Raw genomic sequence first — 72,089 nt, forward strand, 5'->3', positions numbered from 1 at the left:
CTCACTTCATTCACAGATGAGGGGACCAGCCTCATCTGAGAGGTTGCATAACTTCCTCAAGGTCACACAGCAGGAAGTGCCAGAGAAGGGCCCATGCCCTCACCGCCGGGGCGGGAGGAGCATGGGCGCTTTGGAAAGGCCCCTTAGGGCTGTTTCTCCCCTCCCCCAGCACTGTCCCAGGCACACAGCGGCGGCTTAGGGACAGGGGAGAGGGGCTGGCAAGAGAGCACACAGAGCATGCAGGTGCTGGGGCTCCAGCTCTACCCCCGCCACTCACCGCTGGGCCTCAGGTTCCTTAGCCTTAAAATGGGAAGAAGCGCCAGTGCCCTGCCCACCTTGGTGGGGAGGGGGCACGTGCTGTACCCTCAGGAGGGGCTGGCAAGGGGCGAGGGACCCGCTGTCATTGAGAGACCCTCTAGTCTGGGGAGGTCATGTGAGCAAAGCAGCTTCTGCAGCTCCTCGAGGCCAGCTGCGGGAGGCCCTCTCCTTCCTGCAGCCTTTTTTGGTGGCTGAAACCCTAGACTGATCCCGGAGCCAGACAGGCGGGCAGACAAGCGCATTCTTTTCAGGGGAGGCCCCCTCCTCCTCTCTCTGGAAGCCGGGAGCGGGGAGGGCAGGCCTGCCCAGGCCTGACCCCAGACTGGGTTTCAGACTGTGGGGCGAGTAGGGCTCCCTGGGGACTTGTGGGGCGAGCGGTGGGAGGGAAAGGCCCAAAGGCCCTAGTCTGTGGCTGGGAGTCGTGTGGGAGGAGGTGGCAGGGGGCTGATTCCAGGAGCCCCGGGGCTCCTGGGCTGCAGCTCCAGCACTGGCTGTGGGCACTGATGCCCAGTTTCTGGGCAAATCCCTGCATGCCCAGCCTCAGTTTCCCCGATGACTGTCACCAGCCCTGGAACTACAGATGTCACAAGACTGGAACCTGAGCTGTAAAAAAGGCTGCTTTCGGTTTTCAAAACCCATCAAAGGTCACTTTACTGCTGTGCGTCCCCTTAAATGAAGAGGAAGGCGGGTATGACGTGCACACAGGCCTCCTCTGGACGGCGCTTCTGCAGTGCTGGTCAACTTAAAAAAAATAACGTGTTCCTGGCGTCCTCCCACAGGAACAGGGCTGGACACGGGCCCCACTACTCAGGAAGGTGGGAGGTGGGAGGCAGCTTCCTTCCACAGCCTCCCTCTGCCCAGCAGGCTGACAACCTTGACCCGGGTCACGAGCCCTCCATTCTCTTCCCTGGGTGGGGGAGGGGGTCCATCTCAGGCACCATTCTGGCTGCTAAGTCGCCCTGGCAGAGCCTGCCTCTCGGGGAGGTGGAATGGCCTGCGGGAATTCAAATCCTGCATCCTGGACACACGGGCTTTGAGAAGTGCGAGTCTCAGCATCGCCGGGCCTTGTCTCTTCTCCTGCAATATGGAGACCCCAAAGCAGCGGCGTAAGGAGCAGATGAGGCAAGACCCGGCCTGGCGGGTGCTGTGTCAGCCAGGGATCAGCTTTCCCGCGCATCTTGTGGCCAAGCAGCGGCTCTGCTGGTGTCCCTCTGGTTCCCTCTCTGCTGCGACACCAACGGGCTCTCCAGGGAGCCGAGCCTGTTAAGGGGAGCGATGTCCTCTCCAGGTCACAGCAGGACCTCTCTGCAGCCCTGTCGAGGCTCTGAGGAGGGTCTGGACCACACTCTGGGTGAGCCAGCAGGGACAGAGGAGAACATTCAGAATCCAGAAGACGAGATCGCTGAGCTTTTGGAGACACAAGATCTCTACCTTTGGGATCATCTGTAAGGGTGTGAACAGTTCCATAAGTGCCCACAGCGCTGCTGGGCAGAGCCAGTCACCACAGTCACTGAGCGGGCTCTGTGTCAGGCAGTTCCTGGCCCATTTCTTCCTCACGACAGCCCTGGGCTAGGAAGGAGGATCCCATCACCGATCTCTTACCGGTGAGCGTGTGGAAGGGTACGGAAGGTCTAACCCTGACGAAGCAGGCCTGGTCTCTGCCCAGCTAGGCAACGGAGCAAGGAAATTCACATCAGGGCATTTGTTAAGGCACAGCCTCAAGAGGACGGAGGATTCCAGGGAGGAACCACCCTGCATGAGGGTGTGGGTGGAGCCTCCTGAGGTTACTTGGAAACTGACTGGGGGGACACTCCTGCAGTGCTGACGCTCTGGTCTTTGGGATCTTCCTAACGATACAATGAGCTTCCCTCATTTGATCTGCCAAGTGTAAGGACAGTGATATGTATTTCACTCAAGACTCTTGATTTCAAGGGATGTAAACCCAACTTAAGGAAAGAGTGAAGTGTGTCAGGATAACAGGCACCTCGACATCTGAGGAAAGGCATGCGAGCCCTCAGGTTTCCATGACAACAGGAGCCTGGAACTCATGCCACCAGGAATCATGCTGTCATGCTTCTGCTTCTCTCCCACTGTAGACTAGCTCCTCCCCCGACCCGGGGCAGGAAGCAGCCTCCGACAGACCTGGGTGTGACACTCTGTAGCCTCCCCCACCGCCACCAGAGGGGACAATTCCAAGGAGTGGTCCTGACTGGCCTTAGCTTGGCCAGGTGTCTGTCCCGGCCACCTGTGGGCAGGACGTCAGAGCACACTGCTTGGCTCAGCCTGGGGCGGGTGCCCATCCCTGGACCAGGTGGTGTTAGAGCCTTGACGTGAAGGGAAAATGGAGAGTAGTGGGTTCCAGGAGTGACTGCTGAGAATCTGATTTCTGAAGGCCTTGCTGGCTGCTAGAAGCCGCTGTCAAGAAGGCACCATCCTCCAGTTCAATTGAGCAGACTTTATTCAGCACCTATTAAGTGCAAGGCACTGTGCTAGGTACTGTGGGAAATACAGAGAGTGAACACAGACAGCCCTGCCCACGAGGAGCTCACAGTCTAGAAAAGGAGGTAAGACACGGTACACAATCAGCTGCGGTGACACCAGCCAGAGTGGCGAGTGCCGAAAGCAAGACACAAATGCTATGGGGTCACAGAACGCCATGAGGCTGCTTCTGTCAGAAGCTTTAGGCGAGGGTACAGAGGACGCAGGGCTGGGCCTTTGAGCGGGGACGCCATTTGGGAGAAAGGGCATTTCTAGCAGAGAAGAGATGCACTCAGAGGTGGGAGCTCACAGGTAACAGAGGAAATTGGGTGGCTGCAGTGAGTGGGCAGGTGGGCTATACAAAGTGGGCAGTCAGGTACAACTGGGAGGTGGACAGCCAAGGATACTAAGCTCAGGGAGGTCTGAACTTGACGCTCTGGTCAAGAGAGCCACTGATCACTGAACAAGAAGAAGGGTGTGCAGAAATGTGTTCTTAGAAGATAAATCTAGCGGTTGTGGAGTCTGGGAGGGAGAGGGGGAAAGCTGAGAGGCGGGCTGATTGGTCAGCCTCTGACGCCCACAGGGAGGCCATGAGAGCGTGACTGGGGGGCAGTGGCCAAAAAGGGACAAGGGTGGACAAGGAGATCTTGTGGCAGGGTGGGGGGCGGCGGGAAAGGAGAGCAAGGAACAGACACAGGCCCAGTGTCTGGGGGACAGTGGGTCTGAAGATGTCCCAGGGCTTCTAGGTAGAGCTAGAAATGAACTCGTGAAGGGCAGGGCTGGAGCTGGGACTGGAAGCCATTGCAAAGAGGGGCGGTGGGAGTCAGGGAAGTGTGCTGGCCCCTAAGGGTGAGGGCTTCTCAAAATGTGGTCCCTGGGCCACCCGCATGGGAACCATCCAGGGAGCTTGCTGAAGTCGCAGATTCCCAGGCTTTACTCCAGAGCTACTGCATAAACATCTCTGGGGGTAGTGCCCAGCAATCTGCATTTTTACTAACAGCTGCCCTCCCCGCTGTGAGTCCCATAGCTGGTCCAAGGTTTGAGAACCACCTGTTGAACTGGCCTTTAGGTAAAAGAAGGAAGAGGGATGAAGACTGTTTAGGAGTGAGGGAAATCTCAGAAAATAGGGAAATAAGGTCAACGATGTCACGCTACGGTCACTGAATGTGGACACGGAGATTAAGGATTGGGAAAAGGCCTCTGAATTTGGCAACTGGGCGGTCTCCGATGACTTTCCTAGACTATTGCCACGTGGTGGGGTGGAGGCCAAGTTTGCAGACAGGGTAGTGAAGGGTGGCAAGCGTTGGGGGGGGGGGGTGGAATAGCGACAAACAGAGTTCCTTTCAGGTTATTTTAATCTCAAGGATCTGGAGGACATGGGGAATAATGGAGAGGTAGATAATGCAGAAATGGAGTCTGAGTAACTAACCAAACAAACTACCATTGGGAGATGAGAGGAGATGGGCCCAGGGATGGATGGACGGACGGACGGAAGGAAGGACAGGTGGGGACGTGGAAGGGCTGGTGGGGAGGCGGAACTGGGGAGGGACCTCCAAAGGACGCGGTGTCTCAGAGGTATGTGGGAGGCAGGCTGGGCCTGAGAGGGGGTGGTGCCCGGGCCCAGGGCCTGGGGGGAGGGGCATGGACCTGGCGGTGGCGGGGTGCGCTCAGAGCCTCAGGGGCTTCTATGCGTGGATCATATTCCCCACGTGCCACAATAAGCCCAGGCAATAAAGCAAAACCATCCCTCCTCTCACGGACACCAAAAGCTGCAAGAGGCCCCCAGAGTCCCTGGAGATACAGCCATGGCCCGCTACGCCTGCCAGAACAATGCTGACCCTTCATCCAGGATGGCTGAGAGGCCTTCTTACTGTTTTTCCAGCTGGCAGCCTACAGGGTCTCAAACACCGGCTACTTGACAGAAAGGTCAAACCAGTCTTTCTTCTCCCAGAGGCGGCAGCCTGGGGCCTGGGGAAGAATGCAGGCCCAGGAATCACTCCGCATCACCACCTACTTATTCTTTAACCCTGGACAACCTCTCTGAGCAGCAGACACCAGTCTACTGAATGAGGGTGGCATCCTCTGCCCTGCCACCTACTTCATTCATTCCATGGAATGCCATGGAATACGGGATGCAGAGCCACCGCACACGACAGCCCCCTACAGCCCCAAGGAGTTACAGGAAGCACTGCTGCTGACTCTCCCAAGGTGGTTTAGAACTCTTCCACGGGAGGTAGACCATCAAGAAATATTTTATAGCATCAACACTGAGCCTAGTATTAAGAGGAGCCTGAGAACAAGTAATGGACTTTTTAAAATAATCACTTGAAAATTGAATTGTAAAATATTAAATTTAACTAAACTTGATAGATTTAAGAACGAACCATGAATTGTTTCATTTACCAAGGTAAGTAAGTAATGCTTTTCTGACACTCCTCCCACTTGGTCTTCTATGTTCTTCCCTCCTGCAGCCGAGAAAGTGGAAAAGGGCAGGTAGAGCTCTCAGAAACAATACTAAGACCACAGAGGCTTACACAATTCATAGGTCAAAGGTCAAGTCACTTCTAGAGCCCAGGAAACTCCTGACCTCTAGGCCTAGCCAGCTCTACCTGGCATCAGTGGAGGCTCAGCCCCCTTCCAGGAAGACCTGTGGCTAAGTCCTGGCGATCAAGGTATGCCCTCTAGGTCCTTCTCTGAAACAGGAGAAGTGCTGGATCGGCAAGGCTGCTGGACAAAACCCTGACCCCAAAGGTCAGAGTCACTGCAAGACCCAGCCCTCACACCTCTGCTGTTGTTTTTAAAAACCACCAGTTGTGAAGCTGAGGCACAGGGGCTGGGACTAATGTCGCCTTCCGGCCTGCCTCGAGTCTTCCACCTCCACTGCATAGCTGGGTGCCTCGGGCAACCTGCCCCCTTGCCGACAAGCGGCTCCACGGTAGGGTGCATCTTACAGGCATCCAAGAGAAAACATGATTGAAGTACGACTTCGGCCACCTGGAGGACTCTGGACTCACCCCTCGAGGGATGCGGGGGTCAGACACGCCTGGAGGGAGCACTGGGGGGAGACACCTAGGTCTGCTCATGGCCAACTAAGTCCCTTCACCATGAAGAACAAACCAGCACCGAGTGCTCGGAAGCTGTTTCTGGGGACCGGGAGAGATGTGATCTACAAGGCAGCCGTGAAACTGACCATGAGCAGCCTAGGGAGAGAACAGGTATAAAATACGGAGCCCTTTGAAGGTCCAGAGAACAATAAAGATGTTAGGAATTAATTAGCCAGAAAAAGTATTTCACTGACACAGAATTTAGGCAACACTGAAAACACAATACTAAGATATCAGTTCTGAGAAAGACTCACAGACAGGAAGGGCAGCTTAGGAGGACACTAGCGAGACAAATACAGGAAAAATAAATATGGGGCTCTGGGTCCCCACAGAAGCTACTAATGCTATTTACTGGCTTGGGTCATTCTTGAGAATAGAAAACCATTTTTTTGGCAAAGCTGCACAAACTTCACATGGGGAGTGGTCTCCCAAGGCTGTGGACACAAAATTACTCTAATGATGGGGCTCTTCACTAAACTTTCTCACATCCCACTAGTATCTTCAGAAGCTAATATGTGACTTCTAGAGTCAGTCAGGGACTGGCTGGTGAGTGTGTCTGAGCCCAGGACGAGGAATCCGGTCCACGGCTGTGGACTTGGGCGCGTCCAGACGGAGGGCACTCTGAGCCTCAGTTCCCTCTTCTGCAGGGTGGGAGGGGAGGAAGGGCTAGACTGAGTGAGCTCTCAAGTTTCTTCCGGCCTGGATGTTCTGTGCTCTGTGCGTCTAACCTTGCCCTGGTCGTTAACAACGGCTATAGGCACAAGGTGCCATCTAGTGGCACCACTTGTTCACTCTCACAAATGGCTCCAATGAAAGACCCCAGAGGAGCAAAATTAACTCCTAGGGACTCTAATTCCAGGGGTGAGGGCAGAGGAGGCTGGGAGGGGTGAGCACACTTCATGTTAGCGGATGTGACATAGTCATCTCAAGAAAATATAAGAGGTCTTGCCTTCCCTAAGAAAGCAACTCTTTTTTTATTTAGAAAGGCTAATCATATCCATTTGTCAATATTTTCAGCGTTAAGGAAAATAGTTTAAAAAACATAAAAATGTAAGTACACTCAAGAGTTAACTGCTATTAAACAGTTCTGAACAGGCAGAAAATGTAGACTTTCCTTTTACAGAAAATGTTAAATCTGTAATAGCAGCATAATTTATATATAGAAAAAAGCTGGTTTTGAAAACCCAGATTTTTTTATACACAAAACATCTGTTTTTTTTCTATACACTACAACAGCATTTCCACTGGGAAATTGGTTTCTTCACATTTTGTCACTTCCTGCCACCACGTGCAGATACTAGACTGAGTGCATCTCCAGCCCGGAGCCCCAGTTCCCGACGGCCTTCAGTCCAACACCATGGCGGAAAGCGCGTTCAGGTCTTTCATGTACGGATGAGCTGCCAAGATCTGGTCGATTTTCAGTCTTTGCTCTGAGTCAGGGAAGATCTTCAGAAGGGCTTCCCTTAGCTCGTTGGTTTCCGCAGAAGATCTCTGTGCTGGCATGGGCAGATTCTGCTGGATGTTGGGAAGGTTTGGCAAAAGTGGGAAGCGGGGTTGCTGAGGAAGCCAGTGGCTGGGTGGGGTGCCCTGAATCCGGGCTGGAGGCTGGTGGCCGGTGCTGGCTGCCTGGGTGCCAGGGACTCTGAAGTTGGGGTCAAACATGCCCACATTTGGCAGGGCATTGAGTAGGGGCTGCATATCTCTGTGAACGGAAGCAAGTCCTGGTGAGCTGGGTTATGAGATAAACAAGAAATCTGTCTAAACATCTGCTGCTGACACCAAGGCTCAAGGAGCTGCTTGCTCTCTGGCCTCAAGGCAAGATAGAAGACTGCAGCCAAGGCAGGGATGGCAGCTGTCCACAGTGGGGCCCGTGAGGATGCCGGTGACACCAATTCCCGATCAGTCATGACAGGGAATGCTAGCTCTTCACGAGCGACTCCACCTCCCTGGCCTGCTGCTGTGAGGACTGGCTCTAAAGCAGGGTATACCAGAATCACCTGGAAGCTTTCAAAAGAACTGGAAACAGGGCCCTGCTCTCCTGCAGATTCTGGTTCTCTGTGGAGCCTGGGTGACAGGGCTGAGAAAAAGGAAACCACTTTGGGCAGAGAGACTGCCTCCCCAGCCCCCCAAGTCTGAGTGAGACATTGGTGCCCACAACTTGAATGCACGTGAGTGTGTATACAGCATCCGTACTGTTAAAAAGCCTCCCACTTGACTCTGCCTTGCAGCTGAGAAATGGGGCTGCCTGAACACTTTTCCCAACTTCAAAAGCTCAGTCCCTCTGTGGGGGGAGCTATTACTAACTTCTTATTCAATTAGTTAACACTTTTGTGAAGAGCCATTAGGTGAGCAGGCAGGACTGACCCTGCTGCCAGGCTGCTGAGGCTGTAGAAGGAGCCAGAACTCTCCTTCCACTGTTTGACCCATGGGCCTTGATGCTTGCACACAGGCCTCAGGTCTTAAAGCCTAGCAGAGGATTTCCAAGTTCAGACTTCTGAAAGAAAAATGAGACATATGGACATCCAACAGGTGTTAAAAATGGCTGCCGTTCTCTTGGTGTCGGTAGAGAAGCAGGACCTTTGGGAACTAAGTCCTCATCTGTGTAATGAAACCCAAAGGCTCAAAAGAGAAATGACTCACAAGACCTGGGAGCTGAAATCATGCTGGTCTTGTGTGCAGAAGACAGCTCTGTGTGAACCACCCGTCCCCCCAAAGGATCCTGTTATAAATAGAAAGGATCAGCTATAGTCTCACTGCCTTAAAAAGCTGGGGGAGCTGTGCGTCTGATTCCTTTCAGTTTAGACCTCCATAGCATCCCTGTGCAAACATCTGCTGAGAAATACACAGAAATGTAGCCTGTTTTACTTTAAAAAAGGGAAAAGGTCTATCACTGGGGAATATGATCTGCCACTCAGGCCCACAGGACACTTTAGTTAACAGCGTCCATTACTTGAGAATTCTGAAAACAGAAACAACCACTAGCAAGCAACATGTCTTTAAACACAAACAAACAAAAAACCCAAATCCACAACAAAGAAAACCTAAGCTATCAAATCAATTTCGGATAAATAAAGAATACTGGCTTCTCTATTACGTGAGGTAGAAAGTAACACTTCCCCAGGCAGTGATTCCTGAAGAGTAAATAAATTAATATAAGCATAAAATATTCAAAGCAAATGACTTGGGAAAATAAACTTAAAAAAGATATTCAGACACACACCATGAACCCAAGCAGCATTCACTAATAAGTGACCGCTAGCAAAATCTGCTTTGTCTTTTTAGACCTACAGAAAATCTGGCTCCCCATCCTCTCCTGGGATTAAAACCAAAAGGACCACAAATGAAGATCTGGTCTTTGGGAGACATTCCACATTTATTTCACCAGCACTAAATCTAAGGCTACTTTAAAAAATAAAACACCATTTTTAATCTTTAGAGAGAGAGAGCACTCGCCCTGAAGCACAAAGAACTGAAACAAACTTGTAAAAGCAAGACAATCTGGAAAAGGAAATACCTAAGGAAGACTTCCTTCCGAAGAAATTCTTCTAATCGAGGTCCACTTCTTCCCAGAGGATCATCAGGGACCATAAATATGTCCCCCACAAAGGTATACTGGAGCAATCTACAACATGGAGAACAGTTACAGTGCTGGAGGAAAAAAATTAAAGGCTGCTTAGCTGCCTAAAGCAAAAAACAAATACGCCCCAGTTAAACCATTTTAATTTCTCTTTTGGATACAAATATTGGTCAATACAATAGAGTAAGAAACTTTTACCCTATTGGCTCTCACATTTCTTAGCAAGACTTTCAGATTGTTATCTGGGCCTGGGAAGCAGTTCCTTCTCCTGACTTTCAATGTAACTTTGAAAAATAAGACTGAAAGACGGTCTTAGGATACAACAGGTGCTCAACCAAGGTTTAATTTTTGAATAAATGAGTCCATAAGCAAACCCACTGATGTTCTTTTAAAAAAGGGAAACAGCGTATGAAGAAAGAATATTGAAGGTCAGTTGAACATGATTTATCAAGTCTACAAAAATGTTTAAAAAAGAAAAAAGTCCAAATGACTGGTTTGCTGCTTGGACTTTGGTTTCTGCCTTGTTTTATGAATTCTGAAGGCAATGGGTTGGTGTGTGACTGAGTCTCGACTCATTTAAACCTTCCATGCATACACAGATGAGTGTCCAATACTGACAATGAGCCCAGGGCACAGATCCAACAGAAGCACATACTAGAAGATTAATGGCTTGTTTAACTGTACCCAGGTCAAAGACCAATTCTGAGTTCAGCTATCAACAACAGTTTTTTCAGTCAAAATGCATATAGTAATTAACTTTCACCTGGGCATCATTTTCTAGAACGATGAACCAAAGAATCATTTTCTAAAATCCTCCAATGATTCAACAAAATATAAATATCAGACAAGTGGCAACTGTGAAACCCCTAAAGAGGTAAGTAGGTAGTTACACTAGTTATAGAATAGCTATACTAGATATACACAGCCTTGAGGTATGTTTTTTAGATTTGTGGCATTTGTGACCCATCCCTGGCACTACCTTAAGGATATCGCTTTTTGTTAAGTAACTTGTCAGACGATGCTTGCTAATGGAAAGTCCTGGAAGCTTGTGTTCACTGATCTTAATGCAGCTGAACACATTCAGTGTCATTACAAACAAAAAACTTACAGCAGTGACTGCAAACTCCTGACTTTGTTATTTTGGATGATATTCAACATGTTTTCAATACAGATGACTAAACTTGGTAAAATGATGGTAAAATGCTCAAGAAAAGCATCAGATAGTAAAAAGTAGAAACTCTCTCTCCTCTCCCAAAAGTGAAAGCCCAATCAGCATATTGATTTTGGTCCCACCCTCTTGATGAACTCGTAGTTGTCACTGAACCCCAACCTTCATATTTCATAACTGAGGAAAGTCAGGAGGCCCAATGACTTGCTCAAGTATCCCTCGGCATCAGGGCAAGGTGAAGTCAGGTGGCCATTTCTGCTCCATCACAGTTAACAGAGAGTTAACTGTGCCACAACGATGTGCCTCTTGCCTCCTGCCAGGGAAAACTGATCTACAGAAGACACCTGTAGGCACCAGAGCATGGTCACACATCACCTGCTGGGGCTACTGCTTTGTGTTGAGTCCTCCCACCTACTCAGAAGGGCCAGCCATCCTGTGGAGTGGGAGCATAGTCTTATGATACTTTAGGCCCTCGACACTGCTTCCAAGGTGGACGCAAAACAAATAATAAACAACAAAAGACATCTCTGACCAAAGACAAAGAAGAAAATATTACCTTTTTGTAATTATTTCTCTCCAAGAGGCTGACTCAGTCACAAATTCTCTGAAGTTATCATTTGTTACAATTATGCCACCAGTTTTGTCTGCTAAGTGTAGTAGAAACCTATGGTAATATAAAAGTGGTTAAAACGGGCAAGCAGGCAGGCATCCCTGGCTCAGAGAAGCTGTGTTATAAGAAAACAAAAGGATTTCCTCTTCACAGGAAAATCACCAAAGAATTTAACCAAGGCTGGGAAGCAGAAAGTTAAGCCCTTGTCAACTGAAGATCAATCTGAAATACTGAACATCTGAAATTACTAGAATAATTATAAATGAAGATCTGGTTTTCATACAATCTAACTCTTTTTCAAAATAATCTCAACCATAATTTATACATCTTTCTAGAGAAGTTGTATTATCAATAAAGGGTGGTAATAAGATAATGCATGAGGACTAGAGCAGAGAATGAATAAGAGTTGACAAGCCTGTGAAATCACTGTTAGGGTTTTAGTTGATAAGCTACAGTACTTTGGTTCTAAGAGTAGCTGCTTGACACAGTCGGCCTCGCAATGTTTCTTTTCATGCCTAAATTCACATTTTCTGCTCTGACTTAAGAAGAGATGTCCAGAACTGCCATTCAGTTTAGTCCAAGTTATAGATCCACTCAAATGCAAATTATGAAAAGATACATGGTAATCAAAGAGTTTAAGAATTAAATATTAAGGAGAATTCTATTTCATTGTTGGAGATTATTCATGTTCAAGCCCTCTTAATGAGAGATTTGTGAGGATAATATGAGTTTTATCTCCTAATCAGGATAACCACATTTGCCTGAGGCAATGTAGACAAAGATAATCAAACAATAAAGTAAGAGAATCACTACTAGAATTAAAGGTGCAAACAACTGCTTTTATTAATAAGTAGTGAGTACTTAAAAGAAGATTAAAAAACAAGCCTCATTAGTTTCAGAAATCTTAGGAAACCTTGCTTGGTAAGTAAATATGATTTAGCATTTTGGATTTATTAATAAGTATCTTAAATTATTTCTAACTGACATGAACTGTAAGTGGTAATATCTGCCCAGACGTATTAACAAAAATAGGTAGTAAGGGCTTCCGTGCATGTACTGTGCATCAGGACTCATGTTCACATCTGCTAAAAACCCAGAGACCCATATAAATTAAGCAAAAGCCTAGCCTACACACTTGCGTATGCATTCAATTTCTGCTGGTGTGAGAATGAAGCTGCAGCGTTAGAGCATCTGAAGGTTCTTCACGAGCCTGGCGGTCCGACCTGCCTTTTCACCTGAGCACTCCACGGTCCCTACCCAGTATCTTAGAGCTGGAGCAAGGGTGGGCCCTCCATCCCACTCTCCCAGTACCTTCTCACCTACGCCCCGGCCCAAAGGTGCCCCCTCTCACACTCTTCTTCATGCCACCCCCTGACTCTCCCCATCAGATCTGGTCTCTCATACCAGCCTGGTGAAGGGTAAGGGGCTGTCAGTGAGAAGGCCCTTTGGACGTTCTGCTGAATGTCCGCTGTCACCCCAAGTCCCCTTCCCCTGCTAAGCCCCTCTTTTCAGCTCTCACCCATCTGACCATCACTCACTACCTTGGGTTACAAGCTAAGCACTGTCTTCAATGTGGGGGAGCACTGTGGTAGAACGCTGAGGCTAAACCACTAGGGGGCTTAAGTGCTAGAGGCCAGAGAGAAAGAAAGAGGGTGAGGGCAGGAGAGGAAAGAACAGGCAGCCACTGTTTAGGTTCCCAGACACTTGTCATCTCAGCACCTGTTCTCTGAGCAATGTAACAACCTAAGAAATGCAGCTTATTCCTATAACATGAGGGGCAGCTGAGACCATGTTCTATGATGTGGAAGAAATACTGAGGGCTCAGGCATCACAATGACAGACTAAGTCACTGGCCAAGTATAACCAGCAGGAGACAGAGGAATGTTTGAAAACCACTCTTGAGGCTGCCACACTAGGATAAGACAAACATTACTTTTAGGAAGTATCAAAAAGACTACAAACTCAATATCTGCTTTTACTTATAGATTCTCAGTCATGTTTTATTAAAAATTCTAACTCAGCAGCTTCTTTGGTAATCTCCTAAACCGTACAGCAAAGACCACTGAATGTGTAACCTTAATGACCATAAATGTTAAAATTCTCAAACCCAAGCCAAGTGTGTCCACTGTCCGGTGGAGCAGGTGGTTGGCCCCTCACCACCCCACACCCACTTTAGAAAGGAAACCAGCCTTTCATACCTGTCATCATGAGAAGCAATTCTTTCTCCAAAGACCATCCGTGCAGGAGTTAAAGATAATATTCCGAGCTCCTGGAGCTGGGTTAAGAAGTGCTGTTCTGTTCATGGAATAAGTTGAATACACATTCAGAAAAAGGCTATCTTCCCAGATATTTAAATAAATGAAAGCACTCCCAAATGTTTCACCTGGAGAGTTGTGGGAAACCCTTTTTCTATTGACTCAAGAAGACTCAATGTTACTAACTTACTGGGACGGAAGGGAAAGAAAAAAAATCAAGCAAGACATATACTAAGACAAATATAACATAAAAACTGACTTTAGCTATTTTTTTAAACTTAAAACTGTTCAACTCATTTGCTTCTTAAATTAAGAAGAGTAAACCATAAACCTGTATTAATGGATCTTACCATTAAGAACTTTTTCACAGCCACATTATAAGCAGTAGAGGACAAAGAGAGTAAGGGCAAGAGTCCCTGGGAGGGAGGGCAGGGGTGGGAACAGGAAGAGTGATGGCAGTAGAAGCAGACAAACTGCTCTGTCCGGATCCCAAGAAAGGCAGGCTTGGTCTCTATTCCAAGAGTTTGTCAAATCTCCCTCTGGTTGGCATCCTATCTAACCTCTCTCTGTTATCTGTACAAATATTTACTGATTTTCATGGGAGTGGGTTGTGACAGAAGATAAAGGAGGGCCAAAGCTACAAACGAGTAATGGGCAAAAATGAAGCTAAAAGCTCAGAATCTAAGATCCCCACACCTACATTCCCTACAATGGTACTCACCACTGACTTAAGCTGAAGTGCCCAAACATGGTGTCTTTTTGATTCTAGAAATGCACAGCACATAAGGCTTACAAGACTCTTACAGGGATCTTACTGCAAAAATAACTGAAATGAGTGGATCTGCCTCATTTCTCAAGTACCTTCTGTTAGGACGAATACATTCCCCTGAGTGAGGCAAGTTGGGATACTTGGGAAATGTGGTTTTACCATTTCCACCTCAACAGTGACTAAGTTTTACTTCCTGTTGTAAATGTGTTGGGTGAGTCCTGTTCTCACGCTTCCTCCTCCCAACCTACCTTTTATTTCCAGGTAATCTGATGTGTTAAGCTGCCTGGCATAGCCCTTTCACTGGTTTTCCTATTACGACCCAAGAAACAAAAAACTTCAAGCTTCTCTGGAATACTTAAGGATTTATAGTAAGTTCAAATCTTTCGTGTGTGGCCTGCAGGTCAGCCACACAGTACCATACAATTAACATAAGTGACTTATATTAAGCTATTAAACAGGCTGTTAAAAAGACATTCTCTTGGAGGGTTCCAAGTTTATCAAATGGCCATTTTCAAAAATACTGTTTAAAGAGTAAGAAACCCAGGCTACTAGAAAGACATATTTAATCAACTTTTTAGAAAGTCAAAGAAAATTTTTGTGATATATAATGAAGTCTAATATAACCTTCTATATAAACAGCTATTTAACTTTCCATCCTTCCCCCAAGTATTTCTTATGCTGTAACACTCTTCAACTGATTTTTTTTTACTGGGTGCAAAGAATTTACAGTTTTGTTTTTAAAGTTGCTACACATGACTCTATTCTAAATAGTGTGTGTTGCAATTACAAGCCAACTTATTAAATACCTAATTAGTAATCTGGAAAAATCAGTTTGCCTCACCTGTGACATTAGGATCACGCCTTGTTCTCCACTGCGGGACAAATACAGTGATGTTTCTGTTGCCAAGCTTCCAAAAATATTCAACCGCAATCGCAATTCCACGACAAGAAAAGAACTTTTTCAGACCATGGCTATATGAGAAAAAGTAAAATTTATTTCAGTTTAAAGCATGCTTAAAGTATGTTAAGTTTCACCATGATCATTTTAATTTAATAATTAATTATTTAATTTAATAATTTCCTTTAATAGTCTGCTGCTCTGCAAAGCCAAGAGAGGACCCATGATAGGAGGGAGGATTCTTAATAGCTCTGATTTCTGTTGTATTTTATTCAGCTGATTTAAATGAGTGTGCTTTTGTGATAGAAGGCAGTTTTAGCTTCAGGGCAATACTTGTTTATTACACCTTTTTTTTTTTTCCTGCAGTACTCGGGCCTCTCACTGTTGTGGCCTCTCCCGTTGGGGAGCACAGGCTCCAGACGCACAGGCTCAGTGGCCATGGCTCACGGGCCCAGCTGCTCCGCGGCACATGGGATCTTCCCGGAGCGGGGCATGAACCCGTGTCCCCTGCATCGGCAGGCGGACTCTCAACCACTGCGCCACCAGGGAAGCCCTTATGACACCTTTTATTTTTGTTTTCAGATAAAGAGACCTAGTCCACGGGCCTCTAAGAATGTTCTATGAATTTTATGAAGGAATTTGTTGCTGAAGCAGAAGCAGCTGCGATCAGAACTATTCCATGACACGGTCCTCACCACCACAACTTCCAAAGGCTTCACAAATGCCTGTGGCTCCGGGAGGGCTGCATCCACTTTCTGGAGAACTGTGAAAGTGACTCAGTTTACACAGCTTCCAGGAAACAAGCTGAGGGCAAGGCTCAAATGAAACTACCTGGGGGCCATGGCTGTGATTTTGCTGAACGAAGCAGAAAGCAGGCAGAAAATAAACACGGGACAGTACTGAACATGACTGAGTGCACTTTTTCTGCAAAAGGCCAGGCACTGTCTGCTGCGCCACGGTTGAACTGTCAACCGTAAGCAAGGGGGTGTAGCTAAATTCCATGTTTATAAAAACAGGTGGTGCCCAGATTTGGCCCCTAACTTGTAACCCCTGGTATAGAGGATTAAAAACTGTTCCCCATCCCAAAACCTGGTAACAAATTTCAAAAGAAAAGAAGAAAAATATTTAAAATTTATTCTCCAGCAGTTAAGTAAAAGTAAAGGTTTTATTTAAAAAGTGTTTTTAAAAGTTTGAAATTTTGCAGGTAGTAATCCATTTGTCTACTCATGAGTATTAGAAAAAGGGAGAAATCCCTGGGATGTTACAGTTGAGATTAGCATAAGCTGTCCTCACTGCTTCAACGATCGCCTATGATGCAATGACAGTAAATTCTGCATCTTCAGTCCTGTCTTCTCACATCTCAAAACCACTTGGCAGGTACTTCCTTCATTTGGAGCTCCGCCTCCTCAGGCACAAAGTGTCCCAAGTCACCCCCAGGCCTTGCTAATTCTAACCCACCTGCACTGACTCCAGTCAGACTGACCCTGAAATGCAGCCATGCCGTCTCTGATTCTGCTCAGGGCCTTCTACAGCATCATTCTCCTACACAAATCCAGTGCCTGGCTTCGAGGGCGCCTCCACACCTGACTAGTCAGAGGGGATCTGGCCAAAGCACACCTTCTGCTTCCACCACCATCCGGTCATCACACTGCATTTTGGCCCAGGTGGTCTTGCCATTTGACTCTTCCTGGATTCTGAGCTTTTTCTTATCTCTTAAACCTCCTCCCCGAATGCCCTCAGGACCCAAGGCCGGTCACTCTTCTTCTATGAAGCTGTCTCTAGACACAGGCCCTCAACCATCCCTCTTCTTTTCTCTGACTTGCTCTCTTGTACTGTGCACCAGAACCACAGAACTTAGGAATGCATTTAAAGTCACATTAGAGATAAAAAGAATGAAACACCTCTTGAGAGACAGAGCCACTTGCCCAGCTTGCACTGTCAGAGGGTGGATGAGCTGGGATTAGACTGACATTTCCTCACTCCTGGGCCAGTGCCCTTTCAACTACCCCCTCAGCGGTACTGTCCCCAACTAAATCTACATTCTCATGGAGCAGGAATGGGCTGGACCTGTAAGAAACATCTAAAGTCCAGAAGAGTGGCTCAGAAATGCCTCCTTTTAGAGGCTAAAGCCCACTCTCATTCTCAGTGAACCATAAATAAGAGACTGCACAGGCATCAAATATACCCCAGAAAACGTATGCAAGTAAACAAACCCATTCTTGATGAAATAACTTAGCAGTGGTTTATTTATAAAAAAGCATTTAAATATGGCAAGAATGTAGCAATATGACATTTATTACTGGGGCGGGGGGGTAGTTTTTGTACAGGGGGGTCTTACCCTTGAGATAAATGCACTAAAAAAGCTTAAAGTGCCTTCTTAGTTTATTCATCAGACACAAATGTGTATGAACTCTTTTTCTCCTCCTTTCCTTAAATGCTTCTGTTGATGGAAACAGTAGAAACTGGGTGGAAATAAAGTCCCCAGTCCATTACCTTGGGTCACTAAGGAAAAGGAGGGAAATGACAGATAAAATTCTGCTGCCCTGGACCCCTCACAAGCTTAGAGGGGGAAAGTGGAGTTTCTAGAATCATTAGCACTAAAACAAATTTCCAAAGGGTTAGTTATCCTCAGTGATAAGATCAAATCATTTTTAATACCCTGAAAAATCTCTAGGGCTGTTTTAGGAATAAATAGCAGTTCAAAATTCTGGTAGAGAACAAATGGACTCATCCATAAAACAACAGAAACAAAATCAAGTGGAGCCAAATTACTGACCTTAAAATAATACGAAGTGTCCTTGACCTTGCCTACTTTTACTCTCACACCCTGACCAGGCAAAAAATGTGCTGTCTCCTAGCCTCCCTGCAATCAAACCAGAGCAACTTGCTGACAGGTAAACTCAGACCAGTGGTCTTTTCGGACTCAGAGACAAAGGGTATACATACAATAACACCTCTCTACGTCTGTGAAGGCCAAAGCTCTGGGGTTCGCAGATCCAAACATAGAATTAACAGATATTAAGCCTGAGAAGCCAGATGTGCAGCTCTCAAGGGAGATTTAAACTCCTGTTTCCATAAACTTGGGAACAACTTATAATATCTGGTTGCTTTCCATACTGTAGCAGACAGTCAACTAGAAAGAGGGCCCAAAGCAGAGAGGAGGTGGGTGAGAAATAAATACCTGATAAACACTCATGGCCATCACAGAACCAAGACAGGGCAGTGGTGCGGGAAAAGAGTGAGAAACCTTTTGAGTTACCCAGGAAAGAAGAATCCCTTTCTATAGCTTCCACTTAATAAAAATAGCCATGGAACCCTGATATAGAAAGACTAGCATGAAAAATGGTTAAAATGTAGAGGCAAGTGAAGGGACAAACCTCATCTACATGGAAAATTATCTACACAGATAAGTCAGGTGCTCTTATGCTGAAGTTTCAAACTGACAGAGACCGAGTGTTATCTGGCCTCCATGGTGATGCCTAGCCACACACCACAAACAATTTCCATTTACTCATTGTTTGACTCACTCGTGGTGACAAATGGGAAAAACCAAGTAGAGATGTGCATAATCAGCAGCATTAAGTAGGGTATTTTGGAATTTCTCACGGTGTGTTAGAAACTGCAGACACCACACTGGACAGGCAAATAAACAAGGCTTTGCAGAAACCCAGGGATGGGTGGGCCTGAATGACTCTAAGGTGGGGTTCAAACCTATTGCTTAAGAACTCAAATTTCCTTTTTAACTACTTCCTCAACTAGCTGGGTCAAATTAGCGAGGTTTACTCAGCAGTGCCTGAGCAACTCAAGACTTAGGTATCCAATGTTGTCAAGGCCTAAAAATTCAACCTCAGCTTCTGTGGGAAGAGGCAGGGTGTGTGATGGCTCTGGAGAGTAAAATCATGGGCCCAAATCTCATATCTGCATAATCTTGGACAAGATTTTTAGGCCATATCATATTATATACATTACAGATTAATTTTTACTTCACACAACTGGTGTGAAGATGATATTTTAAAAGATAAAGTTGAGCACCTGACACATAACAAGTGTTTGTTTTAAGATTCCAAATATTTGGGGGCTTCCCTGGTGGCGCAGTGGATAAGAATCCTCCTGCCAATGCAGGGGACACGGGTTCGAGCCCTGATTCAGGAAGATCCCACATGCCGCGGAGCAACTAAGCCCATGCGCCACAACTACTGAGCCTGCACTCTAGAGCCCGCAAGCCACAACTACTGAGCCCGCATGCTGCAACTACTGAAGCCCGTGCGCCTGGAACCCATGCTCCATAACAAGAGAAGCCACCGCGATGAGAAGCCAGCGCAATGCAACTAAGAGGAGCCCCGGCTCGCCGCAACTAGAGAAAGCCTGAGCACAGCAACAAAGACCCAATGCAGCCAAAAATAAATAAAAATAAAATAAATAAATTTATTAAAAAAAAAAGACTCCAAATATTTGTTCAAATGTAACCCAAATTGATTAGTAGAATAGCAGTTGGAATAGCAATATAAATGGGTGGTGAAAAATCATTTAAACAATCCTAATCTTTCTTAGTCTTTAATTCATTGATTCATTCAAGCCATCGTCACTAAGTGGCTACTATGTGCCAGGCACCATGGACCTTGGGGGTAGTTCAGGGAACAGAACAGACACGCATCGCTTCTTTTATGGAATTTATAGTCTATAATTCACATATAATATTGAAGCAGTTGATTTAGAATAATTTTTTCTGACTTAAAAAAATTAAGGTGAAATTCACATAACATAAAATGATCATTTTAAAGTGAACAATTCAGTGGCATTTGGTACATTCACAGTGTTGTGCAACCACCATTTATATCTTATCCCAAAACATTTCCATCACTCCAAAATAAAACCCTGTACCCATTAAAGAGTTTCTTCCCAGAGTAAGAGTTAATTTTAATTACTGATGTTTTCAGAGCAATCTACATCAAATTAAGTATAAGTCTGTCTTCTTAGGATAATACATACTTTGTAAAAGAGTTGCTTTTGAGACACCTGTGAATTCAAAGAAAATCGAAATCCTCTCTCAAATAAGCAGCTTATGGTTTCCCTTAGTGCACTAATTCAGCGGTTTTCAAAAGAAACGGTACTGTACTGAAGGGTGTTAGGAAATACGTGACACTGTTTTGGGGTGTCACAATGGCCAGGGGGCAGTACGGGCAAAGTAGGAGGGACTAGATATGCAAAACACCCTGTCCTGGATAGCCAGTGCCACTCTAAATTCCAATAGTGACCCCTTTGAGAAATATACTAGTTACCACATAAAGGTTTTTTAAAAGTGTCATTATCACTGCTCATTCTACCTTAACTTGCATTTCTTAGTCTTTGAACACCAATTTGGGAAATCTCTCCATACACAGAAAGATGAGAAAGGATTAATATTACTCATAATCGTGACCTAAATTTTATATCATCATTTGGCTCAAAAAATTGTAACAAGGAGGAACTACTGTGGGGCTTGGACTGTGACTGACTGAAATTGCACTTTACATTTTTACTTAGATAATGCTATGCAGCTGTGGGTCATTTGCTGGGTTTCCCCCAAAAGAACTGCCAAAAAGCAAAGTGAAATGACAATAAACAGTATTATTTGGAAATGGAGACAAGTATATTACACATTTTTACTGCCTATATTCAAACTTTAACATATGAAATGCTGGCCATTTTCTTCTTTTTTTGACAGCAAAGTACAGCACCATTCAAAAAAATAAAAATCAAAAGAATCCCTGCATTTTAAAAAACAGATACTAAAGTATTTATAGATGGAAATGAAATATCTGAGAATTCCTTCAAAATGGGTGAAAGGCAGCAGGTGGGGGTATAGGTGAAACAATGTTTGAAATGATGAAACAAGACGGGCCATGTATGTGATGGGCACATGCGAATCCCAAATGAAACCAATACGGAATTCATCCTATTATCTTCTTGTGAATTTCTTTGAAAATTCTAACAACAAAAAAATTAACAAAACAAAAAATAACGCATACATAATAAATGCGTATTTTAATAATAAAATTCACTTTATTTTTCAATTTTATCAAGTATTCCTGAAAAATCAGGGGATTAACTGATCTTTTAGAACTCCTAGGAAAGAGGTCACATAAACATTCGGCAATTCAGAAAAGTACAGCTGACCCTTGAACAACACAAGGTTTGAACTTCAAGGTCCACTTAAACGTGGATTATTTTTTTCCAGTAGTAAATACTACAGTACTGTATGATCTGAGGACGCAGAACAGCTTTATGGAGGGCCGAATGGTAAAGTTATTTTGCCTGGGCAGAGGGTCGGTGCCCCCTAACCTCACATCGTTAAAGGGCCAGTTGTATTTCAACGACTTCATTCCATGTCAGAAGGTCCTGCCAACCTTCCATGCCCATTTCTTGAACTGCAGCTACTTAAATGCTACACCTTGAAGACTCTTCAAAATCAGTGGAGTAACTGGTTTTGAAAACCGGAGGGAGACTACCTAGCAGTTGTTGAAACGGCGTGATAAAGATGTCCTTTAGGACGGGGCAAAAGGCTGTAGCAAGTGAAACTCAGGAGGCCGAAACCTGCCTGATGTCAAACAGCTGGTCCACAGTGAGGTGGAGACTCTCTGACCCCCAAACTCTCCTTAGTCACTATATCAAACCGCCCCTTAGAGAACAAATCCAATCCCACACTGGAAGTATAAAATCAGAATCCTAAGAGCGTTCCAAGACAGGCTAAATGGAAACGATCATTTAACTCCTTTTACTAAAAACAAATATACAAACTTTTAGTAGGAGCAGAGGCCCATAAAGAAGCCCAAACTGAAGAACTTCCTTAGAAAGGAAATTGCTATCACTCTATCAACAAAAGTATAACAGAAGTACATCACACCTATTATCCCTGCACATACATGGCTAAAGACCTGGCATGCTGTACATAAAAAGAAAAAATCTCTTTTTTGTCTTAAGCTTCATCCTCGTATTCAAAACCTAATGGTGTTCATGGCATTAAGAACCTAAGGATTTAAAAGTCCCTTTACTGCTTATCACCGGGAAACGCAATGTGAAAAGGCAAGTTTTCTATCATTCCTTGCTCTCAGAAACACAGGTTCAGCAGAGTGAAGGAAGAGTTTATACGATGCCAGAGGGTGGAATAACAAAACTTTCCCAATCAGCTGTTTTCTTCTTTCTTTTTGTCAGGGAAGGCTATAGGTCAACTACACAGACGCACAGGATAGTTCTACAAACACATGCAATTCTGAGACATGGCTAAGAGGCCTACTGAAAACGATAATTTGAAGAGAGTGGACTTACGTAATTGCAACATTGCTCCCATCTATAACAATGTGCTTCAAATCCGTCCTCCCTGGTTCATTTTTTAATTCCAGCTTGTAGGGCACTTTCAGAGTATCTCGAAATCTTTGAACTCCAGTAACCGAGGAATCGATATGCTCAGAAGGTCCTGCCAACCTTGCATCAGTAACTGAAGGTAACAGTTGGGGCAGCGGCATTGGTGGAGAAAGGGGTGGACAATTTGGCTTAGACTGAGGAGAGGTACAACACCTCGAGCGGTTTTCACAGGCAGACTTCATATTATTTGGAAGCAAGGGTTCTGCTTGCTGCTGCACACCATTTTCAGGAGAAACTGGAATTCTGGGCTGGTGACTTGAAGCTCCTCTTGAAACAAAATTGACAATTTCTTTGGGACTTGAAGGGGCTAGAGAGGGTAAAAGGCCATCAGTTTCAAGGTCTATATTACAAATGTAGTTCTGATTTGAACTCCAGATTTCTTGTTTCTGTTCTATTGGCACCGTTCTCAAAGTATTAATTTTGCAATTTGAGGTACATGGTTTCGATTCTACTTTGAATGGTAACTGAGAAAAATTTTCTACCATATTTTGCTGTGTGTGAGTCTGTGTTTTCTTTGGAGTGGAATCTGCTGTAAGCTCATTTATGCTGCTACAAACACCTTTATTTTTGGTTCTCTTGGTCTCTGGATACACAGTACCAGGTGGAAATTCTCTGTCTTCTTGGAATCTTTTATTTTCCTTTTCAATTTCCTCCAAGAGTAATAATGGTTCAGTAGATGGCCCATACTCCCTAATGACCTTTTCTACAATTTCTTGGGAATAGCCCATGGTTTTAAAAAAGTTTACAAGGATGTTGTATTCCATTTCCTCAGTAGTGTCTTTTACATCTGGACTTAAATTTTCGGTATCAGTAGAAGAATCAGATAGGTCAATGATTACACTTCCAGCTAATGTCTTACCATCATGTAAAAGCTCTCCCTCTTGAACATTTTCCAAAGAAAACTGTTTCTTGGTATGCCTTTCTTCAGAATCAGAAAACCTCCTTTTGTGACAAACTCTGTCTTTGGAAAGCGCCTCTTCATCTGGCGTTACACCATTTATTGGAACAAAAAGTACATCTTGTGAACTAGAAAAGACTGTGTCCATTTGTTTTGTAAGCTCAGAAACAGGAGTCCCAGCTTTATTTCTTGCCTCTTCCTGCAAAACAATTTCATCTCTGGAAATATTCAGCCCTGTGGCAGCATTCTGTGTAAACTCTGTTTGTTTAGAATCTCTAATTTCAATTACATCATCATCTCCTGTTTCAAACAGATTCTCCTCACCTTGGGTGAGTGCCAAAAGTTCTTTTTTCAAGGAAGTGGGTAAAATCAACAAGTCCATTGTGTAACTGTCTGCACGAGCTTCAACAAATTGTTTAAATTCCCTTTTTACCTCTGATTCTTTTTGGCTGTTGGGTAGGTTCTCATTATTCTCGAAGAGCTTTACAAACTGCTGAATGTGACTCCTAGCCATGACCACAGCTTCGGCACTTCCTCTGATGCCAAGAAGACCGATGTCGAGAATGCAGAGATCGGCACAGGTGTCCTGAATCAAGCTCTTCAGAAACAGGCTCTGTGCCCCAACAAAAATGCAGTGCATGGCCTTGGGGTAACATTCTCTTTCTTCTAGTTCCGGTTCACAGATTCCTTTAATATATTCCTGTAAAGAGAAAATAAGAAATTAGATCAATTTACAAAAGCTCCTTACAGCACATTACTATGTTACACATGAAATTACCAATATCAAGCTGCACAAAAGTCAAAAGCATGCTAACATCCTTGGAAAAAATACCACGTTTTAACTGAAATATTTAAAATAACAGATGTAAGTCACTTAATTGTTTTCAGAGGAACTGAAAACTTTGCATCTAAGTCTAAAAGGTAGGTATGTGTAACATTTTCAATAGTGTATCTTGCAATATGATCTTAGGAGTTTGCCCAGCTGCACAGTGGATAATGACAAGATTGGATTTATTTATGTCTATAAAGAATAAACATCTTTGCTTGCTACTAGTCATTTATTACTACTATGACATAATTAAGAGAGAAGATTTACTCCAGAACAAACCTTTACTTTTGTTTTGCTACTATTGTTTCCAGATGAAACAGACTGATTTTTTTGAAGGCATTTAATAACAAGATCAGTTTAACAAAAAAATTATTCTAGCTGGCTGGAACAATGTATATACCCTATATACTTTTACATCTGTTTTCCAAGAAAGACCAGACTATTTAAATGTAGATCTAAATATGAAGAACCACAGAATGCTGAATAGTACTGCCTTTCTCAGATATAAAGCTACGGTTTCCAGTGAAATTTGATATTGAAAGAGGCCTGAGAAAGAGGCCTGAACGAGGTAAAAAAAGGAACTGGGTTCTTAAGCAATTAGGTTGCCACTGGAGGCTGAAGTGTGAATCAAGTAAACGTGCAAAAAGCACTCACACAAACAATGGAGCATACTTGTTAATAACCTGGGCACTGGAGCCAGTTCCTAGGCTCAAATTCCAGCCATGCAACTGGTGACCTTGCTCAAGTTACCTAACCCATCTGAGCCCAGTTTCTGCGACAGTGAAAGAGAGAGAGGCCAGTGCAATCTCAGGTGTTTTGAGGAAATTCAAAGAAATAATAAATGTAAAGTTCTGACAACAGTGTCTCACACGTGCTTACTAAATAATAAACACTGTTACTTCAAATTATCAGTGAGAGCTTTCTGGACAGACATCTGTAAGAAATGAGCCTGGCGATATCTGATCTATACTTTACACTAAAATCAGAATGGCGTTATCCAAAATGGTGCTATTTTAAAAAGTTCAACCTGTGCAACCGGTTACAATGAGGCTTTACAAACTTGCACCTACTATGTACACTTGCTGTTATAATGGCCACATGTCCTCCACTAGAATTTATATACAAATGTGTACATATTCCTTGTTTACACACGAACTACAAGATTCCTACAAGGAGATGGAACACCAGAAATACAAGGAACACATCAAGGGGAAAAGCTCACCCCACGCCCTATAATAACGCTCAGTCATGAATTCTTTCCTCTCTTATGTTCTTCTGGATAAACGTGGAATATCTATGGGCTTGGTGGTATGAATGAATCCTTTGTCAAGTAAGTGGCTTGCAAATATTTTCCTCTAATCTATAGTTTGTCTTTTCATCCTCTTTTGTGACAGAAAAAGTTTTTGATTTTAAGGAAGCCCATTTATTGGTTTCTTCTTCATCAAGACTTAGGTCCCAAAGATTTCTCGTGTGTTAGCATCTAAAAGTTTTACATTTAAATCTATAATCCATTTTGAGTTCATTTTTGTTATCAAATGTGAGGCTTTGTTCGAGGTTCATTTTTTGCTTATGGATATCTAGTTGCTCTAGCATCATTTCCTGAAAAGACTATCTTTTCTCTATTGAATTGCTTTTGCCTGTTTGTCAAAAATCAGTTGGCCAAACTTGTGTGGGTCTATATCTGGGTTTCCTATTCTGTCCCATCAACTTATGAATTTATCCCTTCACCAATACCAGTCTTGACTATTATAATTATCTGATGTCATAAAATTGGACAATGATTGCTCCCACTTTATTCTTCTTCTAAAAATTATTTTTAGCTATTCTAGTTTCTTTGCCTTTCCAAATCAAATTTTAGCATAATCTTATTTAGCAATTATGTTAAACTTGCACATTGATTTGAGGACAAATGACATCTGCTGACTCTTCTGATGCATGAACATGGTATGTCTCTCCAGTTCTCCAGATCTTTGCTTTCTTTCATCACTGTTTTATAATTTTGAGTCCTATACACGTTTTATGAGGTTTACGCCCAAGTATTTCATTTTTTTTGAGCAACTGAACGTGGCACTGCATTTTAATTTTGGTTCCTATGTGTTCACTGCTAATAAATAGAAATACAATTGATTTTTGTATATTGGTCATATATCCTGTGACCCTGCTGATCATATTTCTAATTCTAGGATTTTTTTCTTCTAGATACCCTGGGATTTTCTATGCAGACAATTATGTCATTTCCTTTTTTTTTTTTCTGATCTATATGCCTCTTACTTTCTTGCCTTATTGTACTGGTAGAACTTCCAGCACTGTGCTGAAAAACAGTGGTGAGAGCTGACATGCTTGCTTTCCTTCAGTCTTTGGAGAAAACATTCAATCTTTCACCATTAAGTTAAACTTTTTGTAGATATTCTTCATCAAATTAAGGAAGTTACCCTATATTCCTACTTTTCTAGGAGCATGAACATGAAACATGAGTGTTGAAACTTGTTAAATGCCTTACTAAATCAACTGACGTAATCACGTTATGATTTCACTTCTTCAGCCTGTCAGTATGATAGATTACACTAACTGATTTTTCAATATTTAACCAGCCTTCTACCGCTGGAATAATCACCACTTGGTCATGATGTATAATTTTTTATACATTGATGGATTCTATTTGCTATATTTTGTACTGCCTTGTCTGGTTTTAGCATCGGGAAAATACTGATTACGAATGAATATAGGAGTGTTCTCTGCCCTTGTATTTTCTAGAAGAGATTGTGCAGAATTGGTGTTAACTCTTTTAAACACTTTGTAGACTTCTCCAGTGAAACAGCTTGGCTCAGCAATTTCTTTCATGAGAATTTTTTTTTTTAATATTTATTTATTTGGCTGTGCCGAGTCTCAGCTGCAGCACATAGGGTCTTTATTGTCGCACGCAGGAGCTTCATTGCGGCATGCGGAATCTAGTTTCCCCGACCAGGGATCGAACCCGGGCCCCCTGCATTGGGAGCGCAAACCACTGGACGACCAGGGAAGTCCCTTTTATGAGAATTTTATTTTATTATTTTTTAACATCTTTATTGGAGTATAACTGCTTTACAATGTTGTGTTAGTTTCTGCTGTATAACAAAGTGAACCAGCTATATGTATACATATATCCCCATATCCCCTCCCTCTTGCGTCTCCCTCCCACCCTCCCTATCCCCCACCGCCATCTAGGTGGTCACAAAACATTGAGCTGATCTCCCTGTGCTATGAGGCTGCTTCCCACTAGCTATCTATTTTACATTTGGTAGTGTATATATCTCAAAGCTACTCTCTCACTTTGTCCCAGCTTACCCTTCCCCATCCCCGTGTCCTCAAGTCCATTCCCTGCGTCTGCGTCTTTATTCCCGTCCTGCCCCTAGGTTCTTCAGAACCATTTTAAAAAAAAGATTCCATATATATGTGTTAGCATACAGTATTTGTTGTTCTCTTTCTGACTTACTTCACTCTGTATGACAGTCGCTCGGTCCATCCACCTCACTACAAATCACTCAATTTCATTTCTTTTTATGGCTGAGTAATATTCCATTGTATATATGTGCCACATCTTCTTTATCTATTCATCTGTCAATGGACACTTAGGTTGCTTCCATGTCCTGGCTATTCTAAATAGAGCTGCAATGATCATTGTGGTACATGACTCTTTTTGAATTACAGTTTTCTTAGGGTATATGCCCAGTAGTGGCACTGCTGGGTCATATGGTAGCTCTATTTTTACTTTTTTAAGGAACCTCCATACTGTTCTCCAAAGTGGCTGTATCAATCTACATGATCCTCTCCAGCATTTATTGTTTGTAGATTTTTTGATGACGGCCATTCTGACTGGTGTGAGATGATATCTCATTGTAGTTTTGATTTGCCTTTCTCTAATGATTAGTGATGCTGAACATCCTTTCATGTGTTTATTGGCCATCTGTATGTCTTCTTTGAAGAAATGTCTATTTAGGTCTTCCGCCCATTTTTGGATTGAGTTGTTTGTTTTTTTGATATTGAGGTGCATGAGCTGCTTGTATATTTTGGAGATTAATCCTTTGTCAGTTGCTTCGTTTGCAAACATTTTCTCCCACTCTGAGGGTTGCCTTTTTGTCTTGTCTATGGTTTCCTTTGCTTTGCAAAAGCTTTTAAGTTTCATTAGGTCCCATTTGTTTATTTTTGTTTTTATTTCAATTTCTCTAGGAGGTGAATCAAAAAGGATCTTGCTGTGATTTGAGAATTTTAAAATTATTAATTCAATTTCCCTAACAGCTGTAGGTCTTATTCAAACTATCTATTTCATATTGGGTAAGTTATGGTAGTCTCCACTTTTTGAGGAATTGGCTAATTTCATCTAAGTTGTCAAATTTACATGTGTAAAGTTGTAGGATTTCCTTATCTTTTTGATGTCTGCAGGGTTTGTAGTTGATATCCTGATTATTAGTAATTTACGTCTTCTTCAGTGTTGCTCAAGTTTGTCAATTTCACTGACTTTTTTTCCTAAAGAACAAGCTTGTTGTTTCATCGAGTTTATTCTTTCTGTATTTTCAACTTCACTGACCTCTGCTCTTTATTTCCTTCCCCTTGCTTACTTTGAGTTTATTTTACTCATCTTTTTCTAGTTCCTAGAGGTGAAAGCTTAGATTATTGATTTGAGACTTTTCTTCTTTTTTAATGTAATATGTGTTATAAATTTCTCTTTCAGGGGACCTCCCTGGTGGCGCAGTAGTTAGGAATCCGCCTGCCAATGCAGGGGACAGGGGTTCAATCCCTGGTCCGGGAAGACCCCACATGCCACGGAGCAACTTAGCCCGTTCGCCACAACTACTGAGCCTGCGCTTTAGAGCCCGCAAGCCACAACCACTGAGCCCGTGTGCCACAACTACTGAAGCCCATGTGCCTAGAGCCCGTGCTCTGCAACAAAGAGAAGCCACCGCAATAAGAAGCCCACGCACCAAAACGAAAAGTAGCCCCTGCTCACCGCAACTACAGAAAAGCCCATGCGCAGCAACGAAGGCCCAATGCAGCCAAAAATAAATAAATATATTTTTTAAATTTAAAAATATTTCTCTTTCATCACTGCTTTAGCTACATCTCACAAATTTTAATATATATTATTTTCATTTTCCTTCAGCTCAATGTATTTTAAAATTTCTCTTCAAATTATCTAATATTCAGAGGTCTGTTGTTGAGTTTCCAAGTATTTGGATATTTTCTTGTTATCTTTCTGTTACTGATTTCTAGTTTGATTCCTTTGTGGTCAGAGAACACACTCTATATGATTTCAGTTCTTTTGAATTTGTTGAGATTCGCTTTATGCCCAGGTTATAATCTATCATGATATACATTCCGTGGGCATTGAAAAGAATGTGTATTCTGCTGTTGCTGGGCAGAGTGTTCTATAAACATCAATTAGAACCTGGTTGGTTGGCGGTGTTGAGTTCTCTTATATCCTTGCGGATTTTCTGTCTCATGGTTCTATCAACTGTTGAGAGAAACATGTTGAAGCCTCCAACTATTACTGTAGGTATGTCAATTTCTCCTTTCAGTTCTACCAGTTTTTGTTTTAACTATTTTGCAGCTCTATTATTAGGAATATACACATTTAGCAATGTTACGTCTTTTCAGTAAATTGACCCTCTCTTTGCTCTGAAGGCTATTTTGTCTGACAGTAATATTGCCACTCCAAGCTTCCTTTTGGTTAATGTTTACACAGTATATTTTCCCCTCCTTTTAATTTTAACTTACCTGTATCATTATATTTGAAATAAGTCTCTTGAAGACAACACACAGTTTGGTTGTTTTTTTAAATCCATTCTGATAATCTCTTTCAAATTGGTGCGTTTAGACTGTTTAATTTCAATGAAAGTATCAGTAAGTTTGGATTTAAGTCTACCATTTGTTTGTTTTCTGCCTGTTCCCTATTTTTAATTCCATTTTTCCCTACCTGGCCTTCTTGTGCATTGTGCAAACATTTTTTAGTATTACAATGTAATTTATTGTATTTTTTACCGTATCTCTTTATGTAGTTTTTAAAGTAGTCATGCGATCAATTACATATTTAGTTTTCGCAGTCCACTTAAAATCAGTAGTCTATCATTTCAATAGGAATGTATAAACCTTACCACCCATACTATTCGTGTTTTTTATTTTCTGTACCTTATGATGCTTTGACATCTTGGGAGGTCTTTCAGACCTGGGGAGAGACTCGCCCGCCCAGCCAGCTAATCCCTAGGAGTTGTGGCCAGCCTGCTTACAGCATGCCTTTCGAGTACAATGCTGTGCCTCCCCGCCCCTTCTCCTTATCTAATTCACAAATCAAGTCCTGTACCAAGCCAGGACCAGGTACCAAACAACTAAGGGCATACCCTATGCCCCAGAGCTGGCAGGGATTATCCAAACTAGCCAATCCTAAACTGTTTACCCTGCTATGCCTTTCCCCTTCCTCCTGCTTCTGCCTCCTGCCAAAAACCTGATGGCCCTGCAAGGTGAGGCGTGCCCTCTTGTCTTGGGAAATGTTAAGTAATCAAACTCTTCTTTCAATGGCATTGACTTCTCCGTGCCATCACTCAGTCACCTCCATAATTTAAACTCCTGTGGGTATAAATTTTAGAACACCACCATCATATGGGTTCCTTTACCCTCAGTCTCTACCCTCCCTGCTCTCTCTTGTATGTTACAGCTATCTCATCAATTCCACGTACATACATTTGAAATCCTATCAGATGATGTCATAAATTTTACTTTCAACCCTTAACTCACTTTAAAGAACTCAACAGCAGAAAGTAATCTATTGTATTTACCCAGATGTAGTATATCATTTCTGTCTGAAGAACTTCCTTCAGCAATTCTTTTCCAGCAGGCTACTGGCAATGATTTTAGTGTTTTCTTCAACCGAGAATGCTTTATCATGCTTCATTTCACTTTCATCTCACTTGACAGAAAATTCTTGGTTAAAAGTCCTTTCCTTTCACCACTTAAATGATATTGTGTCACTTCTCTGGTCTCCATGGTTTCTGATGAGAAATCTGTACTCACTGTAGTTGCTGTTCCCTGAACTGTGTTTTTGTCTTGATACTTTCATGATTTTTAATGTGTCTTCAGTTTTCAGCAGTGTGGTTATGACATGTTTGGTGTGGAATTCTTTGAGTTTATTATGCTTGAGTTCACAGTTTCTTGAATCATTATGTTTACATCTTCTGCCAAACTTGGGAAGTCTTCAGCTATTATTTCTCCAAATATTTTTTTTAGCACCACACTTTCTCCTCTACTCACCTTGTTCAGATTAGATAACTTCCATTGTTCTATCTTCAAGTTCATTGACTACTCCGTCATCTCCATTTAAAATCTGAGTTCAGGGACTTCCCTGGTGTTCCAGTGGTAAACAATCCACCTTCCAGTGCAGCGGATTCGGGTTCGAGCCCTCGTCAGGGAACTAAGATCCCACATGCCACAGGGCAACTAAGCCCTCGCGCCACAACTACTAAGCTCGCACACCTTAACTAGAGAGCCTGCATGTTGCAAACTACAGAGCCCATGCACCACAGATACAGAGCCCACACACTCCAGAGCCTGCACGCCACAACTACAGAAGAGAAAACCTGCACTCCACAACTAGAGAGAAGCCCGTGTGCCACAACGAAGAGCCCTCACGCTGCAATGAAAGATCCTGTGTGCTGCAACTAAGACCAGACGCAGCCAAAAATTAATTAATCTTTAAAAGAATAAAAACTGAGTTCATCCAGAGAGGTGTTATTTAGGTTATTGTAGTATTCAGTTCTAACCTTTCCATTTGGTTCTTCTTTATGTCTTCTATTTCTTTGCTGAAACTTTCTCTTTTACTATTAGCTTTAAGAGTACTTGTGATTGCTTGTTGGAACATTTTTATAATACATGTCTTAAATTCTTTGTTAAATAATTCCAACACCTGTGTCATCCTGGCACTGGTGTCCACTGTTTTTTCTCATGAGATTTGGTATTTTCCTTGTTCTTCATATGCCAAGTAATTTTGTATTGTATCCATTTTGAATATTATGAGTTCTGTGTCTTGTTTAAACCCATGATGAATGTCAACATTTCTGTTCTAGCAGGTAATTGACCTAGTTAGATTCAGGTTGCAAGCTGTACCCAGTCTTCTGTGAGCTGTGGTCCCAACATCAGTTCAGTTTTTAAAGCCTCTGCAGTGCTATTTGTATCTGTCCCACATGTGCGATACCCAGTGGCCAATCTGGGACCTGGATGGTGGTTTTTCTATTGTTCTCAATAGTCTTTGTTTTGCTGATAAGGAGTAGATCCATGCACGTGTGTAGCTTGGGGATGAACCTAGGAGATCACACACAACTTTTATGGAGTCATTTTCCTGAGCTCCTCCCTCTCTGCCATCTTTCTAGTGTTTTCTGCTTCCCTGCGCTCTTTTTTTCAGTCCTCCAGTCAGAAAGACGGGGCTTTGGTTACCCCACTTTGCCTTACACTTCTGCAACTGTGCCTGGTCCATCCAAAGGACAGAGAGGGAGAGAAAGCAATGAGACTGGCCCCATCCTCCTGGAACCACAACCCCACCAATCAGAGAGGAAGGTTCTCCTCCTTCAGAATTTTGAGTCCTGCAAGCTCCCACTGCCACCATCATAGGACTGTTTGGAAACTGGTGTGCAGTGGAGTGAAGAAAAACAAAACCGATTTTTGCACAGTATTACATGCTCCATTTTCTGCCCCTTGAGTTAAACTAGAGGGCTTCTCCAGGTGCTCCTTTTGTGCCCTAGTGCCCATTTCCACTTCCAGATTAGGCTGTATTGAGTTCAGGCTGAGAGATAACAATGGAAAAAATGGTAAACTCACTACTGGTTTGGTGGTACTGTGAATTCTGGTTTTCTTTCCCAATCTGCCTGCTACTGTTTACTTTTCAGAGTCCTTAAATACCTGTTCCATGCATTCTGTCCAGGTTTTATCACTATATTCACAGGACTGGCAGGGTAGAGTCTATCTTACTCAGAACTGGAGCTGCTCCCTGCTGCCTGCTAATATGTAAATGATGCTGCCTGTTTAGCTTAAGTAAGTGTATGGCTGAATTCACAGGAGTCAAACACTGCTGACTACCATGTAGCCACTGGATAAGAAAAAGTGGATTACATCCACTCAGTGGAATGCCAGCAACAGTGAGCCAGCCTGGAAAGAAGAAGCTTTCTTCTCCAGATAACAGACTTCCAAAAAAAAATATCCTCTCAAACAACGGCTAATTCTCTAATTGATCCAAGGTAAAGGCCACTTATCAACAGATCCTGCCCAGACACAAGGCTTCCAACTGGCTTTTCAGATTTAGTACGAAACATTAAAAAAAAAAAACCCACGTCAGAAGAAAGTCTGGCAAATACGAAGACAGAAACCAATAAAGCAGAATGCAAAATAGAGAAAAACTGGAGGAAAGTAAGTAATGCAGGGTAGAAAACTTAAGCAAAATTTTAATTACTGCTTTGAAACAGATATAAGATGATAATGAATTCATAAAACAGATATCAAAATGCTAAGAAAAAAATAATTAGAATAAGAGCACTAGCAAATTACGAACATGATGGCCAAAACAGAGTCAATAGAAGAACCAAAAGACAAAGTGGACGAAATCCCTCCAAAAGTATCAGAAAAAGAAAGAAATGAGAGAAAAGAAACTTTAAACCTCCATCTAGGATATCCTAAGTCCAAATAACTGGCATTCCAAAAAGACAGAATGGCACTTAATAAAGAAATAACACAAATCATTTCCTGGAACTAAAATGCATAAGACCCCATGCATTAGTGAAAAAAGTTACATTAAATCTTGTTTGGGAGCCAGTGCACCCAGATCCCACCTTGAAAGGGTCCACAGAATATCCAAGCATGATTACTTTTCAAAGGCCCACTAGAGAAAAATCCTGTGGGCGGGGTGGGAATAGGGCACACGTAAAGGAATGATAATCAGAATGTCAAATTCTCAGTAGCAAGTCTGGATAGTCAGGGAAAACAGGGTAGCAATGCATTCAAAATGCTAAGGGAAAATGATCTTCAATCTATAATTCTATAACATCCACATTACATACCAAATATAAAGCAGAATAAAGACACTTCTAGCATGCCAAAGGCTGAGAAAATTACTCCCATGGATTCTTTTCTTGAGAAACTATTTTAAGATGAAGGCCACCAAAAATATGAGAGATAAAGTAATTAGTAAATTCCATCCAAGAGTGGCAAACAGGAGTCCACAGATTTTAGCCATGCGGCAGATAAGCTGAGCAACCAGCTGACTGGAGGAGGGAAGAGGACTCCAGGGGTGTTCTCCCAGAAAAAGAGGCTTAAAGAATAGTTAAGATATAAAGAAATATTTATATCTTAAGATGTAAAGGAATATTTGTAAAATATTAGGGATGTTTAAAGCAAATTTCATAAGTAGGTAAGAAAAGGGCAGATAAAAATCCCAGGAAAAATTAAAAGCTATACCAGAAAGGGAACATAATGTAATATAATAAAGTACTTGGCCTTGCAACAAGTAGTATTTATATGTCATAATTATATAAACCTGTTTCTTGCTTTAACTAAAAAAACCAAAAACCAAAAAACTATGTTGGTGTCTTAGTCTGTTTGGGCTACTGTAACAAAATGCCATACTGAGTGGCTTATAAACAACAGATATTTCTTTCAGCTCTGGAGGCTCGAAGTCCAAAATCAGAGTGACAGCACGGTCGGGTGAGGGCCCTCTTCCAGACTGTGGACTTCTTGTTGTGTCCTCACATGGTGGAAGGGGCAATGGAGCTCTCTCAAGCCTCTTTTCTAAGGGTATTAATCTCATCCATGGGGGTTCTGTCCTCATGACCTAATCACCCCCCAAAGGCCCCATTCTCCTAATACCACCACATTGGGCATGAGGATTTCAACATTCATTAATTTTGAGGAGACACAAATATCCAGACCATAGCAATTGAGAAAATGGGCCTAGTTTTTGCCTCATCATTTATCGTAAAGAAAGTGCATAATGCCGAATATTGATAAGAAATAGCAGTATATTATTTATAATTATTTAGGTAAACATCAGAACAAACAGCTAAAAACAATGCGAAGTAGTTACCTTCAGGAAGCTAGGGTGGGGTAGAAGCAAAGGGACTGCTATTCTTAATAAAAACTCTAGTACTTGATTTGTTTTAACCATGTGCATATATTATTTTATTACATTCCCTACTTCCTAATTTTAATAAAAAAGTTTAAAAGTGGATGCATAACATGCTGTGATGCTGTATGACAAGATTACAGAGGGCCTCAGGAGAGCTCCTATTGTGTAAGCACTAGGAAGACTGGCAGAGAAGTGCCCAATACAAGCACAGCTGTCTGACATTATCCCCCAAGTAACCAAAACTATTAATGCAAGAATAACTGCATAGATTTGAGGAAGAGCTGTGCTAGGAGCTTGTTATAGCTTCACATACCCAAAACTCCTTTTTGTGTGTCCCCTAAGAGGAATGAGTAATTATCCCTTGAGATTCAGATTCAATTTTTTCATTAACAATTTACTCTTGGGAAATTACTAATAGCAACAATTGATTTCTATACTCCAGTTCAGGAGTGAGCAATAAAGTATACAGGCGTACAGTGTTACAAAAATGTCTGGCCATCAGTTGTATTGGAAAGAAAGATTCTGTGGATCTAAGTAGTCATCATTTGCATTTGGCTGGATTTGGTACCTGAACATTTGAATGTTAGTCAAAATTGTTTCCCCTCCATCCTGCAGCATTCATATATTGTTTTACTTTACTCAGGATTTTAAGAAAAAAGGGGGGGCATATAATATACACAACAGTAACTTCCCTTTCGTATGGCAAAATGAATTTCTGTTATTCTACTTTCTACAAATTCAGCTCTTCTCAACTATATAACAATTCACGAATCAGAGAGAAGCTCCTGGCAACCCCTGCCATTCAGAACATAGCTAAAACCAGAAAGGATCAAAGTGGCTATTCAAGAGTCTGCAGGTTTGACCTGGGAAAAGGGTTCTTGGCACCACTCTTCACTATCTACCACCTCTTATTTATGGGCACACACTTCAGGGACTTTATCAGATTGTCTCCCAGATTGCACATGGTTTGAAGCAGCTGAATGAAAATATAAAAGGAACAGCATAGGGTGCTACCTGCAGAGCACGGAACAGCAAATGATAATTGACAGCACAGGTGCAAAAATAAGGAAGACATAATGGTTAAAAAACATAGCAACTTGAGATCATCTATCATGAGCGTAGAACTGACACGCTCTGGCAGCTGCCAGGAGCATAACTGCACCCTGGCACAAATATAACCGAAGATACTCAAGTCCACCACAAATCAAGGAGAAGGGAGAAACTACAAAGGCAAGGAGGCTCCTAATACATTACAGATAGATTTCTAAAACTGTTCGGACCAGTAGTTCTCTGCTTTGGCTGCACACTTCAGGATTCTAAAGATTTCTTATAACTTAAGATACTCTGGCGTAAATGGCGATATGTTATCTCTAAGAGAAAAGGAAGTAGGAGAATTAATATGATTTTTAGACTTTGACATATGAGTCCTACAGAGCGTACATAAATTAGAAGCACCATAGTGCCTTAGATAAAACAAACTTTTAATATCATTACCTACATATCTGTAACAGGTCCATTTTAACCTATTAAGATAACATGTCTCTATCTGGTCACCTACATTAATAATATCACTATAAAATAAAAATAACCATTTTAGTCATTTTTCCAATGCATTTCCAACATTTGCTTTCTGTTCCATCTTTCTCCTCAATCTTATTTCCAAAATGCCGACCGAGTTCTTCCCCAGGAGGAGCACCTTAACTGCCCCACAGGGACTTCCCTGTATGCTCACTCTGAGTCTACTTCTGGAGACAGACCAGGGGCCACACTCTGCCCTAGACCTCATCCCCATTACATCTGTAAATCTCTGAAATTCTACAGCTTCCAAAACTTTCAGCTCTCCTGAGCAACTTATCTTCACTCTTACACACTCAAATAATGTCTTCAGGTCCCCAACCTCATTTCTGTCAATTTTCTCACTCTTCGTAAAAGATGTTATTTTACCAGAGCCTGGAGGCCAACAGATATGAATTCCTTTGACTGCCTCTCTGTTTTCATCTAAAAATTCTACCTTTCACAAATTCTTCTCCTTGCTTCTGCTTCAAAGCCATGCCATTTTCCCAGACCTTGATTCATCCCTCCCCCTTTAGCCACCTACCCCGCCCCTCTGTCTACAAACATGCGTGAGCCTTCCTGATCCCCCAGAACACTTCCCTCAGCCCGACTGCCTATGCATGCAACCACTCGGTCTTTTCATCTTCACACTTTTTGAAAAAGTAGCCTAAAGCCCTTTCCCTGTCAACCCCTTGAAATCTGGATTCTGCCCCCACTCAAGCTGAAACCACTTTCCTGAATGACAACTAATGCCAAACCCAAAGGCCCTTTTCTCTGTACTCTCCTACTTGGGCTCTCTACTTACTTGGTAGGTGGCACGATATCTACCGTTGACCAACTTCTTGACAAGTTCTTTCCCTTCCACACTTCTAAGATACCACTAGCTGTCCTTACTTCCTATCTTTCTGACTATCCTCCCAAATCCTTTGCTGCCTTTTCCTACTGTACATTAAATGCAGATATTCCGTGAGGTTCTGTCTTGGTCCTCTCCCTCAATTATACTCTAATAGGCTTTTCAAGTTCCAACCGTAACTTTTATTTCTCTGATGGTAACTCCAAATGTCCACCTCTAGCCTTTAATACTGTTGGGCTGCAGACTATCCCCTGGGCATTTCTACCTATCCCACAAGTGCCTCAAACTTTACAGGTCTGAATCAGAGCTCTCAGCTCTCCTCCACTCCACCTTTGGTCCAAGTTCCTTTCTATGAAACGTAGATGCCTAGATTCAAAGCTTTCTTTCCTCCTCCTTCACGTGCAATCCTTCACAAACCTAGTTGCATGTGAACACTACAACCAACACTAACCTCTTCTTTCTGTCACCAGTCTTGTCCCACTCCACTGCCTTGTAACAGCATAAAAGCTATGCCTGAAAACACACCCTTCACCTCCTTCCTCAAATACTTTCTAAAGCTCCTCACTGCGAAGGATTAATGTTCAAGATCCTCAGAATTATACTGAAAGTCTTTGTTGGTTTGGATTTCAGCATGTTTCCTTATTTTTGGAGCCTAATTTAACCCTTCCTTCAAGAACTGGCAAAAATGGGGTGGGAGGATGTTAATCTGTTTTCTACACACAACAGTATCTTATTATTTAAACAACAGCATTTATCATAACTCTACTAGACAGTGTGGGTACTGGCCTTGGTTTTAACCAGAGGTGTTTCTGCTCTTCCTGGGGGAACTAGCAATGTCAGGACACAATTCTGGTTGTCACAACTGAAGAGGTGCTCCTGGCACCTTGGGGGTAGAGGCCAGAGATGCTGCTAAACATCCTGCAGCGTACATTACAACCCCCTACAACCAAAGTATTAGCTGACCAAAATGTCAATAGTGCCACTGTTGAGAAAACCTGAAATCAATCAATAAATGTCTAACAAATACATGTCAAAACAGGAATTAGGAAGTTTGGGAACACAGGCTGACATCCAGCCTAGTAGTAGCAATGATGTGCGTAACATTGTTTAAGAGAGAGTGTGGCCAAATGACAAAAAAGTTGGGGAGGATGTTCATTTTAATAGATTGCATAACATTAAGAAAAATTATCAAACACTTCTAAATATGGCAAAAGGACGGCCTCTCAATCACAACGGAGCACTCTCTTTCGCCCACCCAAAGATGATTTACTTCTCTGGGAAATGTACCTTTGTCTTACACACCATTTATTATTGATTAGGGCCCAGACTGTGATGCTACATGTCAAAATGCAGATTTCTGTCCAGCAGAGATGCCAATTATCTCCATCTGGTAGAAATGGTTATAACTTCACTGCTTTGTAAGATATTAGCCAGTATATATCTACAAGCAATTCTATTCCATCATTTCTTTTTTTTGGGTACAGATACTCAGAGCCTCAAATAATCAGATCCTCAAAAGCTCTTTGAAACACCTTTCCATCCCTTTTGGTTCCCTCATTTATGAGATACCTGACTGTCTGAAAGTCATGTTTATAACTTTTAAAATAAATTTTCACTTTGGCAGTCTTGTAGGACCAATGGAGATGTCCAAGTGAGCTCACCTGCTTGGAGCTATTAAACTGAGTGGCCCAAGAAGGGTACCTCATTGGCTCTGGGAGCCCAGGTTTACCTAATTTGGGCTCCTAGAGTGAATCCCAAGCAGGAAGTGAATTTTACTAATGCTGTTACCCTGTTCTTTTCTCTTCTGATTTTGTGTTTTCACTTTATGGTTCTTCGCCACATGTCCGTTTCCACACTGCCTCAGGGACCAAGTGGCTACAGACTACCAGGTCAGTCTCACACATGAATCTAGTCTGCAGGAATCTGAGTTTTACAGTCTGACCATGTGGCGATCTGTCACCAGATAACAGGGATCCACTTTCTGTGGCATGAGAGACTACAGGAAAATCTGGTTTTAGTCTTTTCTGTTCTTCTGTTTGTGCAAGAACATGTCTCAGGACTACTGACAGAAGAACAGCCCTTATGAAATCTGGGCCAGTTTTGTGTTTTTGGATTACTTTCGACCTGTGGCTACAATTAGGGAACCAAAGCTGAAAGCTCTCTGTGTGTCTGTCTCTATAAATGAGAAAAAGCCTTTACTTCTTCATGGTGTGAATGTGAAATATATTCTTATCTCCAGGGGTTATTAATAAAGTAGATAATAAAGTTTCTTAAAGAATTTCTGTTCGGGGCTTCCCTGGTGGCGCAGTGGTTGAGAGTCTGCCTGCCGATACAGGGGACACGGGTTCGTGCCCCGGTCCGGGAAGATCCCACATGCCACGGAGCGGCTGGGCCCGTGAGCCATGGCCGCTGAGCCTGCGCGTCTGGATCCTGTGCTCCGCAACGGGAGAGGCCACAACAGTGAGAGGTCCACGTACCGCAAACAAAAAAGAATTTCTGTTCGAATTGGTTTATAGAGAACAAGCTTTTACATAAATCTATATATCTAGAACTCCTAGAAAATAAAGAAACTAAACATCCAAACTTATAATGTGTTAGCTTTTTAAGGACAAAAGAGAAACAATGCAAAATGCACAGAAGCTGAAACTTCAAAGGCATCTGTATTTAGAATCCAAATTCATGTAATAAAAATAATCCTTAGGGAATTCCCTGGCGGTCCAGTGGTTAGGAAGCAGCGCATTCACTGCTGTGGCCCAGGTTCAATCCCTGGTCCCCTGGTTGGGGAACTAAGATCCTGCAGGCCGCAAGACATGGCCAAAAAAAAAAAAAAAAAAAAAAAAAATCCTTGGACAAATCAATCTGACTTGATCATTTTAATGCTAATTTAAAAATAGATGGCCTTTCTCTGATTTTATCAGTGCAGAATACAATGCATCATAAGATTTTTTTAACTTAAAAGTTTTCTTTCATGAAGAGATTGATTATGAAAAATAAAAATGTATACATTAAACTAAATTGAATTGTAACACTGCTACATTTTTTGATATCAGAAGTTATGTTGTTCAGCAGTTGTCAGCTTAAGCATAATTTCCAACATCCTTAGTTAACTTTAAGACCCTGGTTGGACCAACAGTAAATGGTTAACTAATGGACACTCTTTGGATACATGGCTAATTTCCAAGTGAGAGACGCCAAGCATAAACACACACATTACACGTTTTCTTTTTAGTATAACCACAATGTCATTACCTCACCCAAGAAAATGAACAATAATTCCTTAGTATCATCTAATACCCAGTCTGTATTTAATGTGTTTTTCCAGTTGCTCTGTTCTAATTATTCTGATTTTTTCCCCACCATAATTACACAATTCTTGTCTTGCTTAGTATGTCACATATAGAATTAGTATGCACTCTTTTGTGTATGGCTTTTTTCACTTGGCATACTATTTCTGAGATTCATCCACATTACTGCATGTCTCAGTAATTTGCTCTTTTCTATTGCTATGTAGTATACCACTCTGAATGTCTTTTACACCTAAACTATCTTTGATGTTTCGCAAAGGTCCCCAGGCAATCAATCACAAAGATTTGACTTTCACCTTATAAGGATGCTAAAACTATTAATTTCATTGGGTTACTCTGAATTTCTTAAATCACAAACACTTATTAACTGTGTCAAATCAAAAGGGAAGCTTGGTCTACTTCTACTGAGTCTCTTTACTTTTCATGGCAATGTAGTTACTTGCTCAGGATCATTAAGAATCTGTCCTCCCTTTTACTAGGACAAAATTAGACAAATTCATTGTGCAACACAGACCATAATTAGAATGTCATATTTAAGAATAAACCTCACTTAATCAGGTATGGCAAGGTTACTATTAAAAAACAAGGATTGTAGTTCATCTATGGAACCAACTCAGGATACTGCTCTGGTGGTACCTACTCTGTGGCATGCAGTATAAAGAAAGTCCCTGCCTGGCAGGCAAGAAATTTTAGCATATTTTGGGAATCCTGAGGAGAGAAGCATTCATCCAAATGTATAAATGCTACAGGTGAAGTATGTAGAGATGATTTTCTTGATTTTTTTTTGGAGATTTGCTTCCTAGCTTTAAAACAGAAGAGACAAAAGAGGCAACTAAAACCAAAAACAAATGAAAACCACCCAGCTACTGAAAAGGTAACCTAAGGTTCCTTATGAAATTTCCAGAGAGGATAATTCTCTAGTGTTAGTAATTGCTAATACCTCCTGCCATACTCTGTATACAATCAGGCTAGTCTACATGCATATGTGTGTGTGTGTGTGTGTGTGTGTGTGTGTGTGTGTGTGTGTGTGTGTGTGTGATCAAGAGTAATCTTTGAGGCTATTTATAACTACAAGGGCACAATTAACACAAACTACAGAAACTCTGGAAGTAAGGTAAAAGAATAGCTGCATGCTCTCTCAGTGTCACACTAGAGAACTGTCTAGCAGGTCCAACCAAGGATTATTTCATAGCCAGGGCAGCACTGTCCAACAGAACCTTCTGTAATGACATATGTTCTGTACCTGCACTGTACAAATGGGTATCCAGTAGCTACATTACGGCCACCGAGCACGTGAAATACAACTGAGGAAATGAATATTTAATTTCACTGAATTTTAATTAAACAGCCACATGTGGTAGTGGCAATACACTGGACAGCCTTCAAACTATTTTTGTACGGGCCCTAAGAATTGTTTTTACCTTTTAAAGGGTTGTAAAAAGCAAAAACAAAGAATATGAGACAGAGACCCTGTATGGTTCATAAAGTCTGAAACTATTTATCACCTGGCCCTTTACAGAAAAAGCTCGCCCATGTTTGTATGCTCTAGCGGAATGTGTTTTTTGTTTGACATACTATTTATATTGAAAAAGGCCCAGAATCTGTGAAATTACACATTTAACTTGCATATTTTTGTCCAGTAAAGACACAGATGATTTCTGTGACAACCCCCAAATTACTGTTTCATTATCCTGTAGGATGTGAAAAGTTTTGTATCCAATCTAGCAGTCTTATTTCAACATTCTTTTTCAGTACCTATATTCATTTCCTGTACTGTTCCTTGAATCAGTTTTCCTATCCAGCTAGTTCCCTCAAAAATGAGTTATAAATAAATGCTTGACATGTGCTCACCTTGTATCTTTAGGAATTACATTTTAATAACAAAAAATAAAGTACTCATTTAAAAAATTCCTATTTACAAAAACAAAACTAAAAAAATGGTGAGGATTCAAGGCATATTTTGAGAAGTAGATAATATGATGTGGCAGTCATTCCTGTTGTCTACCAATATCCACGTTCTGCTTCTTTAACAAACAGAACTCAGATTTTCTTCAGGGCAGCAATGTGTCTACTTAAAACTGAACATTTCCTAGCTCTCTTTCCTGCAAGTATTGGCTATATGACATAGTTCTGGCCAGAAAGAGATAAGGAAAAGTCTGCTGGGGTGTTGTAGAAAGGTGTTGTGGCTTCTTCCTTCCTTCTTGAAATAGAGACTTGATGGCTGGAGCTGCAGTAGGTATTCTGTGAGCATGAGGGAAAGGCCAAAAGAACTGCAGAGACCTTCACCCTGACAGCTCCTAACCACTGCTCAGCCTTGGACTGTTGTTTATCTTAAGACTTTTTATTGAATGGAAGAAAACTAAACCATTTTGTATAATTTCTATCACTGCAGCCAAATCCTGATCTATCTATCAGTCTAACTGTTAGAGATATATCATCTGCATTAACCTATTATAACAAAGTAATGACTTTATTATCTTAATTTTAAAAATCCAGGTTTAATAATGAAACATACAGTGAACTAAACACGTAGGTTCAAGAATGGATAAAGATCCCAGATGACTGGTAGATAGGGATTTTCGATGAAAAGGTGTCATAATCACAACTGACTTTTACATAGAAAATTCAGATGTGAATCCACACAGTTCTTATTCATCAATTAAAGTAATTCTGTAAGCACTAAGACTGAACAAACCTTTCTCTAAGTTCAAAGGAACCTCTTAAATTAACAATTAAAAGAAATAATTCAGTTTCTTTAAACAAAAGGATTTTCCTATGTTGTTTCCATATGACAAAACTTATTTTTATAAAAAACAGTTCTTTAATTAATTACTGTAAGGATTTCCCCCTATAATTCTGTTTCTGAGATGTAAGCCTTCTAACTTCATACGATTATGTTAATTTAGTAAAAAGTCAACACAGAACAAAATGTTGTCCCTGATTTAATTAAAACCCTGTAATACTAGCTGGTAAACAAATAGGGAAGAGGAAACTACAGTCATGAACAATCACTTTGACGCTGGTACAATCAGCGTGCGTATCCCTTATTTCAACATTCTGGTATAACCCCAAAATATTAACCACAAAAGAGACTGAACAAACCTCTGTTTCTTGAGAAGATGATTTTCACAACCATGGTGAGTTAAAAACTATCATTCTAGAAAAAGCAAAAAGGCCTCCAACCTCCTTTCTGGTAAAATCAAAACAAAAAACTTCTGTCACTACCCAGTATTACATCTATAAATTATTTCCTCCATGAACAAATCTACTGTTCAAGAATTCATTCATGAAACCAGGTACCAAGTTCTTCTAACGGAAAAGGAAATAAAACAATATAGGGTCCATCTTAACCCTCTGAAGTCAATGAAGTAACAGGCCACTTCTACTGGAGTTGCGTTTTCTTTACCCTTATCTTTCTCCTCTCTTACTCCACAAATATGCAAGCAAAAACTCAGGTAAAGGACAATCATCAACTCTTCATAAGACCCTCTCTTCTTTTCCTCTCAAATTAAAAGCAGACTGGATGTTAGCCTACCTTACCACAGTTTCTCAGGTGCATTGTAATTTCAATGTTTAAGACTGGTGAGTCCTCCAAATTACTCTCCTTATAAGTCCTCCAGATTGGTGTTCTTGGTAGGTCACTGGCTATGCTTCACGGTGGCTATTCACTGCCATAAAGTAATGCCTGAAATAACACCACCTGATGGGCAGCTGTAGGTAGCAAATTCAGTACCCTAAAGGTTCAGGGAGAAACCATACAACAACTAGCCATGCTGTTTACTTCCAATTACTCCTCTTTTGTTTGTTAACCTCCAGGACAGGCTCCTAGCTCACCAACTAACCTTAGCACCCAATTCCCTGCTATGGACCTCCATGATCTCAGCACTGCATTATCTCTAGATGGCTCACACGTCCATCCTTTAGCCTCTCACTTCTCTAAGTTAAAAGGAACGCTTCCACTTTACCCATGACCACTGAGGTACCACCCCTTGGTTCTCAGAATTCCTCCAGATCCAAGATTCTGATCTGTGAAATGCTTCTTTAACTACCACCTCTAGGATTCTCCAACACTTACTGAAACTGTCCTCTGCCTGCATGATTCCCTGAGTCTAGGAGGGGACACGGTCTAAGGTCCTGTCCCTCCCTTTATTCTTACAGTTCTTACGCCCTTCTGCCTTCACCTGCCTCCTCTCCAGTCTGAACCTCTCAAGCTATTAGTTCACTAACAGTAGAAGGTAAGTCTTGCATATTTTTGGACTGTCCTAGCTCAAATAAGGCTGACCATTCAGAAACAGTTCCTGGGCCCCGTTTTGCCTTGCTCAATTGCACCTCAGATTCCTTTAGTCTTTATGTGCTGGCTTCACCAACATCCTGAGTGGGGGAAATCATCACCTACTTGAGAATTTCTGGATCAAGTGATACTATAAATTCAAACCACCTAACCTTCCCTGGCCCTCACTTCAAGTCCACAGTCCTTTTTTGTTTTTTTCTAATGCAATTCCAACAGTTCCACTGTATCTGTGTGGACATATTGCACTGTCTTCAAGTTCTCACCCTCCCTCTCGGGGCATAAACTGGCATCCCACTTTACTAAGACAGTACTATAGGCCATTAAGGCCTTCAATTACCCACTTCACCAAATGGGGAAAAAAATGTGTATCCTCACTTATCTTGTCTCCTACTACCTAAAGCAGAGGTCCTAAAAAGGCAGTCCAAAAGCTGAATCTGGTCCACTGCCATGTTTTGTTTAGCATATGTGGTTGCTTTCTATTTTTCTTTTTTTAGAATATGTACTTTAAAAAGAATGTATGAGTGCAAAACTTTTACTGAGATGTAATTCACAGCATACATGGTTTTTAAAACATAAATTAGCTGCCTCTTAAAACCAAAACAAAACAGATTTCCCATTACAAAATGCAGACTACTGGCTTCCCTTGGGTGAGAAGATCAGACATCACTAGGCCCGTATGTGTAAGCAGCTGATACTGAGCATGAGCGTCTGCCCTCTCCCACAGGGCATGAGCACCTCGGTTCACCAGCTCCTTCCAACCAGCCAGCCGCTTCCCTATGCAGTCCCCCACCCAGTCCCAGGGGCTCTTTGATCTAAGGGAAGGAGCTAACTCTTTGCACTCCCCAGGACTGAGATCTCTTCAGCCTCATCTCTCCTCACCCAGGCCAGACTCCAAGATCCCACCCCTGCTTTGAATCTTCGATTTCTTTGTGAATGAGGCAGCTCGGTCAGTGCCTCCACTTCTCTGACATTCAACCCTCAACTTCCTTTGTTTCCATGACGTCTGCCACCTTGGACTTCAGTCCCCTCCCACCGGGCCCCTATGGACAATGCCCGCTTTTGGTTTCCCTCTCACTTTCAGACATTGCTTCTCTCGCCCTTGTAGTAATGTCACATTGCTATAAAAGTTCTAAACACTTATCCCCAATTTCTATACTTATATCATCAGTAGCCAACAATGGACCTGATGGTGGAGGCATTGAAATGTAAATCTGACAGCATCCCTGGTGTTCTTACAACCTTCCATTACTCTCCGCTGCCTCCCTGCTTGGTAAAACCCACGTTCTTCAGCAGGTCGCACGTGCTCTGTGAGCTGGCACCTTCCCCCATTCCTGTCCTTCACTGGAGGAATCCATGAAAAAACGGGACTACTTCATATCCCCGTGATTTTGCACGTGCTCTTCCTTCTGGAAAACTCTCATTCATCCTCCAGCATCCCACTGGGCAGAACAACCCTTCCTCTCCTATATTACTTGCACATACTTCAACTCTTCAATGTTGTTTCCAACTTTCTCCCCTACTAGGCTGTGGGTTCCTTGAGGTCCAGAGGCAACAGCTAGTGTATTTCCTGGCACAGAAGTTTTCTTTAAGTATCGGCTACCCGGTCCCACCAACCTACAGGTCAAACAACGTATCCACCATCCTTCCTGATACCAGGGCTTCAAACCTCTCCCTCCATCCCTGCATCCACTCAGTTGCCAAGTCCCAGTGAAAACCGTGTCACCCCACCCATGTCCAGTTCTAAACTGGAACAAAGTTCCTCCCACAGTTGGGTCTGCCTGTCTTCAAACACAGAGCTTCAAGCAAATCCTTCCTCTCCCAAATCCTCACTGACTCCCTACTGATAAGGCCCAGTGGCCTTAGCGCAGCATTCGGGTCCCTGGAGGCTTCATCCCTCACAGGGCAGCATGGCTCTTCCCACCCAGACACTCCATGTTGTTCTGGCTTCGAGGCCCTTGCTTGCAACCACCTCTACCTGGGAATCTTCCCAGATCTTCAAAGCCCATCTCAAGTACTGCTTCCTCCAACAAATTTCCCCTTTGACAAAAGTGGTCACTCAAGAGCACGTGCCTTTTTTAAAAAAACAAAAACTTCCCAGGACATTATCACCTTCTACCAGTAGCCCCATCTCACCTCTCTCCAGTGAATGGAGCCCTAACTAACTAAAGCTCCACATTCTCCTCTACTCAAGCATTTTCTAAAGGGTAGTGAATTAACATTTTTAAAGGAGGAAAACAACATGAACCACTTGATGGGACCCATGAAGCTGCTTGGAGACTCTACCAGCTAGTTTAGAAAAGTCCTTACTCTAAGTCCTCCTTCCCCCAAACCCTCTCCTCCTCCACAGCTTAACTTAAAAGACTGTATATGCTGAAGATTGCTCTCCTGTTCTTCATTTTTTTTTTTTTTAGCCACACTACGGGACATGCGGGATCTTAGTTCCCTGACCAGGGATCGAAGCCGTGCCCCCTGCAGTGGAAGCACAGAGTCCTAACCGCTGGACCGCCAGGGAATTCCCTTCTGTTTTTTTTTTTTTTAATTAATTTATTTAATTTATTTTTTTGTCTCTGTTGGGTCTTCGTTGCTGCGTGTGGGCTTTCTCTAGTTGTGGCGAGCGGGGGCTACTCTTTGGTGCGGTGTGCGGGCTTCTCATTGCGGTGGCTTCTCTTGTTGCAGAGAACGGGCTCTAGGCGCACGGTCTTCGGCAGTTGTGGCTTGTGGGCTCTAGAGCGCAGGCTCAGTAGTTGTGGCGCATGGGCTTAGTTGCTGCAAGGCATGTGGGGTCTTCCCGGACCATGGCTCGAACCCGTGTCCCCTGCATTGGCAGGCGGATTCTTAACCACTGTGCCACCTGGGAAGCCCCTTCCCTCTGTTCTTAATTTTTAAAAATCAAGTTAATGGTTTTCTCTTCCTTAAAGGAATGTAAAACACACTCCAAAATGAATTAACAAGAACAAAAAGCCCTTGAGTATGGCATTCAACTTTTCCCCATAAATCTCAAAGGGAAAAAAAGGATTTCTTATAAGTGGGAGAGTTGGATTATGAGTAGCACACATCGAAAAGATAAATGGGCAGGTGACACATGCTACCAATATACTGTAAGACACACCTTTTCCAATTAGCTTATGCTGAACTGCATGGCAGGGACAAGCAAGGCAACTGGAGTTGGGAGGGTCCAGCAGGGTTTTTCTGTAGAGCAAAAGAAGCACTTTCCATGCTTGCAGTGAGCCTTGAGTAAAGCTGAACTGGGATCAGGCAGAGTACACAATAAAAGCAGTGAGACTAGTCAGACTACAGCAGAGATTTAAGCTGAGAGCTGCTAAGGCAGAGAATTAGGAAAACAAAGTGGGGTTGAATAAATAAGTGTTTTGTAAATCAGAAAAGTTTAGAGTGAATGAGATAGGCAACAGGAGGCTCTACGAGATCCCAGGGCAGGAGAATGACTTTTTGTGGGAGGATTAGTCTAAGGCAAGTTATACTGGGGAGGGAGGGAAGGCAATGAAATAAGGGAGAGGGCCCACATACCAAGAAAGAAGGTCTTAACTGCTGCAAAAATAATGGAAGAGGAAGGAATGAATGCATGTAAGAGACTTTCAGAAGCCATAATAGGACTTAGTCATGTCAAACTTTTTAGCCCTGGGGAGTGGGAAGAAATTGGGTAGCTGGGGAGAAAACAAGGAGGGGACTGGGAAGGAGTTAGACCAGACAACTGGTTCAAAAAAATCAAGAACAGGAAAGCAAACCTGATTCAACATCTGCAGTGCTTTAAGTTAAGCTGTGGAGAAGAATCATACAGTTAAGTGTCCTACCTCCTCTAAGCACGTTAAAAGCAAGCATACAGGCTTCTTTCTTAATCTAAGAAAGTCAAGAGTCACAGCTAATCAGATTCTTCAAGGTCACTGTGAAATTTCTGAAGTACGACGCCAAAAATGGATCCCCACCCCTAGTGCTCAGCATCTGGGAGGCAGGTATCAAGAGCAAGGTCTCTGGAAACAAACTCCCTCGGTCTGAATCCTGGCTCTCCCACTTACTCGATGGGAAAACCTGGAGAAACCTGGCTCCCCGGGAGGGGGAGGATGTACTCTTGCAGTATTTGGGCTTGGGGAGGGAAGGGAGTAGCTGAAGGTGCCCGAAGTAAGTCTAAGTGCGAAATGCTGATTTAGAGAGAAGGTGAGTCACCTCTTCGAAAGTTTCAGTTTCCCCAGCTGTTAAAAACAGGAAGATAATAAAATCTACCTCACTGGATTTTTTAAGGACTGAATTCGATAATCCTTCCGAAGTATTGAACATAACTTCTGATGTGCTACAACCGTTTCGATAAATGCTAGTGGTACACAAAATCAATACAAGGAATAATGCTATTTTTAATACTATTATTAATCATCCCTATCTCTTCTTGATATTCTCCGAGTACTGTACTACTGTGATCGTTTTGTCAGATTCTCAGAGGGGTCTGATATCCCCAAGAGGTTCAGAATCCCTGTAGCGGAGACCTGGGAAGAGATAAGTGGCTGAGGTGGTAGGCCAGGAGGCTGCGGGCCCAGCTATCAGGCCCTGCGCACCAGCCCGCGGGCTGGGGGGAAAGATAACAACAGGCAACACTCTCAACGCGTTCACTCCGTGCCTGCCAGCCACTGCGCTCTGCGCTCTACGCACATCACCTACTCCAATCCTCGCGACAGCCTTCCGAGTCAGCTGCTTTCGTCAGCGCCACTTTACAAATGGGGAAACTGAGGCGCCCGGGATGAAACCGCTAGCCCAAGGTCACATGGCTCTAGAGCGGAGGCTCGGGAGACCGCGCTCTCACCACCGCGCCTGGCTCGGTCAGCGCAGGAAGGGCAGGGAAGAAGGGGGTGGGGACGCCCAGGGACCCCGATCGACAGAAGGCCGCGGGGGCCGGGCTGGGGAAGGCGATCGCGCGGGGGCGGCGGCCGGACTCACCTTGGCGCTGTGCACCGCTTCTTGCGCCCCGCGGAGCTGCAGCCAGATGCGCGCAGGGAGCGGTTCCTCAGCCCCGAGCGCGCCGAGCACTGCCAGGCTCACGCCGAACAGGCCCTCGATGCGGCCGCGGCTCCGTTCCAGCAGCGCCGCCTTCTCGGCGGGCGCCGTGAACTCGTCCAGTACCGCCCGGGCCGCCATGGCGGGCGCGGCCTCCCGCGGCGGCGCCGGGGGCCGGCGGCGGCGACGCCCCCTCAGCGTGCTGCCCCTGTACCCGAGCTCGTCAGGCGGCGTCGGCCCTCCAGGCCGCCTTGGCCCGGCCCGCGCCCTGCCGCCTGGCCGGATGCCCAGCTACACCATCCCGCCGCGGCTGCCGCAGCTCGGCAACTGCGGGTAAAAAGCCCCTTCGCCGCCGCCGCCACCCCCGCCGCCGCCGCGGGCCGGGCCCCGCCGCCGCGCATGCGCCCCGCTCGCCGCCGTCATTGAGTGTCGCCACCCCCTGGGGGGGGGCGGAGGCGACGAAAGTGTACGTCACGCACAGTCGCCATGTTTGTTGAGGGCCCAACGATGGCTGTGGAGGGGGGCCTGGGTGGCCTTTGGTCAGGCCACGACGCTTTTGCGTGGCCTGGTGGATGATGAATTTATGGTTTTACATATGGGGAAATTGAGGCTCCGAGCCAGTAGTCGGGACTGACCCAGTGTCACACAAGGGATTTGGCTTGCTTTCAGACAGCTTGAAGCCCAATATAGCACTCTAGCAAACTGAGTTATCCAGCTTCTCATTTATTGATAGATGTTTTTTTCTCTTCCTCCCTCGATCCCTCCCCCACCTCTCTCTGTCTCTCGCTCTGTCTCTCTCTCTTTCTCTCTCTCCCTTTCCTTTGCTTTCCGTTGTTTTTTCAGTAAAAATGGTAACAGGAAGAGAAGAAAATGGGAATAATGTGTATGGAGAATTGAAAAGCAAAGAAATGATTAAGGAAAGGTCAAGAGAGTGTTTTCTTCTGGGAAGGGAGGAGGAGAATGTGTTACAGAAGAGGTACAAGAAGTGTGGGACTAGGGGCTTCTCTGTGATTTTAGTGGGGTACTTGGGCAAGTACACCCTAAGCCCTCTCCAGGTCTGTTTTCCCATCTGTAAATTCAAGGGTTGCTCTAGTTATCTCCGAATTCTTTTCCAGATATTATGTTCTCTGTGTCCATGAAAACAGATTGTGGAAGATAGTGGTTTCCTTTCTCTGGGCTAAATATTGTGGGTATAGTAGATAGTTAGGGACCATGGGCGTATTACTTAACTTGTCTAAGTCGTAATTTCTCATCTGGAAATGTGGGTAACAATAGTACTTCCTACTGTGAAAATTAAGATAGTACCTGGACACAGTAAATGATCATGAAATACTAGCTATTATTATCGTTAAATTAGCAATGTATTTAAGGCTCCATTTTCACAGAAAAGCTTTGTGTGGGTTATGCAACCATACTGAACTTAATGGGCCTGGGAGCCCCCTCCCGCTGTATAGATTCCCCCTTGAGGAGAAAAAAGGGGAACTAAAGATGTTGCAGTTGGAAAGGCCAAGTGGGAATGGTCTTGGTAAGAGGGATTACCCAAGGTAAAACCTCTCAAGGATCCGGGCTCCTGGGGTTTTCCATATGCCTCAGAAATTCAGACAGGTGTGGTCCCCTGGTGCCCCACCAAAGGATGACTCATCACAGGGAAGAGAGCCACTAGGCTCACAGACTGACAACTTCCTGCTCCCCTGGGCTTTTCCCTGGGTGTCCACACAGCCAGCAGCCTTCCTGCATCAGGTAGATGACCTGAGATTGGCTGAGGCAGGTCAGGTGGAGAGTGTGGCCTTGCAGATAGACTGCACCCAGAGCAGGAGTCAACACAACGTGTTATTTTCTGTCTTCCTGGTGCACTCACCTTACGTGGAATTGCTGTTGTTCAGTGATTGGACAGGGCTTTCCCCAGGGCGGTTCCTGTTTGCTCCCAGCAACTTCCCTGCTGGTGAGTCTTAATTGCTTAATTATTAGGGCTGAGAAGAGGCTGCTTTGAAAAACACACTACAGGTCCTTCCCCTTCCCCCCAAGAAACCTGCCCTAAAACAACACTAGTAGTTCATACACACAACCACAGAAGAAAATTGGGCCTTTAGACTGTGTTCAGAAGTCACTGGGTTGGTGTATCGCCAGAGAGACAGCTTTGGGATTTTTTCCCTCTGTTTAGAACATTTGCCAGTTCATATCTGGTCAGCATTTCCCTTTAGGGAACTCTCAAGGTTTCCTGAGTGTAGGGAACAAGGAGAGAGAGGGAGAGAGAGAAATCCCCTTTTAGGAAACTCCCTTGCTTCCTGTAGTTTCTGAACCACAACTTCCGTCACTTGGCCAGTCTTGCCTACCTGGCTGGCCTCACCACCCAGGACAGTTAGCACCAGGGATAAGGCCTTCACAGAGTCTATATTCCAGATACTGTAGCTGTTTGTTTTCTCTAATCTCCATATCAACCCATGAGAGGGTGTTGAGGGAATCACTTATTTCCCCATCTCATATTTTCATTGTGAGGGCAGGCGGTGGATTCCTACCCTTTTCTCCAGCAGGGCTGACTGTGGAAGAACACATGCAGTGCCCCTTGCCCAGTCTCCCCCAGGGCAGGAGAAGAACTTCTCTGACCCCACTGACGGCTGACTTTCTGAGAAGGATCAGTGCTGGGTTGGGCCGCCCTGCCCCCAGAGAGGGTGTGTTATTATCTGCCGTCTGCGGTTGCCCACCGTGTCAGTGACTGTGTGAAGTATTTTCACTCAACCACATCCTCCAGTCCAGCTTTGTCAGTAATAAAGATGACACTTTGATCTCTAACTGTCTGACACCTGCTTTTATTTCTCAGTCCTGAATGCAGGAGGGTCAGGAAGAGTGTTTACTGGCTTCCTAAAACTCCAGAAGTGGTTGATATTTTTATCATTCCTATTTTAAAGATGAGGAAAGAGAAGCATAGAGAGGTTCTGGAACGTTCCACAGAGCTGGTAAGTGAAGTGCTAGGAATAGGCATTTGATTCCTGGCAGTTTGACTCTGTACTGGGTGTTATATACGCAACCGGCTCCCTTTTCTGCCCTTGTACAAAAGCAAGAGGAAATAACATGTTCTCATGACTAACCCCTTAATGTTTGGACCCTCCTTGCCTTGGGATGCTCTCAAAACCAGGCAGACTTGAACCTGTCATATTGCTTGGCTCACCAACCAGTCCAATAAACAGACTCAAGATGGAGTGTTTTCCTGGGTTCTTTGTTTTTGGTGTAATAACACCTAGGGCTTAGAGTAAGGAACAGGAATACAACTGTGCTTCAGCCTCACAGAAATTTTAATACATTGGCAAACTGTTCAGTGTCTCTTATCTCCCTTGTCACTAGTCCAAGTTACCGTCATCTCTCCCTTTGACAGCTGTGGGGTCTCTCCCACATTCTTCCTGGCCTCTCTCTAAATTTCAGGAGCTACAACTGCTGGAAGGTTGGGAGAAATTACTCTGTGGCCAGAGTAATCTTCTCAAGTTACAAATTTAATCAGTTAATCTCTTGCTTAAGACCTTACAAGAGCTTCGCATTATGCTCAGAATAAAATTCAAACTCTAACTTGGCTTGCAGCACTTGCAAGACCCATCCCCTGCTTTCTTCTCCTCCCTCCACCTGGCCCAGGTTATACTGCCCAAGGGTATTTGCACAAGCTGTTGCTTCCTCTAGCTTTCTTTTCACTGACTTAACTCCTGCTCAGCCATCAGATCTCAGTTCTGGGAGTGACTTGTTCAAGAATTCATTCACTGGTCTCTCTGATGAGTCAAGTCCCCTGGTCCCAGGCTCGTGGGGCACTGTGGCCCTCTCACTCACAGCACTAGGGCCAGTTTTACAGGCATTTGTGTGATATGACTGGTGCATGTCCATCTCCAGATGTCATCAGAACTTCAGCTCCAGGGGGCCAGTGATCTGAGCCTGGATTGAGCTAGAAGTATTCCAGGAATGGAGAGCAGCCCTTCTTGGCTGGAATGTGCTGAGGCAGGGGGGCACCCGCAGGTAAAATAGGGTTGGATCCTCCAGAACCTGGTGGGCCAACTACTTTTGGCTGCGTTGGGTCTTTGTTGCAGCTTGTGGGCTTTCTCTAGTTGCGGCGAGCGAGGGCTACTCTTCCTTGCGGTGTGCAGCCTTCTCATTGCGGTGGCTTCTCTTGTTGCGGAGCACGGGCTCTAGGCACGTGGGCTTCAGACGTTGCAGTATGCGGGCTCAGTAGTTGTGGCTAACGGGCTCTAGAGCACAGGCTCAGTAGTTGTGGCGTATGGGCTTAGTTGCTCCACAGCATGTGGGATCTTCCTGGACCAGGGCTCGAACCTGTGTCCCCTGCATTGGCAGGCAGATTCTTAACCACTGCGCCACCAGGGAAGTCCTTTCCCATGTTTTTAAACAGCAAGTGCACCATTTATTTTATGTTCCAAGATCTTTCTCCTTTCCCCGGGGGAGGAAACCTGGGGTCGGGGGAGGGGGGTGGGGTGAACCTGGGAAGAGCACTTAGGGGATATTGGCCTGGGAGGGAGATGATGGTGGCTTGGACTAGGGACTTTGGAGTGGAGACAGAGAGGGGGAATTTGAGAGGGATTTTGGTGGTAGAATCTTGACATTAAAGTGCAAGGGACTTGTTTCTCCTTCGCTGCAGAAAAACCTTGCTGCTTCTGCTGCTTCTCATCATGTATTTTTCTCCCTTTATAATTCCTTTGCATTTTTATTATCCATGCTGTTGAAACTCCCCTAACATTAATTCAACCTGCTACTACTACTACAGCATTGAGGGGAGTTATTTATAAAATTCAGTCATCTTAAGTGGGACGCAATTTCTGGACCAAATTCTACTACAAAGATTGCCTGCCTGCCAGCTCCCTGATGCTCCTAATTCTCAGTATTTTCCCATCACCCTTTACAGCAGGGTTTCTCAACAATGGCACAGTCAACATTTGGGGCAGATAATTCTTCGTTGTGGGCGCCTGTCCTGTGAATTATACGATGTTTGGCAGCATCCCTGGCCTCACTCACTGGATGCCATTATTGCCCTCCCACCCCAATTGTGCCCACAACAAAAATGTCTCCAGGTATTGTCTAATATCCCCTGGGGAAGTGGGGAGAGACTAACCCCCACCATTACCCCCAGTGAGAACCACTGGTCTCCACAAGTTCAGGGAAAGCCCTGTCCCTGGGGCTGAGCTAATGGGAATTCAGATTCCATCTCCTCCTCCCTTCTGCATACTCCCTGTGGGACACACAGACACACACACACACACACACACACACACACACACACACACACACACACACATCTAGTATAATGAAAGCTCTCTGAGTTCCCTTTGACTTGCTGTCCTGTCTGTATTGAATGTGGAACAACATGGCTTAAGAGAGTCCTGGTCAGTCGTGTGTCCACCAGGCAAGTGACTGAACAACTCAACTCCCATCACTACTCACCCATCACTGCTTCTCCTCAGCCTGTCTGTAGAACATGTTCTTGCCAGGACTAGCTGTCTTTAAAGCCAAGCTTAAGTCTCACTTCTTCCACGAATCCTTGTTGGCCTGTTCAACTTCCTGTGGCTGGTAGGGGCAGTTGAATGACTGTTTAATTCATTCATTCAGCAAATATTTACTGAGCCCCTACTATGTGTCGGGCATTGTTCTGAGTCCTGGGAATACAGCAATCAACAAAGCAAAGTGTCTACTCTCATGAACTTACTAGAAGGGAAGAGACAATGAATGAATGAATGAATGAATGATGTAGTGTGGGGGCATAACTGTAGGGGTTTGGACGGATCGATAGTCTATCCCCCATGTGTGGTAGGTAGTTTCCAAAGAATGCCCTTCCCTCCCTGTATGTGCAGACTGCTCTTTATATCAAGATGCTGGGATGGCTCTGTGACTGCATCGACCAATAGGATTCAGTAGGAGTGATATTCCAGGGCTTCTACGACCAAGAAGAAGACTTAAGAAGACTGTTGGCTCCTACTTCCTTCCTCTTGGAACACTTGCTTTTGGAACAGTCCCACTTGGAACCTAGTTGCCATGCCAGGAGGAAGCCCAAGCCCAAGCAGCTATGGGGAGGAGAGCCAAGCCCCGCCCACCCCCCCCACCCCACCCCCCCCCCCAGCAGACAGCCCCAGATGAGCTCCCAGCTAGTGGCCAGCACCAAACACCAGCCATGTGAGTGAGGCCATTTTGGACCTTCCAGCCGGTCCAACATTCCAGCTGACAACCTGGGAAGCAAAAGAACTATCTGGTCAACCCACAGACTCTTGAGAAATAGTAAATTGTTAACTTAAGCTACCGCGTTTGGGATGATTTGTTATGCAGTGATAGATAAAAGAGACACATCTAAATCCATGACCAATGACAGGCCAGCATAAGAGCCCAACAGATATTTAAACTTATAATTGGTAACACTGACTGGAGGATATGGCTAGTTAATGCTTTACTCATGAACTAGACAGAGTCCAGTGACTGGTACAACTGGATACCCTCAGGCCTTCTCTTCTTCCCCCTCCCTCCTGGGCAGGTGGGGAGGCCCCTTCTGTGAGACAGAGAGCAGACGAGAACTTGCTCTCTGCAGAAAGGCTGGCTCCCCGAAGAAGGCGGCCAAGCTGAGTATGCTCAGTGTCTTCCCCCAGACTCATCCATCAGACAACTCAATCCTCCCACAGAGAACAGGGAGTGATGGGTAGGGAGACAGGCCAACAGAGACGGTCTGGCTGATCTTCCTCCCCATGGAAATATGACGAATATGAGAAAAAGAGTGTCCCAGCAGTGACAAGGGCTCTGCCAAGGAGAAGCTGTGTTTGTGCTACTCAACACAGGCTGGACAGGGAAGGCCTCTTTGAGGGGTTGACATTTGAGCAGTGGTCTGGATGGGGGGCCGTGGGGACATCTGGAGAAGAGCTTCTAGGCAGAGACAGTGGTTAGTGTGTTTGCAGAGCAGCAGGGAGGCCGGTGTGCCTGAAGCTGGGGGCGGGGCATGAGAAGAGGAGAAGGGATTGAAGTTTAGAGGTGGGCAGAGGCCAGAGCATGGGGGCCAAGTGCACCTGGGAAGGATGTCAGACTTTATTTTACATGTGATGGGAAGTCACCAGAAAGTGATCAATGTTCCTTGATAAGTGGGGTCTCCAAGTCACAAAGGCAAGGGCTTCAGTGTCCTGGTAGTTAGGTTTCCTGTTTGTTGGAGGTGTGGCTGAGCCAGGAAGAAGGGGCTGCAGGGCTCCTGTGTGTTGGTGAGGCCACCAAGCTGGAGGGGTGGAGACTTCAGGTGCCCAGTCACGTGCACTGCGATCAGGTCCAACACCTGGCTGGTTACAGACACTTTCAGAACAAAATGGCCAAACAAAAGGTGTTTGCTTTGCAGGACCTCTGGTCTGAGCCACATGGGCAGTGGAATTTCAGACAACAAACTTCACGTGAGTGCCTATGTAATGTTCAGGGCATTCTACAGACACTGGGTGGGACGGAGGGACAGCGATGACTACAGTGGGCTCTGCTTGTCTTCCTGGAGAAGAAGAAGGACGGTGATGTCTCCATAATGAAAGGGAGAATGCTGTCACCACCACAGGGAGTGCTGAGAGCCCTCAGAAGATGCAGAGACCACATACGAGAAGGGGATTGGCTGAAGTTGCTGTGGCATGGAAGATACGCTATACAAACTTAGGAGTATATTACATACACTGCTTTTCCAAATACTCCTTGCAGGCTTAACCCTACGTGAGGAACTGGGCTATGCACCCAGCACTTACAACAGTAGGTGTTCTGCAAATTATTGATTGGCTGACTCTACACAGATGATCCTGTTTAGCGCCTACAAACAACTCTATGAGGTAGGCATCATGCCCATTTTACAGATGAAGAAACTGAGACTTAGGGGGGTTAAGGAACTTGACCGAAGTCCCCACCACCAGGAAGTGATAGAGGCAGGACTGGCACAGCCGTTCTTCAGTACTGAAGACTTCCCCGCAGAAGCAGAAAGGGTAGAGGCCTACCTCGGTTCCCCTCCAACTCTCTGGCTGGTTGACATCTAAGGGCCTCCTCACCCTGAGATGCTGTCTTTCTTTCCATAGAAAGGGTGGGGCAGGCTCACAGGAAGCTGGGTCACGACCCTTTGCCTCCGGCTTCCCAGAGTAAAAAATAACTTGCTGTTCCCGGAAGTACGTGCATACTGCAGGAAGGACATGGAATATTAGTCAAGGCTCCCTTTGTTCTGCAACTGCGGTAAAATATGTAGCTGCCTCTCTCTCCAGCTCCGCTCCCTTCTCTCCCATCACCACCTCTTGTCTCCTCTCATTCAGAATAACTGGGAGAGCTTGTACTGGAATTCCAGTTTTTCCTAAAGTGTGGAAAACTCATCCCTGCTGGTATGGCAAACGATCTTCACTGGGAAACAGCCAGACTTCTAAGGAATTGTAATTGTTATGTATTTCTTTCAACAGTCTTGTTTTTGGCAAGAAATACCGGGCTTCCAGTTATTACAACAATCAAATATTTCCTTCATAATTATATTTAAATTTAAAACGTGAGTTGATTTTAAGAAAAATGTTAATCGGTTAACAACTCGGGTGGTGTGGAGATACGGCCAGAATCACGAACAAGGATCCGTAAAGGACTCGAGCGTGGGAAATACTCATCTTAGTTCAGAGCCCAGTACACCATCTCTTAAGAAGGGCTGTGCGAATACCGGCAAATTTTTTGGAAGATCCCCGTCGGTGAGTCTAAGGGCTGGCTCTAGGCCGGCCCAGGAGCTGGAAGGACAGGAGTCTTGGCTGTGCCATTCCCCCTGGGGGCCTGCATGAGCCTTCTGGCTCTGGGCCGAGTTCCCCTTTTCTGCAATTGAGGAGGTTGTTGCCCTTCCAGCCGGCGCCTTCTCCTTCTTTCACCCTCCTGTCAGCTCTGGAGCTTAGACCAGGAGACAGTGTAAGGGGAAACGATTTCATGTTTCACATGCACACCCGCTTCCTTATCAAATACTCCTTGCGCCCCTCTGTGCACGGGGCACCTCTGCTCTCTCTAGGAGTCTTTACTTAAGGCCGTCTTGTCTCGGCCACCAAAGCCCAGGGCGCCACCTGCTGTCCCCATGGCGCCAGTGCAGCCTCCGATTTCGAGCCCCCTTCATCCGGAGGGAGAGGATGAGAATCCCCGGGAAATCCGGGGACGCAGGTCTTTTGCGAGCAGCTGGCAAGGCCGAAAGGGGATGCAAAGTAAATGGATGTGGGCAATTGGAAGAAAAGCCTCCCACGGATGGAAGGGCCCGGAGAGAACCGAAGGAAAGTGGGCAGCCGCCGCCGCCGCGTCTCGCCGTGCTTTTCTCTGGGATAAACGCTTACCACTGGCACCTCCAGGCGACCAAGGGGCACTGGGTCTGCTCGCCACCGCATCCCCGGGTGTGGAGAGAGCAGCTGGGGAGCTGCATCAGAGTCTCAATAAATGGATGATGAATGAATTTAATTGGGACAGTGCGTTCTTTTTTATTGCTTTAAGTGGAGAGGAAGGCGATGCAAGGTTCAAGGTACAGAAAAGGCACCTCCTCCCCCCGCCGCCCCGCAACACACACGGAAATTGCTCCCCAAAGCTCTCTTTCTCAGCAGTTTCAGCGAGGAGGCTGGAACTTCTCTGCGTCCAGAATGACATCTCCATGTCCGTCCGCCTGGGCCTGCCACCTCCCGCCCCCACCGCCAGCGCCCGCCCTCCTCCGCCTGGTGGACGCTTGAGCAAACAGCTCAAAGTCCAGGTAGGTTTTGCAGCTGGAGGCCGGGGTGCAACCAGGAGCACAGGCTCTCCACCTTAGGTGTTCTCTCGCTTTGGTCTGAGTTGGTGGTGGGGAGGGGGGGTGTTAGAATCAGAGTGCTCTGGTCTCACCAGTAGATTCTGGGGCAGTAGGTTTGCAGTAGAGTCCTGGGAGGCCGTCTCCCCCGCCCCTCCCCCCCGCGATTCTCGTCCTTCAAAGGTTGCACACCACTGCACTGGCCTGAAAGGCACTCCTTTGTCCTGGCTTCTTCCAGGCGCAGTGAAAAAATAATTGATTGTGGATGGGGAACTTACTTCCTGCGAGGTACCGCACCTGGGCTTCATGAGAATTCTCATTTAATGCTCACCACTGCCCTTTGAGGGGGCACCGTCTTTCTGTACATTTTAAAGAAAGGGGAGACTAAGGCTTAGAGGATTACTTGACTTGCCCCGGTCCAGTAAATGGCAGGGACAGGATTGGAATTCAATTCATTCTGATTTCAAAGCACTTTTTCCCTAACTTTTCCCAATACAACAATTCTCTTTTTTCACATTATTTGGGTATAACGATTTTAGAGTTAATTTTTAAAATAGGCAATACAGGTATGTGGTTCAAACAATTTTCAAAGTACTAAAGCATATTCAGTACCATTGCAAAGCAATGTGAATACACTTAACATTCCTGACAACTGCGCTTGACAATTTAAAGATGGTGACTTTTATGTTATGTGTTTTTTTTTTTTAACCACAATTTTTAAAAAGAGGCGTTCAGTAGGAGGATTCTCTCTTGCCTTTGTCCCCTGTCTGTCTGGTGACCCCTCACCATGGGTAACCATCGCTATTAGTTTTATATGGATCTTTCCTTTCTAAAGTACACACGAATACATACAAATACATCCCCCCCTTCCTTTTTTGCACAAAGAGTAACAAACTATCCATACCAATCTGCATCTTGTTATTGTCATAGGACACTATATTTTGGAGATCTTTCTATATCAGAACTTCAAGAGCCCCTCATTCCTTTTTAAGATTAATTAATAATTAAAAATTTTAAATTGAGGTATAATCAACATAACATTATATTAGTTTCAGGTGTACAACCTAATGATTCAACATCTGTATACCTTAACTACAATAAGTCTAGTTAACACCTGACCTTGCATAGTTAACAGAAACTTTTTCTTGTGATGATGACTTTTAATATCTATTAGCAACTTTCAAATATTCGATACAGTATTATTAACTAGAGTCGCCATGCTGTACATTACATCCCCATGACATCTGTTTTCTAACTGGAAGTTTGTACCTTTTAACCCCCTTTGCCCATATTCTCCGTCCTCCCACCCCCTCCTCTGTAGCTATGGGTGTGGTTTTTGTTTGCTTGTTTTTTAGATTTCACATATAAGTGAGATCATATGGTATTTGTCTTTCTCTGACTTGCTTCGCCTAGCATAATACCCTCAAGGTCCACCCATGTTGTTGCAAATGGCAGGATTTCCTTCTTTTTTTATTTTTTAATGATTGAATAGTATTCCATTGTGTATATACATATACATCACACCTCCTTTATCCATTCACCCATGGATACTTAAGTTGTTTCCACATCTTGGCTATTGTAAATAATGCCACACCTCATTGCTTCTGTTAGCTGCTAGGGTAGCTCATTGTACAGAGACCATAGTTTCTGCTCACCACTCCCCTGCTGATGGGCCTTAAGATATTTTCCAGTCTCTTGAAGACATATTGGTTAACTAGCACCCAAAGGAGCCCGCTCAACTTACCTAGAGTTTAAACCATGACCTCAAAATAAAATGTACTGCTTAGACTCACCCTTGAAAACCGACAGCCCCATGTTCAAGACTCGGCCCCTTGCCTCAGTAAATCCCAGGCTGTTTTTCCTCCAGTGCTGGAATGGATAACGTGCCATATGGAGTAGCAGGTGTGCATTTAGGGGCCTTGGGGTCCAAATCAAGTGTCTTTACACACTGCAGTCACCCACGTGTGGTCAGCTCACACCGTGAGAGGCTTTTGGCATACAGGACCCAGCAGATTCACAGCCCCCATCTCATGCCCTCTCTGGGCTTGTTGGGTGGAGTGGTGGGTGGAGTCACTCAAGATATTAAACTTTTTTGGGGGGACGTAGGTGGGAAGTTGCATACAAATGAATTAATGTAAGTTGCACACGAGGGTGCTGGGGTGCCCCCTCTTGCTGTGCTGCACGGCAGTGGTCACTCTCCATGGGTGCTCTGATGGCCCTTCCATTAGCACTTTGTCCCACTGTCCCTCATTAAACTGTGAGCTCCTGAAAACCCAAAGTGGAGACCTCGTTGTCCCTGCCATTCTCACAGCCTTGAAAGTATGACTGGGGCACAGGCAACGCTGGGTGCTGACCACGTGCCAGGGGCCCGCTCAGCACCTTATTCAATTGCCTCACTTAATCCTGGTAACAACTGCCTGAAGTAGGTGCTATTGTTATTCTCAGTTTTGAGGTGAAGAAAACGAGGCACAGAGAGGTCAGGCCACCTGTCAAAGTCACACAGCTCCTAAGTGGCAGAGTTGAGATTGTGAGTCTGGGAGGTTTGGCTCCAGAATCTGTCCTCTTCACTGCTCTGCTCTGCTCTGCTGCCTCTGTGACCTTTCCTCTTTGTCCTGGAAAGTGAGGGAGGAAAGCTGGATTGTGTTTACTTTAATATTTGCTTTAGCAAAAGTGTACTGTGAGCCTAGTCTCTGCTACTAATTAGCTGTTTCGACCTTGAGACGGTTAGTTAATGTTTTTGTTTCTCATCCATAAAGCAGGGACAATAGTACTGAGTGCATGTGGCTATTGTGAGGGTTCAGTGAATTAGGACGTATGAGGAGCTTACACATAGTAAGCATTCAAAGAGTGTATGCTGGGCCAGGTCCTTTAGGCTCTTGGTACTCAGGCAGCATGGGCATCACCTGAGAGCTTGTTAGAAATGCAGAATCCCAGGCCCCTCCCCAGACCAGCTGAATCAGAATCTGTATTTTGGCGAGGGCCCTAGGTGATTTGCAGGTGCATTAAAGTATGAGAGAGCTCTGCTCTGTGGCAGTGACTTTCAATCACCCTTCTCCCTCAGACTCCCAGGCCCGACTCCCTGACCCCCCTGCATGGCGTGCGGAGGTGAAGCTGGACCATCCAGTTTTATCAGCTCCTTCAGCCTCTTCTGAATGTTGGGGCCAGCCAGGCTCGGCAACCCAGCTCTAAGAGCCAGCAGAGATGAATGAATGAAGCAGTTTCTGCACTTTTGTTGTGACAGGGTAGACACTCTTTTGGCTGTAGTGCCCAAACTTTTTAATCTTTTTCTGGGTCTGTCTTTCATCCTTGCCCAACCTGGCATTTTTGAGAAATGAAGCTTTAGTGACTCGCGCAAGAAAGGCGGTCAGAGACAAGAGTGCCACCCTGTGGCAAGAGCCTGGCATTACCATCCGGAAAGCCGCTGGTGAGGATAAGAACTGAGTGACTTCTGTCTGTGGTAACAGGATGTTGATAGCTACATCCTATTGAGCCTTTCTTATACGTCGGGCACTGTGCCAAGTCTTCCTCATGCATTAGTTTATTTGAAGCAGGTACTATTGTTACCCCCATGTTGCAGGGATGGGGGAGCAGAGATGGAGAGGGATGAGGTGATTTGATCAGGCTCCCTCAGAGGTGAAGGCTGGAGCTGGAAGCGAACTCAGGGCAGCCTGGCTCCAGAGCAGACAATTATAACAGTTTGATATATTTCCTCTGCAGCAAGAGAAGGAGGCCTTTCTGGTGTGGACCCCCAAATTTTAGACTATTTTTAGACCTGTGCTATTTTATTATTGGAGCCAGAGACCTGGGTTCTGGCATGAGCGCCCCTCTCTCCTACCCAGGGAGTTGCAGGTAAGTCATTCACCTAATCTTTCTGAGTTTGTAGAAGAGGGGGTAATATTATTTGAGCTGTTTACATTATAGCATCTCTGCATGCTCTGCAAGAAGGCAGCACCTACAAGCCAAGGAGAGAGGCCTCTGGAGAAATCAATGCTGCCAACGACTTGATCTCAGACTTACAGACTCCAGAACTGTGAGGAAATACATTTCTGTTGTTTAAGCCTTCCAGTCTGTGGTAATTTGTTGTGGCAGCCCTAGCAGGCTAATAGAAGCCCCCAAAAGCAATAACCTCAATCCAGACAGAGCATATACAGTGGAAGCTCTATTTAAAAAATGGGGCCTCACTATGGAGAACAGTATGGAGGGTCCTTAAAAATCTAAAAATAGAACTACCATATGATCTAGCAATCCCACTCCTGGACATACATACAGAGAAAACTAAAAGATGCATGCACCCCAATGTTCATTGAAGCACTATTTACAACAACCAAGACATGGAAGCAACCCAAGTGTCCAAGATGAATGGTTAAAGAAGATGTAGTATATATGTGCAATGGAATATTACTCAGCCGTAAAAAAGAATGAAATATTGTTATTTTGCAAGAACATGGATGGACCTAGAGATTATCATACTAAATGAAGTAAACCAGACAGAGAAAGATAAATTATCATATGATATAGCTTATATGTGGAATCTAAAAAAAGTGATACAGATGAACTTACTTACAAAACAGAACTAGACTTACAGACATAGAAAACAAACTTACAGTTACCAAAGGGGAAAAGGCAGGAAGGGATAAATTAGGAGTTTGGGATTAACATACACACACTACTATATGTAAAATAGATAACCAACAAGGACCTACTGTATACTCAATATTTTGTAATAACCTATAAGGGAAAAGAATCTGAAAAAAAATGATATATATGTGTGTATAACTGAATCATTTTGCTGTACAATTGAAACTAACACAACATTGTAAATCAACTATACTTCAATAAAAAAAATTAAAAATAAAAAAGGGGTTTGGGCTGACTAGTGCTGCTATCAAGTTGAGGCCTGGTCTTGGGTCACAGCGGTGACTTCAGGTGGTGTTTCCCAGAGTGTGGTATGTGGAACATGGTGGTACATGAAATGATGTTAAAGGTTATATGGATGAATGTAATTCGATATATATAATTTTTTAAGTTAGGAAGATATTAACACATCATACTCATGACTTCATGGTTATTATTGTTTAGAGTGAGCTAAGTTAAAAAATAATAAACTGGGGCTTCCCTGGTGGCGCAGTGGTTGAGAGTCTGCCTGTCGATGCAGGGGACACGGGTTCAATCCCTAGCCCAGGAAGATCCTACATGCTGCAGAGCAGCTAAGCCCGTGTGCCTCAACTACTGATCCTGTGTTCTATAGCCCATGAGCCTCAACTACTGAAACCCATATGCCTAGAGCCCGTGCTGTACAACAGGAGAAGCCACCGCAAGGAAGCGTAGTCCTGGCTCGCCGCAACTAGAGAAAGCCCATGCACTGCAACGAAGACCCAATGCAGCCAAAGATATAAATAAACAAACAAACAAATAAATAAATGAAAGGGAATTCCTATGGAATAAGGTGCCTGCTCCATGTTCAGGCACACACATCGAGAGAGGGGAAAACTGTCCTGTCAAGATCCGTTGAGGAAATGAGAGAAGAGAGAAAATGCAGGAGGAGTGGGACAAAATGCCAGTCGCTTACAATTGCTTAGCCCATAGCAATTGGCAAAGGGCTTACAGGCCTGTTTTCTTGACTGGATTCAATGATATTCTGTAGTCAAGCTGGGTGGGACATGGGGAACTCTTAAGCACTGTGTTCTCCTGCACCTCCCTTCCCAGTCCCCTTGGCCTGGCTCCTGCTTCATCACTCCAGCAAGCAGACCCCTCAAAGTCACCAGGGCTCTTGATGATCACCCCAGTTTTGCAGACAAGGAGCCACGGGCCACCAAAGTGAAGCTACTTCCTTGACTAAGGCTGTCCAGCTGGTGGGGGGCAAAGCTGAGGAGCTTTTTGTTCCTCACTCTAGGGCTTGTTACGACCTAGTATTTCCCTTTCTTTACCTGTTTGCAGGACTGCTGTATGGATGTGACACTACTCTGTCTGGGCAGCTTAAGAGTATAAATCTGGGCCTCAGTGGGAGAAGATGTCAGCAGAGGGTGGAGCTGGTAGGAGAGGGTAAGGCCAGAGGCAAGTTTCAGCTCTGTTATCTCACCAAGAAAATTCTCCTGACTTCCTTGTCTCAGTGGTGTCACCCTTAAAGTCTCCAGGCCTGAGATTTTTAAAAAAACAACTTTACTGAGGTATAATATACGTACAATAACATGCATCCCCTTTTTGTGTGCAGATCCACGAGTGTTGATAAATGTTTACACCCAGGTGTCCACTGCCACCACATTCAAATATAGAACAGTGCTGTCACTCCACGTTTCCTTGTACCCACGGACCTCTGTTCTGCCACGAAAGATTAGATTTGCCATTTCTAGAGCTTCCTGTAAATAGAAACATACAGTAAGTATTCTTTCACGTCCGGTTCTCTCAGCGTGTTTTGAGACTCATCCGGGTCACGTGTATTAATTTTTTTTTCTGACTAGTTTCCATTGTATGTATATACCCTAATTTTTTCATTCTTTTATCTTTTGGTGGACATTTGAGTTGTTTCCAGTTTTTGTCTAATATGAGTGAAGCTGCCATGAACATTCCTTAAGATTTTGTGTGGATGTATACTTCCATTTCTCTTAGGTAGATACCTAGGAGTGGGATTGCTGAGCCATACTATAATGGATAGCCTTTAAAAGGAAAATGCCAAATTATTTTTCAAAGCGATTTTGCCATTTTACATTCCCATTAGCAATGTATAAGGGTCTTGGGTTGGGTTGCTCCGCGTCTATACCAATGCTTGATAATATCGGTCTTTTGATTTTTTTTTTTAAACCTGACTGTTTTCTTATTTTTAGCACTGTGGGTTTTTTGTTGTTGTTTTGGTTTGGTTTTTTAAAAAATATTTATTTATTTATTTTTGGCTGCATCAGGTCTTAGTTGCAGCACGCAGGATCTTTTGTTGCGGTTTTCAGGCTTCTCTCTAGTTGTGGTGTGTGGGCTCCAGGGCATGTGGGCTCCGTAGTTGTAGCACATGGGCTCCAGAGTGCATGGGCTCTGTAGTTGCAGCACTCAGGCTCTCTAGTTGTGGCACGTGGGCTCAGTAGTTGTGGTATGCGGACTTAGTTGCCCCACGGCCTGTGGGATCTTAATTCCCCACCCAGGGTTTGAACCCGTGTCCCCTGTATTGGAAGGTGGATTCTTAACCACTGGACCACCAGGGAAGTCCCAATGTTGGTCTTTTTAATATTAGCTATTCTATTGAGTGTGCAGTGGCATCTCTTCATTTTGATTTTAATTTGGACTTTCTTCATGACTAATGATGTTGAGTATCTTTTCATGGACTTATTGGCCATTTATGTAAGTCTTCTTTTGCTAAGTGTCTACTCACATATTTTGCTCATTTTTTATTGGGCATTGTCTTATTATTGAGTTGTAAGAGTTGTTTTTTAAAAAATATATCTGGACACCAATCTTTTTTCAACTATATGTGTTATATTTTCTCCCCCTCTGTGGCTTGCTCTTTCATCTTTTAAAATGATATCTTTAGGAGAGCAGGAGTTAAATTTAATTTTTCTTCTGCCAAGTGGATTTTCAAGATTTAATTTTCAAAATTTATTTTGGTGCTGAGAAGTGGGAAGGCTATTTATTTGTTCACATAACATGCCTTAGTCCCCAGTGTTCCTCTGGCCAAGCACACTGCATGGGAGGAATCCATCTGTCTCCCTGACTTGCTCCCAGTCAGTAATGCCAGCTAGGAAGTGCCTTGGCCCTGACATCTCAGCTGGAGGCTGCCAAGCAGAGGGGCCAGAGCTAAATCCCAGGTAAGCCGGGTAGGCTTCTGTCCTTGCTGGGGCCCTACCTTTGCAACATCTGACACTGTGAATCTAAATACAAATATCCTCTTTTTTTCTCTATAGCACTTATGTTGGTTTGTAATCTTATCTTGGTGGGTTCATTTATCTGTCTTTCCCACTTGACTGTCTCTGAGGACAGGGACCTTGTCTGTTTTAATGTCTAAGAATTTGCAGAATATTAGTGGCTTTCAGAGCCCTACTTGCCCAGCACTGTGGGAAGAAGGCAGACAGTTCCCATTCTCAGGGTCCACAAGGAGTTCTAACTTGTGGCTGAGAAGTGTCCCTCATGGTTCTCCATCCCTAGACCAGGGCAAAAGTGCTTGTGGTCTATGGGCAGGAGGCTGGGAGACTCCCACCTCTCAGCCATGTGCCTGGGGTCCTCACCTTAGGAAACACTTGTTTTCATCTTTACCCTCTTCCCCCTGTGGATCCCCTACTGGTCTGTTAGGTGATGAAGGGTCTCATCACACTATTTGCTCCTTCCTCCTGTCTTCTGTCCCCTCTCTTCTTTCCATCTTTCTTCTGGGGTCCTTTCCTGCCCCCTCCTCCTCCCCACTTCCCTCTTTCCAGCCGTAAGATGTGAGGAAGACCTCAAAGACTCACCAGGAGACAAATTCAACTGTAAGCACAATAAACGTAAACATGGAGAACTATACAAATTCCAAAAGTATCTTTATTGTTTTCAAAGCAACCTATTAAATAGCAGTTCTTGCGTGCATGATAAACTTCCTTAAAATTTATTGTCATCTATTACAGTGCATTTGTCAGCTTCAAATTTCACCTCAAATGCCCAGGGCTGAGGCTTAGGCTTTCTGGGTGGGTTAACCTCCAGTAACCCCAAAGAGCTTAAGGTATGGGAAGTGAAGGCACATCTAAGGAGTTTTTACATAATCCTGGAGGAGTTTTTAATTTTGATGAAATCTAATTTTATCATAGTTTTTCTTTTATGATTTGTGCTTTTTGTATCCTATTGGAAAAAATTTTGCCTACTCTTACTTCAAAATAGTCTATGATTTCTTTGAGAGCTAATGATTACATTTAGGCCTATGATTCATTTCAGGTTAATCTTTGTGAATGCTGTGAGGTTGCCTTTTCATTTTGCTGATTTATTCTTTTGCTTTTTAGTTTGATGTAGTTGTTTGATGTAGTTTGATGTAGTTTGATGTAGAGGCTTTTTAGTTTGATGTAGTCTCACTTGTTAATTTTGCTTTTGTTGGCTGTGCTTTTGGTGCCATACCCAAGAAATCATTGACAAGACCAATATCAAGGAGATTTTCCCCTGTATTCTTCTGGGAGTTTTATGGTTTCAGGTCTTACAGTTAAGTCTTTAAACTATTTTGAGTTAACTTTTATGTATGGTATAATATAAGGGTCCAATTTCATTCTTTTGAATGTGGATATCTAGTTTCTTAACACCATTTATTGCATAGACTATCTTTTCCCCATTGTTAATTTTGGCTCCTTTGTCATAAATTAGTTGACCATATATGCGTGCGTTTATTTCTGGACTCTCTATTCCACTGATTTATGTGTCTGTTTTTATGCTAGTACCATACTCTTTTGATTAGTATAGCTTTGTAATATAGTTTGAAAGCAGGAAATTTGATACCTCCAGCTTTGTTCTTCTTTCTCTAGATGGCTTTGGCTATTCAGGGTCTTCTGTGGTTTCATTTGAATTTTAGGACTTTTTTTTCTGTGAAAAATACCCTTGGAATTTTGATAGGGATTGCATTGAATCTGTAGATTGCTTTGGGTAGTATGGACATTTTAACAATTTTAATTCTTCCAGTTCATGAGCATGGAATATTTTTCTATTTATTGTGTCTTCAGTTTCTTTCATTAATGTCCTATACTTTTCAGTGTACAAGTCTTTTTTTTTTTTTTTTGTGATACGTGGGCCTCTCACTGCTGTGTCCTCTCCCATTGCGGAGCACAGGCTCCGGACGCACAGGCTCAATGGCCATGGCTCACGGGCCCAGCTGCTCCGCAGCATGTGGGATCCTCCTGGACTAGGGCACGAACCCGTGTCCCCTGCATTGGCAGGTGGACTCTCAACCGCTGCGCCACCAGGGAAGCCCAGTGCACAAGTCTTTCACCTCCTTGGTTAAATTTATTCCTATAAATTTATTCTTTTGATGAAATTATAAATGAGATTGTTTTCTTAATTTATCTTTCTAATAGTTTGTAGTTAGTATATAGAAATACAACTGATTTTTTTTTGCGGTACACGGGCCTCTCACTGTTGTGGCCTCTCCCATTGTGGAGCACAGGCTCTGGACTCTCAGGCTCAGTGGCCATGGCTCACGGGCCCAGCCGCTCTGCAGCATGTGGGATCTTCCCGGACCGGGGCACGAACCCGTGTCCCCTGCATCAGCAGGCGAACTCTCAACCACTGTGCCACCAGGGAAGCCCACAACTGATTTTTGTATATTGATTTTGTATCCTGCAACTTTACTGAATTCTTTTATTAGTTCTAACAAATTTTTTGGTGGAGTCGTTAGGGTTTTCTATGTCATATCATCTGCAAATAGAGACAGTTTTATTTCTTCCTTTTTGATTTTAATGACTTTTATTTCTTTTTCTAGCCTAACTGTTCTGGCTAGGACTTCCAGTACTATGTTGAATAAAAGTGGTGAGAGTGGACATCTCCATCTTTTTCTTGATTTTAGAGGTAACAATTTCAACATTGATTTGCCCTTTGATCTTACCTCTCTTATGGATCCAAAAAGAGTTGTTAATTTTTCAGTCTATTCAGCTCCTTTCTTATGGAATTGGACACTGGAAATCTCCTTTCCCCAATTTTTAATGGGATATTTTGTTGTTGTTGAGTTGTAGTTCTTTATATGTTCTGGATACTAACCACTTATAAGGTATGTGATTTGCAAATATTTTCTCTCCTTCCATGAGTTGCTTTTTCACTCTGTTGGTAGTGCCCTTTGATGCACAAAATTTTTAATTTTGATGAAGTCCAACTTATCTATTTTTTCTTTTGTTGTCAGTACTTTTGGTGTCATATCCATAAATCACTGCCAAATGTCATGAAGTTTTACCCTTATGTTTTCTAAGAAGGGTTTTATGATTTTAGCTCTTATGTTTAGGTTTGATCCACTTTGAGTTCATTTTTGTCTGTGGTATAAAATAAGGGTCAATTTTTGTTCATTTGCATGTGGATGTTCATATTTCCCAGGACTGTTTGTTGAAGAGACTGTTCATTCCCCATTGTGTAGTCCTGGCTCCCTTTTTTTTTGTTTTTGCTTGCGGTACACGGGCCTCTCGCTGTTGTGGCCTTTCCCGTTGCGGAGCACAGGCTCCGGACGCGCAGGCTCAGCGGCCATGGCTCACGGGCCCAGCCGCTCCGTGGCATGTGGGATCTTCCCGGACCGGGGCACGAACCCGTGACCCCTGCATCGGCAGGCAGACTCACAACCACTGGGCCACCAGGGAAGCCCCTGGCTCCCTTTTTGACTCATTTGACCACATAAGTGAGGGTTTATTTCTGGGCTCTCTATTATATTCCATTGGTCTGCCATTATGCTGGTAATACAGTTTTGATTACTGTAGCTGTAATATATTTTGAAATCAGGAAGTATAAGACCTCTAAGTTTGTTCTTTTTTCAAAGATTGTTTTGACTACTTGGGGTTCCTTGAAACTTTGGATGGACTTTTCTATTTTTGCAAAAAGGTTGTTAGGATTTTGATAGAGATTGCATTGAATCTCTAGATTTCTTTGGGTAGTATGGATATTTGAAAAGTATTAAGTTTTCCAGTCTATGAATATGCATTTTCATTTCTTTGTATATTCTTTAATTTCTTTCCACAGTGTTCTGTAGTTTTCAGTGTACAAGTCTTCACCTTCTTGGTTAAGTTTATTTCTAAGTATTTTATTCTTTTTGGTGCTGTTGTAAATGGGATTGTTTTCTTAATTTTCCTTTTATATTGTCCACTGTTAGTGTATAAAAATGCAACTAATTTTGTGTATTGATTTTGTATCCTGCAACTTTGCTGAATTTGTGTATAAGTTCAAACAGTTTCTTTTTGTGTGGAATTTTAAGGGTTTTCCACGTATAAGGTTATATCATCT

General features: G+C 43.8%; 1 protein-coding gene across 1 annotated transcript; it reads right to left on the reverse strand.

Moving 5' to 3' along the window:
- Positions 1–2,758: 2,758 nt before the first annotated feature.
- Positions 2,759–50,633, reverse strand: N4BP1 (NEDD4 binding protein 1). Its single transcript, XM_032612426.1, has 7 exons — positions 50,384–50,633; positions 22,483–24,176; positions 15,121–15,251; positions 13,454–13,550; positions 11,202–11,309; positions 9,415–9,522; positions 2,759–7,602 (listed from the first exon to the last, which is right to left on the reverse strand). The coding sequence occupies exons 1-7, from the start codon at positions 50,579–50,581 to the stop codon at positions 7,245–7,247; spliced, it is 2,694 nt and encodes an 897-aa protein (XP_032468317.1). The 5' UTR covers positions 50,582–50,633; the 3' UTR covers positions 2,759–7,244.
- Between the last annotated feature and the right edge of the window lie 21,456 nt (positions 50,634–72,089).

This window comes from Phocoena sinus, chromosome 19 (genome assembly GCF_008692025.1).
Source record: "Phocoena sinus isolate mPhoSin1 chromosome 19, mPhoSin1.pri, whole genome shotgun sequence".
Lineage (NCBI taxonomy): Eukaryota > Metazoa > Chordata > Mammalia > Artiodactyla > Phocoenidae > Phocoena > Phocoena sinus.

Excerpts from the sequence above, each read along its gene's own strand:
- N4BP1 (XM_032612426.1), bottom strand. The coding sequence starts at position 50,581 with ATGGCGGCCCGGGCGGTACTGGACGAGTTCACGGCGCCCGCCGAGAAG. Across the intron at positions 24,177-50,383 it reads AAGCGGTGCACAGCGCCAAG|GAATATATTAAAGGAATCTG; the intron begins GTGAGTCCGGCC and ends TTCTCTTTACAG. Across the intron at positions 13,551-15,120 it reads GCGTGATCCTAATGTCACAG|AACAGCACTTCTTAACCCAG; the intron begins GTGAGGCAAACT and ends TTCCATGAACAG.